This window comes from Carassius gibelio, chromosome A23 (genome assembly GCF_023724105.1).
Source record: "Carassius gibelio isolate Cgi1373 ecotype wild population from Czech Republic chromosome A23, carGib1.2-hapl.c, whole genome shotgun sequence".
Taxonomy (NCBI): Eukaryota; Metazoa; Chordata; class Actinopteri; order Cypriniformes; family Cyprinidae; genus Carassius; species Carassius gibelio.
This window is the reverse complement of record NC_068393.1, coordinates 11,660,426-11,732,514: the sequence shown is the minus strand read 5'-3', so window position 1 is coordinate 11,732,514 and position 72,089 is coordinate 11,660,426. Positions and strand designations below refer to the sequence as shown.

At 37.4% G+C, this 72,089-nt stretch overlaps 3 protein-coding genes across 4 annotated transcripts; 1 reads left to right on the top strand and 2 right to left on the bottom strand.

Annotated features, from left to right (window-relative positions):
- Positions 1-31,049: 31,049 nt before the first annotated feature.
- On the bottom strand, positions 31,050-40,573 carry LOC127944420 (solute carrier family 17 member 9-like). The gene is made up of 13 exons (XM_052540326.1): positions 40,124-40,573; positions 39,531-39,728; positions 38,468-38,607; positions 37,508-37,607; positions 37,275-37,405; positions 36,616-36,712; positions 35,245-35,341; positions 34,845-34,932; positions 34,554-34,588; positions 33,983-34,098; positions 33,765-33,820; positions 33,134-33,163; positions 31,050-32,995 (listed from the first exon to the last, which is right to left on the bottom strand). The coding sequence occupies exons 1-13, from the start codon at positions 40,252-40,254 to the stop codon at positions 32,817-32,819; spliced, it is 1,398 nt and encodes a 465-aa protein (XP_052396286.1). The 5' UTR covers positions 40,255-40,573; the 3' UTR covers positions 31,050-32,816.
- A 1,297-nt stretch (positions 40,574-41,870) lies between these two features.
- Positions 41,871-48,681, bottom strand: LOC127944421 (glucose-induced degradation protein 8-B homolog). Of its 2 annotated transcripts, none has more exons than XM_052540328.1 (5): positions 48,549-48,681; positions 47,590-47,718; positions 47,290-47,486; positions 46,692-46,889; positions 41,871-42,712 (listed from the first exon to the last, which is right to left on the bottom strand). In XM_052540328.1, exons 2-5 carry the CDS (start codon positions 47,708-47,710, stop codon positions 42,539-42,541), a joined length of 690 nt encoding a protein of 229 aa, XP_052396288.1. In that variant the 5' UTR covers positions 47,711-47,718; positions 48,549-48,681; the 3' UTR covers positions 41,871-42,538. The 2 variants fall into 2 exon arrangements, with proteins under 2 accessions (XP_052396288.1, XP_052396287.1); XM_052540327.1 differs by lacking the exon at positions 48,549-48,681 and adding an exon at positions 48,269-48,355.
- A 22-nt stretch (positions 48,682-48,703) lies between these two features.
- Positions 48,704-65,805, top strand: LOC127944422 (dnaJ homolog subfamily C member 5). The gene is made up of 5 exons (XM_052540329.1): positions 48,704-48,865; positions 59,311-59,460; positions 60,406-60,619; positions 61,097-61,268; positions 62,659-65,805. Exons 2-5 carry the CDS (start codon positions 59,351-59,353, stop codon positions 62,760-62,762), a joined length of 600 nt encoding a protein of 199 aa, XP_052396289.1. The 5' UTR covers positions 48,704-48,865; positions 59,311-59,350; the 3' UTR covers positions 62,763-65,805.
- The last annotated feature ends 6,284 nt before the right edge of the window (positions 65,806-72,089 follow it).

Here is a 72,089-nt window from a genome sequence, read left to right as displayed (position 1 = left end):
AAATTGTAACAATAACTATTTATGCAGAATTGAATAATATTAACAGACACAACTTTGGATTGTCATTTAATCATGTATTGGTAAATGATGCATCAATTGTGATTAATAAATGCTTTCGTATTTATATTAAGTAATGTTATTAACTAGTGCTAACCATCAACATTGTGCAACAGTTTTTGAAGATTGAGCTTAACATGTACTGAAGCCAGAATATTACTTCTGAGTCACTGAAATAAAAACACAGAGAAAGTTTTGCTAGGCCTTAAGGCATGTCTTGCAGTGTCTTTAAAAGCTGCGTTACAGAACGAGAGCGAAAGGAAGAGAGAATAAGTGGTTGTCTCCCAGTTTGTCAGTGTATGTGAGCTGACACACAGGGCAGCCAGTCCACATCCTTAGCTTAATCTCTGTAATGGCCCTCAGACGCCAAACTGGTGGGGGAAATTGGGGAGACGGCAAGAGAATAGAAACACTGAAAAAGGAGACATGTACCAGTTCACCCACACTTCCCCTCCACTGTCAGGGCCATTACAGTCATGAAAACACAATCAAGGCAGTTGTGGTACTGTTGCACATGACATGCTTGCACACTGCCGACATGTGCACGCTAATAAGGTCTCTTTGAAAAAACATGAATTGATCTTTAAAGATGTAGTAATAGAATTACAAGACATTACCTAACATATGGACATTATGTTGTACATTATTTTATTTCAATGCAACCCTGCAGACAATACGCCTACACACACACATTCACCCAGTCTGCCTCCTAGAGGCAGCTTAGGAGAGACTCTGTTTTATAAGGAGCAGGGGGAGATGGTTAACATCATTAATTAATGTCAGAAACTATGTAATTGGCCATCCATAATCTTCCCTGCACACATAATTCTGACAGGCAGGCAGGCAGGTAGGCAGGCAAAGGTTTGCTGCACTGCAACGGCTAATAAACACAGCAGATTACATCATAATGCATCATGCATGTTTATGTGCTTGTGTTTTTTTCTGAGAGGAAAAAACATAGTTTTAACTTTTTAAAAGAGTAGGCAGGCTTCAGCTCAAATTAAGTTTAATTGCAAAATAATAATACTAAAATAATTTCAGGTTGGGAGGTGGGGGGAGCAGTAGTGGCCTAATGGATAGTAGGTCAGACTAGTAACCCAAAGGTTGTGGATTTGAGTCTCAGGTAGGGGAGTGAATGATCAGCGCTCTCTCCACCTTCAATATCAGTGATGACCGGCAGTGAGACCCTTGAGCAAGGCACCAAACCCCCCAACTGCTCCCCAGAGGGCCACAGCAAAAAATGTCTGCCCTCTAATCTGCTAATGTTCACAGTGTGTGTTTACCATTGTGTGTGCACTTGGGTTATATGCAGAGCACAAACTGTGTACGTCACGTCACATCACTTCACTTCAAAATCTGGATGAAGCATTAACAGTGATAGTGAATAGGGTCTCGTTGTAGATGTTAAAATACTTCAAAAGTATAACCACAAGATTTAAGCAATGTGTTTTATGGATGAAATGTGAAAAATTACTTTTATTCACTGTTTTTAATAACTAATATTTACTCTGTAAAGTTGTAATAAATGTTACAATAATTGGAATATAATTTTACAATAATTTCACAAACAATCATTTTACAATATATTTAGTTTATCAAATTTGACTGTTTAAAACCGTAAAAGGGACAAGCAACAACAAATTTACGTCTCTAATTCACAAGTTTTTACAGAAAATGTATGTGAGTGCATTTGTAAAATTAAGCTTCAATTTTACAATATTTTACAATAACTTTAACAAATGCTACAATTTAAAAATGTAAAAGTGACAAGCACAACTTTACTATCCAAATAACACACAAGTTTTAACATAATTATTCACTTGAATGTGCCTGTAAAAGGAAACAAAAAGTTTACCAAATTGTATTATTTAAAACCGTAAAAGTCACGACTTTGTTACTCAAATAATACACAAGTTTTAACAGATGTGAGTGCTTAATGTGAGTGCTTTTGTAAAATTAAGTTTTGCATTGTATTACATTGATTGAGACAATCTGTGTCCATTGTCAGTGCCTCATCTTATGCTGATATTGCTTCTAAAGAAAAACAAAGAACTACTTAAATTAATTTTGGTTGTTGTCAACATTATTCCACAGATGCTGTCAACAATCTTTTAATTTGAATATTCCTTTAATGTAACCAACAATAACAAATGTTTTTCATTGATACTCGAGTAGCTTCATATTGAGCATTTCTTTTTTGTACAGTTTATGACATACTTTTACTTAATGCACTTGAATATTGAATTTATTAAGTGTTGTGAAATGTGTTTGGGTCTTCACACGGATGAAAGAAACTCCTCCTAACTTGGACATACTCATAAACCGCCTCCAGCTCAAGCGGCGCTCACATTCCCTCAGGCTGGCAGGCAGACAGGAGGCGGAGGCTGTGAGTGCGAGTGGAGCTGGCTCTCTGCATTCCTGGGCGTCTGAGACGGAATGAAAGGGAAGATTAATGGCGTTCAGCACGGAAGTGAAACTCATGCGTTCCTAATTAAAATCGGACGAACAAGTGCGCGGACAAGGATCAGTGGCTTTTAATGAGGAGCTTGTAGGCTGATTTGGGCATAATTTTCTGCTTAATAAGGCTGGTTTAAAAAGTCATTTTGGAGCGATGGCACTCTTTTGAACCTGCTCATTATCAATGAGGGCACCTCTCTTAAGTACTTCAGGAAACAGTGACTTTAATTAATATAGAGCTGCCACGTGGCTGTGCTGACAAGACGGAGCGAGAGCGGTAGAGAAAGAGAGAGCGAGGGAGGGAGGGTTGAAATTGATGAAGAACTTTCAAGGGCAATGGTTTCATTAAGCGGCTTCATTACGAACCGAATAACTCTTTGTGTCATTTGAATCCCTGGCCCCTGTGCTGTACTGTGCAGACTGGGAGGTGATGTACTGTCACCCGACAAGTCCTGACATGAGAGAAGAGCTGTGTAGAGTCAGACATGCAAACAGGACCTAATGACCCCCCCAAATGTCCCATTCATAGTTATAATTCACCCACACCCCTGTTATCTACATCACCGGATGATAAAACAACAGGACAAAGCATTTGCAGCACAGACCCAGCTTGAGCACTAGTAAGTCATGTACCCATTCTTAGTGTGTCATTGGTTTCTGGAAATGGCCCATGCTGTATCGGGTCCAGATGAGGGACTGGGGGTTCGAGAGGGATGTTTGGCCTGAAGGGCTAAGTGCAAGGCAGGCAGGGAATTAGGGGGGTGTTGAGATTTCGCTAGACTTGCTGCAGTCGATCTCTTCTGCAGTGAATTGAGCTAAAGACTCTCAAAGCCTCTTCATCCCATTGTACTAATCTGCTTATGGCTGGTTCTGCAGTTCAGGATCTTTATCACGGGAAAGTGCTTCACTCCAGGGGACTCCCACTTAAAGCCCAGTCAATCACTAACACTCATGCGCCTGTGCCACTTTTCTCTTTTTAAACCGCTTTTATGTTCTGCTAATTACCCCTCACTTTTGAAGAATTCTGAACTCTGATTACTGATCTCTTTTGATAGATAGACGGACGGACGGATGGACAAACAGACTGGCAGACAGATAGATTCACACTCTTATCCCATGCAAACCCAGTCAGTATCAGGTAGTATCAGCCACTCTTTGAAGGATTAAAAGGAATAAATTGGGTTTTATTGCATTTTTTTCTGAGGAATAATGCCTCTGAAATATTGTAATAATGAAAATGGATTTGATTTATGTAATTTCTTTCTGACTTGGGTTTCTCTAGGATATGGAAGATGACAGAAGGCCTTCTAAACATGCTTTGATATTAAAGGAATCCAGTTGTTTTTCAGTTCTTCTGCCCCTGAGGTGGAAGCTTTAGAGTTGAATAGCAGGAGAAGAGATGTTCTCCTTATTCACACACGCAATACCACTGAAAGATAGTAATGTATGTTGTTTTCTTCTCATTCTCTTTATTGGTTTATATTTGTTTTGTGTCTTTACATTACAACACAACAGGGCACTTGTTCTGAATCTGCAGGCTCGAGGTGTGAGCATGTTTAGAGAGCTGACCCCATCATTTAAGATGCTGATATTACTCAGCCCTGCCATCTGCATTTTGACAATTAGAGTGTGTAATGACAAGCGTTTGGTTTTATGTGTTTAGAGGTGTGTTATGGCCGGTCCTGCACCCCTCTGCTGCTCAGGTTGATGTGACAGCCCTCCATCAATCATTCTGAGAGGGGCCGATCCATGAGGGGGTGTATCTGAGGTAATATTCTCCCTCTTAATTACTCTGGAAGGATAATGGCCCAGATGACTTTGAGGAGGAACAGGACAGAACAACACAGAAACTGATACTGGGTAGAATTGCTCTCAGATTTGGCATGAAGTCACACACATTGCCCTAAAAATCTTGATAAACAGTGTGTGTGTGTGTGTGTTATCTTAAATAATAATTTAGTCAAAAATGGCGGAGGTTGTTGTAAGTAACTTTTCTGAACTCAGCATTCAGTTTTACTTATTTATGTGAGGATATGGATGTGTTTGGTTATAATGTATAGCATCAATGAACACTGCATCCTGAGCCTGTCTTTTGTGTGTGTGTGTGTGTGTGTGTGTGTGTGTATGTCCATACGCTTTCAAGGAGGTCTCTTCATTACTGCCACTCCCCTGCACTTCCTCAGATAATCCCCACACCCTGCAGAGACTGCAGGAGAACTGGCAGAAACACACACACACACACACACACACACACACACACACATACACACAGACACTCACGTTCTGTATCTCAACTCAATAGGATGTTGTAGAGTCATTATTGAAAATTTAAAAATTTGGAAAATTTGGAATGAAAAAAAAAAATGGTTGGATTTCTGGAAACAACTTCCACTCAGTGACTGCAAGCAAATTTCACAAATTAATACATAGAAATGGCGAGTATAGAATGTGAAATAAACATATTCCAATAATGTTTTATTTACAGCTTTCACTTTTACGAAAAACCTTTTTACAGTGTACTAAATCTTTAAATATATTTGTTATATAATGAAATACATATCACTTTGTGTCAAATTTTTTTTGCTAATGAAAATTCATGTTTTAAGTTAAATTTAAGGTTTGTTTAAAAAAAATCTAAAATAATCATTATTTTAAAAGGAATAGCTAGATTTTTAAAGGAATAAAGATTTTCTCACCCTGAGGAAATTCAAGGTGCAGATTAGTTAGTTTATTTATCGGTACAGATTTTGAGAAATTTAGAAGTGACTGTTTAAAGTTAAAATGATGCATTTGTTTCCTACAGACACACAGCTTTTCGCATTACAAGACATTCATTGATTGACTGGTGTCATGGTATGGATTATTGTGATGTTTTTATCAGTTACTTGGACTCTCATTCAAACGGCACCCATTCACTGCAGAAGATCCATTTGTAAGGAAGTGACGTAATGCTAAATTTCTCTAAATCTGTTCTCTAAAAAAGAAACAAACTCACCTACAATACCTTTGATGGCTTGAGGTTGAGTAAATGTTCAGGCAATTTGAAATTTTGGGTGAACTATTCCTTTAATTCAAGATATATTCTCTGTTATATATATCTGTTTAAATGTATCTAAATGTATGTTAATCCTTACTCAACAGCCTTAAGTTGTTCCTGGACAACTGTCCTTTAAAAATGAACAGCCAATAACATTCACATTAACAGATTTCCACATGCACATTCTGAAGCTTTCCAGCCAATGGTTGATACTCTGTCATCTCTGGCTCATGTATTATTATCACATAACAGCAAACACTAGCTGATCTGTATCAAAGACTTAGGGCAGATACATTTGCGTTCCTCCACCCCTCCTGACATCTCTTATATTCAGAACATGGGATTTTCCATCATTTCATTTTAATCATGACAATGGGATCAGATAATCCGGGCCAGAGAGCGGGTTTAGATTGTTCTGATTGAGTCTCTTTTGTTGGGCAGATATGTAATATGGAGCTGTAAGAGGATTTAACACAATAGATTGTCTGATTTAATCATGCTTGCAGAGGTAAAGCAGCACTTACACGTTTAGAGGGGGTTAAAACAGGGTTTTCTCAAGGGTCTGATCGGTGGTTATTTGGAGCTAAACATCAGCTATGCTGTACAACTTAAATATGTGCAGTTACCTTAAGGAGCTATTTCCATCAGACCTGACTCTTAAAAATGAGACTAAATTGTCTGTCCATTCATGAGCACATTACATTTGAGCATCATGCATGGATTCTTGAATGCAGCTCTCAAAAATATACAGTTGTATCTTTGATAATTAAGTCACATAGTTCTTGTTGAAAGAAAAGAAAAATATCTAAAGTGTATGTTTAGTCAAATTGACTCAAATAGACCTTATGCAGATTAATTGCTTTAAACTGAAAATTCATTTTATCCTATTGTATTTCTTAGAATTATTCATAATACTTATAAAGATAACTGTTTATTTATTTAACTCATGTAACTAAATAGTATATAAGTATTGTGTGTGCGTGTGGTCCTGTTATTCCCTACATTATGGGGTCCCCACAAGTATAATAATACCAGTCATTTTTGACCTTTGTGACCTTTTTTTTTAATGGAAACAAGCTTATAAATTATACAGAGTAAATGGGCAAAAAAAATAAAAATAAATTATTGTCGTTGTTGAGATCCTGTCGTTGGGGTAGACCATATCCATTCACAGAAATTTCATAAATATATAACTAACATAAACATATATATCTAACATCTAATATATATGTAACCTAAAATCATCTGTCCAATGTAATCAACCCGATCTCACGGCAATTCGTACATATTTTATGTGGTGGCATATTTGTACGAATTCGTACGGCCACACTCGTACAAACTCATAAGTTTTTTGCCAAATCGACGTATTTTACGAGTTGCACAATTCGTATGAATTTGTACGAATGAACTACACCTAACCCCGCCCCTAAACCTAACCGTCACTGGGGTTTAGACAAATCGTATAAAATCATATGATTGAGGTCGTACGAATTCGTAGGAATAAGCCACCTCGTAAAATACGTACGAATTGGTCGTGAGATAGCGTTCAATGTAATATATTGTTTTCCCAAAAATGCATTGCATTCATTGACTGTAAAGTTTAGGCATATAGTACATTATATTTCTATTCCATCAACTCCATTTATTCATTATAATAAACTTGACTCTCTACCACTAGCACTCTGTTCTATTTCTATTCTATTCTACATGTTGTATTTATATTTATTAACAAATGTTATTATTTTTAACTATTATACAAAATAATAATAACGTAACCCTCTAACACTACGTATTTATGTTATATTATATTTATGTTTATTTATATGTATACATTAAAATGTTGCATGTACTGCGTTAGACTAACCAGGACTCGTCACAGCACATATATAGTTTCTCTTTTGTTGTTTTAATTGCTTCTATTTTCCTAATTAGAAAAGTCAATTCTGATAAAAACACTGGCTAAACTATTAAATGTAAATGTAAATACATTGTATGTAATATAAACTGTATTGTGTGTGTGTGTAAGAGAGTATAAACACACACAACAATATTAATAACTGACAATACATTCAATTCATAAAAAGTATATGCTCACAGTTTTGTTTCTCAATGCTCTCTCCATGTCTCCATCAGTGCAAGTTGCAGTTAGGCTGAGATAGTAAAAGGTAGTGTGAGACAGAACACACACACACACACACACACATATACAGGGCAGCATGGAGTGTGTGGGGATTAGGGGAGATATACTCACCCCCTCTATTAATCCCCTCAATTGAAGGAGAAAGAGTCTGCTCACACACACACACACACAAATGCATGACATTTTAGCGTGTCTGAATGTGTTATTCAGTAGACCGGCAGACTGTTTGACTCTGGTTTACAATGACAGCATTTCTGTTTGTGTCTGTGTGTGCGTAAACATTTTGGTTATTCAGTTACCATCTTAGTTCAAAAATGACCATCTGACAGTGCCAGATCCAATCATTATTTGTGTATAATCTATATGACTGGATGACTGTTGGTATGTGTTAGTGTGCATTAGCACACGTGTGTGTGTATTTGTGTATGGGCCTGTGCTAAGAGCCATTATTTACATTAGAGCTAAGGGTTTTCTGTGGTCTGTAATCTAATGCGCTACTGTAATCCAGCTGAGAGCTCGAGACTGTCTCAGACTGAGCCGGGCCAATTTCCCTCCCAACCCTCTCTCACACACACACACACACACACACACCATTCATCTCATTTAGCTCTTCGCAACCAACCTTTGCATGTGGGTCCAAATGTCTGAGGCCACATTCAACACTGGGACTAAAATGTAAAAACTTTAAACATGGAAATAAATAATAAAACATTTATTCAGAATTTCTATAACATTAATAAGAAATAAATTGATTCAAATAAATATATTTGTGATATACGATTCTCAGATCATGCTGGAGAACATGATTATCAGATCATGTCGCTTGAGTGCTGCTATCATTAAAGCAACATTTTATGCCATTTGTCATGCAGTTTCAATGATGATTTAGGAAAATGAAAAAACATCACTGTCTTTGGACCTCTCTGTACTTGAGCACTTTCATTTTTGTCAAAAATGTGAAATGATGATTTTAATATATCAGCATTATTTCAGCAGATAGTGTGATTCTTGCAAGTGTGACAATGCAAAGGCTTTCTTTGGTGATACCATGCAATGATGGGATCTAATGACAATACCATTTTTCTTTGATATATAAGTTATTGACAAATAACATGTCCAAAAATCAAGAAATCCAAGAGCTCCAAGTTGTTTCTATATGCTGAAAACTGTGGCTTTTATTAGGAAATTACTAGACAATTTCACAACAAAATCCAAAAAAACAGCAAGTAACCCATTTAATTAAACATGAAATTATGAAGTATAAAAACAGAAATTGTATTTTATTGTAAAATGTACTATAATAATCTTTATACATTTTTATATCTTTATAACTCTTAATTTTTATTTATATATTTTTTTACTGTGTACATTTTTATCATTTATTTTTTTATTCTTTAAGAAAATGTACATCTATATATATGTACAACAGTACTGGTCACCATTGAATTATTATTATTATTATTATTATGATCTTTTAAGATTTTTGCCAGTTTCCAAAAATAACCATGAAAAATTTTTTATAAAAGTACTTTTCATGAAAATAGCATGTAGTATATTTATATAAAAAAAAGTTTTGAATAGAATACGTAACACTGCAGGACATTAAATGATTGCCATGGTAATTTTGATCTTTTTAGTTAAAACATTATTAAGTTATAACAAACATGAATACTAGACCATAAATCATTTCTAATGCATATTACAGGTTTTACGGTCATTAATGTTAATACAAGTAACATGATGTAAATATCATAGCTACACACATTAAGGTACATCAGCTCTCGAAGTACATCTGTTATCATCATGAGCCATTTGGATCAGACAATCTCTTTCAGACAGGAGACACAGACCCCAATCTGCCTCTTTCCCCTCCCCAAGCAAGATAGCTCCTCTCTGGGTCATGGGTGGCCTCTTCCCTCCCCTGTGAAGTATCATAGCCGCTGATTTGTGTGTTCATATTTAATGTGTGTTTGTGAGTGATTATGACTGATATCAGGTCACACAGACTCAGATTAACACCAATAACTGTAATGGTGACCAGCTGTTTAGTCTCTCACAGGAGTCTCTCTGTCTCTGGTCTAAAGCACTCACTCTCCTGTGCTGGAGATTGGTGATTGGGGGTGAGGGGTGGGGGGTGTAGGGTTGTTGTGCTCAACCAAATCATGATCCATATTAAATCTCTCTAAAATAAAAATTGCAAAGATTTAGCCAGGGATCATGAGCAATGGTGAATTTAATCACAACCTGCTGGTGGTGAAGTGTGTCTGAGCAGTGTACCAGCATAACTGTGTTTTTACTGTTGATGTGTGCTTTTAATGGTAAAAGAACAAGTGAAAAACTGTAAATTGAAATTTCACTGATTCTGTGTGACACTTCACATTTAATGGGTTTTCATTTAAATAATTATGTTTCTTAGTTTTTTTGTTATTAGTTATGTGCATTAGGGCTTTATGTGACTTACTTTATGTTGTTAAATGAATGTTTATAGCATTATTTTAGTGTCGTGTTTGTTACTATGATGGTGTGTTATATTTGTGTGCCTAGCTGTATGAACCTATACATTAGCATTAACCTTGGCTTGTGATTGGCTTTTTTATTATTTCCTGTGTTTTTATGGTGGCTGTCAGTATATACGAGTACAAAACAAAATGTATTACATCAGTAGGTTGGTATAATAACATTATCAGTTACTGAAAATATATGTTTTTTGTTTTACTGTAAATTTAAGTTAAACATATAAGTTAAAGCATAAAACATAAAATGCTGGTATTGTATTTCTATGGTAAAGTTCTGGAAAGCACAGCTGTCATTATTTTACTGGAAACCGTTTAACATCATATTCTGTGTTTTCTGTCTGTCTTCACATCATTTTCTCACTTATTTCATTCCAAACATTTGTGACTTACTTTCTTCAGAAGAACACAATAGGAGCTATTTGGCAGCATGTTCAAGCTGCTCTTTTCCATACAATGAAAGTGAATGGTGTCCCAATCTCATTTCTCCTCTCTCACCCTGTCCCATAAAAATGAAGACAAAATTTGTGATATAAATAAATAAATTAGTACTCACAAAATCAAATAAAAACATGCATATTTTAGACTGAAATAGAACTGTCTTTTTTTAAATTTAAAGAAAATATGTGTTGTTTTTTTTTTCAATTCCAGTCAACGTATTTTTCATTGCAAGAATTCACACACTTTATCTTGATCTGCGTGGTTACCTTACGTTACATCTGTGAGTCACATGTTTTGTGTTTTCTACCCCAGGGCTGTGTGTGTGTTTTGTTGTGACACCTCTGAGTGTGAGATGTCTGACTGTCCTACTTGTGCTCATCTTCATCTGTGTCTGTTCTTTCTCTATACATACGTGATGGATCGCTCGCCTCTCAGCAAATCTCTCTCTCTCTGTGTGTGTGTTGCTCTCTCTCTCTTCCTCATTCTTTTTCTCTTTTCCTCACACATGCACACACACACACATTCACTGTCTTTCCATCTCTCTCTGTCTTCAGTAAGTATGCTTGGCTGTTGATTCATTCTCAGAACACAGTCGGGTATAGAGCAGATGGTGACCGTATTCAGTTTTCCAGACTTGCATTAAACGTTCGTTATCGACCACAAATGCAGCCAAGCTCTTCTACCACCAGCACCCCCCTCAACCACTATACACGTACCCCTTCCACACACACACACACACACACACACACACACACACACACACACACAAACACACACACGTTTACTTAACTATTTAAATGGGGACATTACATAGACTTATATTGTGTTTATATATAGATAGTTATACACCTTTTAACCTAATCCCACCCCTACCCCTCACAGAAAACTTACTGCATTTTTACAATTAAAAAAAAAAAAGTATGTTGACTTTATGTTTGTACCAGTTTTACAAATTAGGACGTCTCCAAATGGAGGTTTTTGGCGATTTTGTCAGGTTTTGGGTTTTTGTACAAATTTGTACCCAAATAATATGGTTAAGTGGATATACACACATTATCTCGCTTTGTCATGTCATAAAACAAGTTAAATACATTATCTTTCTTTAGTTGTTAACAGCCAATCTTGGTAATTTTTTTATATTAGACATTATAATACAGCAATGCTGCATTAGTTGTTTAAAAAAAAAGTACAGTAATATTTTGAAATATTATTACTATTAAAATAACTATTTTCTATTTTCTATTTCAATTTTTTTTACATTTCTGAATGCAAATCTGTATTTTCCAGTGTCACATGATCATTCAGAAATCATTCTGATATACTGATTTGCTGCTCAAGAAACATTTCTTATTATCTAATCAATGTTAAAACAGTTGTGATCATTTTTTGTGGGAACAAAATAATAAATAAATAATAATAAAGTTCAAGTGTGTAAATATGTGTTTTGACTGAATCAGATGAGACCCCAACAAACTGCATTCCATTCATCTTTGGTATAGCCACACTCACCTTGAAATATCATTGGCTAAAAAACTGCTCCACATAACTGTATATTAAACATTATGTTCTGATTTTCTGTTACTGGACCATTTTCACTTTAAATGTGGACAGACCAATATCCTGTTGCCTGGAAAAGTCCCAAGATGCCACTGGTTATTTCATGGTTGTATTCTCCATGTTGAATGCTAAGTAAAAAACTCCTGTACTGCTTGCTTCATGTACACTTTGAACTGATATGTTGTATCAGAGGTCTTTTAAATCAGTTCATTAGTTTCTATGTTGTTGGAGAAAGGTAAATCTCTGTCTGTGTAAAGTCATGTTCAGTCCTTAAAGGGGTCTAAAATCCTAAAGACTACTACTGAAAAGAGTTTTCAAGCTACCAAACGTGGCACAGACCTTCTGTCTGTCAAAGACCTGTATAAACTTCACACTTCAAGGCTTTTTCAGCTTTTTTTAAACTTCCATACTTTTTCAACTCAACATCATTACTGTCTTGACAAACTTTCTTTTGCTAGTTTTAATTGGCACTTTTATTTTTAAGTGTCACTTCCTCCACTTACATGCACTTCTTTTAACATCTTCTCATCTCTTTCTCTCTAGCTCTCACTTTCTCTTTCTCTCTCGCTCTCCACTTTTTGCTGTAATCAGAATTACAGAGAAAGATAAACCCTGTTATCGGTGAATAATCTTTAATCTCCTGCATTGAGGCAAAGAAGAACACTAATCCACATCTGTCCATGCAAAATGTTTAGCTACCACTTATATTTCATACTTTCCTTCACATACCATGTATACAGTACATATGTGAGAGAGAAGAAGAGGTGGGAAATAAACTATATACACTATGTATGTAATGGGATGCATGTTGTATAACGTATTTGCAATACACAGTGATTTTGGGGGAAAAAATGAGTAGGCTCATGGTCCGTCCAAGACATAAAAATACAGCAATATATGATTTTTCTCATGCATTTCTCTCAAGATTACTCAGCAAGGTCAAAGCTTAAAGGCACTGGCATGGATTTGTGTAGGTGTTGATGATAACGAATAATAGAGGCTGAAATAAGGAAAACAAGACACTTATGGAAGAAATCTTATGCAGGAACTTCTGCTAGAGCCCTGCAGTGCACATACTGGTGCAAGGATAACTGCATTTGCACTGTGATTCAGTTGTAACAGAAATTGTCTATTTATGCAGTGTCTATTTAGATACTGACTGTACATGGTGCATATAATTGGTAATAGGCACTGAATGCTCTTTATTTCATGTCTAGGTCTCCAAGGTGCTAGACCAGATCAGTGCTGGGTCTGATTTTTGTATGGATCATCTGTGCACCATCTGCCAAAAGCCCGATTAAGAAGACTGAGTGTTGGCTGGGTGTGTTGAGCCCACTATCACCTTTAAAATACATATTAAATATATTATTGAGTTTAATTAATATATATAATTATATATATTATATTTAATTATATATATATATATATATATATATATATATATATATATTTGATCTTGTGAGAATTTAATGAGAAATGTTAAATGTTGAAATATTTAAATATTTAAAAAATATGAAACCATGCATACAGTATAAATGTATTTACATGCTTTGTTATGATGTTTACATTGTAAAGTCATTCAAATAATCATTGATGTAGCTAGTCTTATATATTAATAATTTACAAGTCCTCTAATTTTACTTCATTTTATGGCTGTCAGTTTAATGCATTTACTTAATTAGTTATGAAAAAATAACGCAAGTAAAATATTTGAACACAGTTAATTCACTGGCCCCGCCCCCAGACCTGTACATCATCTTACATTTCATATAGTTGACTGTTTATGATGCATACAAGAACCACATAAACAAAGTTATGCCCTAAAATTCAAGATTTGTGGGCAAAAATGCCACTGTATGAGTTTTTGTCTTATATTTATATCATGTGATAAGCGATCACACCAGCAGTAAGTATTTTTTTTTTTTTTTGTGCAAATCACAGACTGTATAAGGTGCAAATGTGATTTTATAGTAAATAATGTTATATTTTTAAAACAATATTGTGTTTTTGTTCAATTTTGCCAACTAAAAAAATTACCTATAAAGCCACCCCAGATCTGTTGTGCATCTGTTTGCAACATAGCGGCTTTCAGTTTCTGAATGAATCTGCATTTTGAACGAATCCTGTGAACCAGTGATTCAAAGGCCCATTCATAAAGTGAGCCATTTACTTCATTCCTGAATGAATCAGCCATTTGAACAAATCCACTCATAAAGACATTTACCGCCACCTGCTTGTAGTTTTAGTTACTTATTTTGGTGTATCATTTAATTTATCAAAATAATAAATAAATTGAATAATTAAAAGAATAGTTCACCTAAAATAAATACCCTCATGTTTTTCAAACCTTAATGACTTACTTTCTTTTGCACAACATAAAAGAAGGTATTTTGAAAAATAATAACAAAAATATTGAGATGTTTCTCAAATCATAGAATTTAATGTTCCATACTTTATGATAAGCCATTGTAGTCAAAGCATTTAACACAATAATAGCTTTCAATTATGTTTCGAGGTTATTTTCACAGTCAAATTAAGTTTGCGATTAATTAGATTAATTAATCACAGCACCCTGTGATTAATTAGATTAAAAATTGTAATCGACTGACAGTCCTACTTCATTTTAATGTGGAACAATGAAACATTTAGCTGAACCTCACCTTTTTTAACTTTAGCTTTGGCTGAATTTGGAACAGTTTTCTTTTCTTTTTCACAAAAATCATTTTGTAATCCAGTAATAATTGATTGACAGCTTAGAGGTTGAAAAACCCCTGCTGTATGTTTAAAAAAAAAAAAATGCACAGCACAAATTTGTATATTCATCTGAACACTGCTCCCAGCAACGCAGACAGCATCTGGATGCTCACTAACAGTAAACCCCTGCAAAAGTATTTCAAACTTCCTTTTTCCCCAAGCAAAGACTGAAAAAAGAACATTGTTGTGAGTATATCAGTGCCTTTAGGTTGTCATATATGTTCATATGGTCATAATGTAATGCATCCATCCATCCATCCATCCATGTCTCTATCACCCCCCACTCTCTGTCTCATTAACACACACACACACACCTACACACAGAGTGGTAGGCCACCTGTCTCTAATGGCTGTGATCTGCTGAGTTGCGTAACCAGAATGTCCATCAGCTCTGGCCTCCTGCTGACAGCGCCGCAGTGGTCCGCTCGCTCCGTGTGTTTCCTGCACAATACTGCATCTATTTGTGTTCGTGCATAACCCATTGATTCCTGTGGGTCAGGGTCAGAAAACTTTCAAGAGGCGTCCTTGTCCCGAGGAAATTACGAGCACTTTTCACCCACACAGTGAGTGTGCCCACTGTCCCAGATGACTTAATCTGTTAAGCGACGTTTACCACTGAGGACGGCGCCTAGAAGAGGATCTGCAGTGATTTAAAGGGATTGGTTTAATTACTGTGATCTGTGCGCCATATTTATTTAGTGGGATCTAAAGTAAAAAGCCAAGCATTTGGCACATAACTAATGCGAACCATTAGTCTGATTATGTTGTCTTGTACTCTTGTATGAGCCGTGTACCTTTTGCACTCAATTTCAGAAGAGCGGGGTGTAATGGCTTTTAAATAATGCTTCATTGTTGCAGTTAATCCAGATTAACAGAGGATATGCTGTGTCTCTGTTATGTGGCTAAAACGAAATCTGTCTTCTGACATTTTGGCACAAATTTCATTAATGTTCCACATCCCATAGTGACAGCGATACAGCTGTTCTCCTCGACAGCACCGATACTCATCAAACTGCAGTGAGTGGACGTACACCTAATCACAGGCCTGGACACCTTGTTTCATGTTTGATGAAACGTCTTTGGATGTATTTAACAGTGTTCTTGGACATGTGAGCGAGAAGACAGCTTGACCAGGCACCGTGTTCCAAAATCCTCCCCCGTTCAGTCCACACTTCCCTCACGTCCATCTCTGATGCATGTGTGTGTTTGGCGTGGTGGTGTTAGAGGTGTGAGATCGGCGTGGATGTGCTGCCAGGTGGCTCGGCCCACTTCTTCGCCATTGACTTTTACCTTAACTGCCTTCTCCCTGATCCACTCCTGCAGCCCTGTTTTAAACGTACTTTTCTTACATGGTAAAAGCTCATTATTTTACCTGGTACCTGAGTCCCATGAAACACAATAGTCCCATGAGCCACAATATAAGAGCTCAAAGACTTGTAGAAGCAAGCTAATATGGCATGGTTGCTTACACGGAGAGCACATATCTTGAGGAGGCTCTTTTGACTAAGGCCAGTTAACAAACACCTTGCACTGTGCTAATAACACTTAAAACAGCTTAGCAACCACACCCACAATATTCTAGCATCACAGTGAGTTTTGCATGGTTAAGCATTCACATATTCATCAGAAAGTGTAAATGTCTAGAGAGACATACGGAATAAATGAAGTGTAGTTGTATAATGTAAAAGAACAATATGGTACTACCATTCTGTAGCTACACTGTCACTGTTTGTTACCTTAGACAAGGATGGATTACATGCATGCATGCAGGGGCTTTCAAACTGCACTTTCTGAATGTTTACATGCCCCCTATTCTCGCTCTCACTTTCTCTCTCTCTTTCTCACACAAACTCTTTCCAGTTCTCAGATTGCAGATTATTACAGATATATTGCCATAATTATCTAACTTTATAGCGCCTTAAAATGTCACATGTAGTCAGAGTTATGGACTTAATATTACAAAGAGGGTTGAGGCACAAGGATGACATCATCAAATTATAATTTCAGTGAAGTCATTTTAAAAAAAGGAGAAGAATTTTAAAGCATTTAAAGCAGTGTTTTTAAATCCAGATATAAATAAATGCCAAGTGTCAGTGGCGCTGCTAGGATGAATCACAAAACCCAGAAATGTCAGCAGCCTGCAGTTCAGTTATTTATTTCCTAATGACTAATGTGTTTGGGCCATTTTAAATTTCCACTTCCGAAGCATCTATATACATGCTATTAGCATCAAACACTCATTTATGAGGCGCTAACACATAATGAGGTCCTCAGGTTCTGGTTCCTGTTGTGTAACCAGGAATAGAGATTTGTCCTCTTGAGATGTCTCATAGGTTCCAGTTCACTTTAGGTTCAGTTTAAGGCCATACGAATTGTTTTTAAGAGCCTACATGGCTTAAATGCATATTACATTAACACACTTGTGTCTAAGCGTCAGACTCCTCCTAAAAATAAAGGTTCTTTATTGATATTGATGGTTCCATAAAGAACCGTTGACATTCATGGAACCTTTCCACTGCATAAAATGTCGGAAAAGGACTCTTTATTTTGACAGGTAACCTAAAATGTATGTAAAATCACATTTATTTATTTATTCTAAAATGAATGAATGAATGAAAAATATCAAAAGTATTATTTAACTTGAATATATTTACATTCATATATATATATATATATATATATATATATATATATATATATATATACCGCTATAAATTTATTTATATCATACAACACATATATATATATATATATATACATACATATATATATATATATATATATATATATATATATATATATATATACATATATATATATATATATATATATACCGCTATAAATTTATTTATATCATACAACACATATATATATATATATATATACATACATATATATATATATATATATATATATATATATATATATATATATACATATATATATATATATATATATATACATATATATATATATATATATATATATATACATATATATATATATATATATATATATATATATATATATATATATATATATATATATATATATATATAGATATATATATTTGTGTTATATGATATAAATAAATTTAAAGCGGTTTAGAACCAGGGAAATAAAGAATTTTATTTGGGTGTCTTAATTTAATTATGCTGTGTTTTGGTCACCATTTGTTGTTTTTAAATGTGCTATAGAAATAAATGTGAGGTGACTAACCAAAAATCATGAGCTTAGGCACAGGGGGTTCAATTAAGTTTGCTGTTGGTCCCAGATCGGGTTTGTTTTCAAGCGCTTTTTATGAAGGACCCCCTTTTTTTTCTCACTCTCTTTTTTTTGCTACTTGTTTCCAGCTTTGCTCTCACCTGTCACAGTGGAATTCAAAATGAGAAATCTGAATGGCCCAGTCTCTGCCAAAACCTGGCCAGAGCTGTTTACTCAGTGATGGAAGCACATTTGGGATCTGTTCAAATTCAAAGACATGCCAAATCATTCTCTCTTTCTTCTCACCCTCTCTCTCCCTCTCTCTCCCTCGTGGTAAATGGAGATGTGAAATATTTAAACACACTTTGTTGTGCGGGGACAATGCACTCTAGCAGATGGACAAGCCCCGCATGGGCTGGATGTATGCAAATCTCCATACAAAGCAGCCCAGGATGTTTTCAATCTAACACCAGCGCCTCAGGCCCTGTTTTAATCCCCCTTTACCCACAGCCAGCCCGGTTTTTTATCAAGTCAAACGCCGTAAGCGCTGTGTCAACCTGGACATCTGGCCCCACCACGAAACCAGAGGGAGAGCGAGACAGCGAGCGAGTGTGGGAGAGAGGATCTGGCTGGTCTGAAACATTTGGAGATGGGTTTGGGATATGGAAAGACTCTGAGAGATGAGTAAAAGACTGTGTGGGATTGTATTGGAGCTTCTGAATAAAAGCTCTCTATATCCCTCTTACTTCACTCTGCAGCCTCGGTGGAGATTCGGGCCCGGGAGGCTTACGTTTGCCTGGGAGGTGAACATGTTTGCTGAGGCACTCTCTCTGTTTTCCGTTCCTCCATCATTTTCTCTCCCGCTCCTTCTTTCCTGCTGATTTCTTTCGTGTTTTCAAAGGCAATGAGTGATAATGAGGGCTGTCACAATTTTTACTGATTGCTTTCTGATGTGAGAAATGACGCAGACACCTGGAGAGACCTAGCATCACACAAGTGCATGGACACTCCTTATTCAATTACTGGCTCAATCAAAACATTGGACCGATGGTGCGTGAAAACTTCACATTTCCGTGTTACAACACCCACTAACTGATGAACTGTTAAACCAGCCGGTTAAGTGGAACTGACCGATGTCTGAGAGGAACAAGGGCGTGTTTGATAAATGCTTTGATAAATGCTCTACTAATATCTATGCCAATAACTTAAAACAATATAAAAACAAGGAAAAATCCAAATTCTTAGATACTCTACTGTGATAATGTGATACTCACATTCACATTCATTAATTTCATATGGTTTGAAAACATCTAGCCAGAGCAAACTTTTCAATTATCATGAGGTAATTAATTTATTTATTAAATATGATGAATTACTAATTTAAAAATTTCATAAAGAGTTGTGTGTTGCACCGCATGACATTTTTACAAAGTGAACTTTGCCATATCATACAATTGCCAAATTGCCGTGAGAGTTTCATGGTGTTCTCTTTGTGATATCACTTCCTGTTTTATATTGGGTTTTTTTTCCAGCTTATTTTAGTTTTGTTTTTTTTTGTCTCTACAGAAAATAATATTGTCATTATATTATTTAACACAATCTAGCTCAATTTTTAATAACAGTTTAATAACTGTCAATGTTTGAATGGTAATTAATTATGAATTGAGCTACATTTCAGCTACAAGCAGCTCTACAGAAGGCAATATTGTCTTTATCAGCTCAAGTGAGCTCAATGTTGATTCAGTTCAGTTCAATTCAGTTGCACCATGTGACCTGGAAGATTAATTAATCTGGTGTAGTAAAACACAAATAAAATATTTTGTTAAAATATTATCCTACATATTATATTAAAATATATAATATACAAAAATATGCAATTATATAAAAATATCCTATTTAATATTATTACTTATAAATAATATGTCCCAAAAACATTTCAATATTAATGTCAGGGTTTTGGTAAGGGAGGAACTCAGGTGCAGACAGGAATCGGGTACACACGGGATTTATTTGACAAAAAGGGAAAACAAAAACCCACGAGGGGGAAAACAATACCTAGGGTAAGGACTAAATAACCAAACAAGACAGGGCTGACCAGATAAAGACACTAAACACTAACTATAAACAAACACTCACGGTATACAGGATACAATCACAGTCACAAGTGTGGAACACATCTGAGAAACACATAAGTAACACAATGAACCGACGCAAGACAGAGCACACTAGGAGATCTAAATAGGGGGAACAATTAAGACACGACAGGTGACACAGATAGGGCAATCACGGCAAGACTGGGATAATAAGGGGGGCGGGGCAAGGGAACGAGACAACACAAGCACATGGCCCAAAGACAAGGCCATGCGCTTGTACACAAAACATGGGTCTGTCATGATCCTGCCTCAAGACTAGGAAAAATCAAGGACACGAGGGCAGAATCATGACAGAACCCCTCCCTTAAGGAGCGGCTTCCAGACGCTCCTCAAGGGAACATCAAACACGAGACATGACTGACATGACGGACTGGGACACCGACACAAACCAACAAGACATGACAAATAATAACAAAGGCAGACATGAATACACGACGGCAGGGTTAGGGTGACAAATCAAAAAAAACAAACAGGGAAGGGGAGGAGGCAGGACCACAAAGTTCATGGGGGACAGACCAGGGTGAGTGGGTGGGGCAGGAGTTTTAGGAGGACAGGACGAAGGCTGACGACGGGGGGTACGGGCAGGTCTGGGTGGTGAGGGGCGGGGAGGGGTCTCGGGATAACTGACAGGGGACATGATAGGAGCAGACAAGGGACAAGACTTACGGGACGCGGGGAGACGACAGCTGGACACGGGGGAACAACATCTACTGGACACGGGACGACAACATCTACTGGACACGGGACATCTACGGGACACGGGGCAACATCTACTGGACACGGGACATCTACGGGACACGGGGCCACATCAACAGGATACATGACTACATCAGCAGGACACGGGGCAACACTCACGGGACACGGGGAGACGACATCAGGACACTCGGGGTTTCTGGGGACAGGGTCTGAGGACAAGACAGGACTGACGGGGACTTCTAGGATACGGACAAGACTAGACAAATAATCAGAAAAGGCTTTAGCCGCTAAGACAATTGGCATCTCCTTACGAGATGAGATACACTGAACTAAAGTCTTTGCTGCAGAGTCGGCCGCGGCACTCTCCTGCGCTCTCACGACTGCCGACTTGCATACTGCCCTCTTCTTTGCCGGCTCGGGCACGCCAGCGCTCACCGCTGCTGGCTCGGACACGCTCACCGCTGCTGGCTCGGACACGCTCACCGCTGCTGGCTCGGGCACGCCAGCGCTCACCGCTGCTGGCACGGGCACGCCAGCGCTCACCGCTGCTGGCACGGGCACGCCAGCGCTCACCGCTGCTGGGTCGGGCACGCCCTCCGCTGCTGGCACGGGCACGCCAGCGCTCTCCGCTGCTGGCACGGGCACGCCAGCGCTCTCCGCTGCTGGCACGGGCACGCCAGCGCTCTCCGCTGCTGGCACGGGCACGCCAGCGCTCTCCGCTGCTGGCACGGGCACGCCAGCGCTCTCCGCTGCTGGCACGGGCACGCCAGCGCTCTCCGCTGCTGGCACGGGCACGCCAGCGCTCTCCGCTGCTGGCACGGGCACGCCAGCGCTCTCCGCTGCTGGCACGGGCACGCCAGCGCTCTCCGCTGCTGGCACGGGCACGCCAGCGCTCTCCGCTGCTGGCACGGGAGGAGACAGGGTCACAGGACCGGCAGGCCCCCTCTTCCTCCTCTTCCTCCTTGGGCGCGGTGCAGAGGCCACAGCTGGGTCAGAGGCGGGTTGGGGGAGTTTGGTCTCGGGCAGGGCAGTCTCGGACGCCGAAGACTCAGAAGTTGACTCCCATGAAAACCGTCTCCCTCGTTTCATGGGGAGACTGCTGGCTGAGGAGGACACCTCAGGACTCTGGGAGGGGCTTGACTGACCCCCCAGGGTTGCCACGGCCAGGACACGACCCTCCGGGATCGCCGGCAGCTGGGTAGGTGGGGACCTCTGTGGCTCCTCCTGGGAGAGGCTCTCCCACAGCCGGGCATAATTCTGGAGGATCCACTCCCCCTCGGGCGAGTATGGGAGGGTGACCCCCTTCCTGTCTGTGGGGGATGACATCCAGCACTGCCTCCGGAACTCCAACAGGTGTTGGAGCTCGGAGGACCTCCTGCCTGCTGAGTTCCTTCTTGGTCGGTTCATTCTGTCAGGGTTTTGGTAAGGGAGGAACTCAGGTGCAGACAGGAATCGGGTACACACGGGATTTATTTGACAAAAAGGGAAAACAAAAACCCACGAGGGGGAAAACAATACCTAGGGTAAGGACTAAATAACCAAACAAGACAGGGCTGACCAGATAAAGACACTAAACACTAACTATAAACAAACACTCACGGTATACAGGATACAATCACAGTCACAAGTGTGGAACACATCTGAGAAACACATAAGTAACACAATGAACCGACGCAAGACAGAGCACACTAGGAGATCTAAATAGGGGGAACAATTAAGACACGACAGGTGACACAGATAGGGCAATCACGGCAAGACTGGGATAATAAGGGGGGCGGGGCAAGGGAACGAGACAACACAAGCACATGGCCCAAAGACAAGGCCATGCGCTTGTACACAAAACATGGGTCTGTCATGATCCTGCCTCAAGACTAGGAAAAATCAAGGACACGAGGGCAGAATCATGACAATTAATTGTAATTTAGAAATGGAAGAGTTTTGTTTGGCTCATTGTATTTATAAACATACACACACACACACACACACACACACACATTTATGTAAGCACAATTTCTGCCACTTCTGTTCTCTTTTCCTAATAAATGTAGGAAAAATTCACCTATGGCTCTTTGAACATGTGTGATGGAATGTAAGCAAGAAACATCCCTTGTGTGTGTGTGTGTGTGTGTGGCAGACGCACCTGTCTCCTTCACAGCTGCCTCTCAGACTGCAGGAGCCCAGCTAGCATGACACCTCACATATCTGAACAGGGCCTGAGGACTGAAAAGATAAACACACACACTCACACACACCGATGCACCAGCCCTCCAGACCACCACCTGCCTCCCTGCACTCATCTGCGCAAAACCACACAAATTGTCTGTTTTCCTGTGTTTTTCTTTTCATGAAACGTCAACTGACATACCAGCTTTAGCTTCCTATGCTCATGTGAGTCGACATGCATACATAAAAATACATATTTGTATGATTACTGTTTGATTATATACATGCTTACTGCCTACGGCCCTCGCTGCACGCTGCAGGCCAGGCTATGACCCTGGACGGTCCCAGTGACCCTCCCTCAGTTCCCTCATTCCTTCAGGTACAACACAGATGAATAGAAACACACACACATATGTGTTTTCATATCACAGCTCCTACTTTTTAATGATGAGGAGATAATGAGAATATTTTCTATTCTCTACCTAAAACTAATCCTCAAACAAACCTTGCATTTTAAGATCTTAATTAAGACATTATTTAGTGTTTTTATTAAGCCGTTTTCCTCTTGACCATCATATGATGCTTAAAATGTGTATGATTTCCAATTTCTATAATACATTTGATGTCTGCAAAACCTGACAAAAATACACTGTCCAATATAGATAACACAACTGTAGGTTGTTGTTGTTTTTCTTCATCTAATGGTATATGAGAGATTACAGTCCTGACTTAAGAAAGAAATAAGAGAGAGAGAGATATCTGGAGAAAGAGCGAGTAAAGAAAGAGAAATCTGGGGGTAAAAGCAAGTGTGATTCTGACAGACCAGATTGCTTGGCAACTGAATGACCATCATCTGGTGCAAGAGAAAGAGTGAGAGTAAAAAAGAAAGAGGGATTGAACATTAAAAAGGAGAAAATATGGTGGCAGTTTTAGTGACAACTATGCCAAAACCAAATCATTTTGACTGAATTAATTATCTTTAGATGTGCATGTTATATTTACAGAAACTGAGAGTCCATTACGTTAAAGGAAGTTACATACTGTACATCAAAAATATTTAAAACAATAATGATGCTGAACCAGAAACTTCTCCTCTGTGTGAATATGACACTACGAGAGCAGTGTCAAGGGTCAAATCTTCATTTAAGGATGGAGTATTATTATGGAGATTCCCACTGGCCCCATCAGTGAATGACATTTTGGTTTCCTGATGTCTGGTTGAGACTTTTAGCCAAACGATCTGGGCTGACTGTCACAGCACAGCCTCAGGCACAAACTACACCAGTCCCCTCTCTTCACACACAGCACACACTCGCTTTAAACATGCGGGAGGAGGGGGAGACCAGCTTATATTATGCCCAATGATGTTTTTAATTCCTAATCTATATTTTATATCTTAACATAAAGTGAAGCACACTCTTTCCCACAATGCAATGCACTCAATTTGAACTTCCATTTCCTGTGAACTGGAAGTAATATAAACCAAGATTTTTAGCTGTTCTATATTAATTCATTACTTGCATAGCCTGTCAAAAGTTGAGATAATTTTACATAATATTAAATTTAAAAAAGCACAATAAATACGCAACATAATGACATCATGCGACAGTAATGTAGTGCAGTATGGTCTGAAACTAGAATATTAGAATATGCAGTTCTATTTCTATATTACAGTAAATAAAATCATATTATGAAATATTATTACTATTTTAAATAACTGTTTTCTATGTGAATTTATTTCAAAATTTAATTTATTCCCTTGATGCAAAGCTGAATTTTCAGCATCATTTCTCCAGTCTTCATTGTCACATGATCCTTTAGAAATCATTCTTATATGCTGATTGTCGAAGTGAAAACATTTATTACAAGTAAATATGGTCTTTTTTTAAGTAAGTATCAAGTTGCTGAACCTACAAACTGACTGTAACTATTTTAACCTGTTTATTTTGACATCCAAAGTAATTTGATTCTGCATCTTACAAGCTCCATTTAATGCAGCAATAAGACATTTCTCAAATAATAAATTAAGCCATCAATGCACACGTATTAGAGTATATTTCTATCTTCTTTAGACATCCAGGAAGAAAAACAGGCTGGACTTAATGTATCTTAGTGAGTTTTGTGGACAATAAATTCAACAATTTGAATTCAGTGCATTTATGCTGTGGTGAGATTTTATAAAAGAAACTGGTTTAAGGAAGTTTAAGGAACATAACTGAAAAACTGGAAATAATCCCTTTCAAAGGGGTGCATGGGGTACAATATGTAACAATCTGAAATTGCTTATTTTAAGCTTGTTTTTCCAGGTGGGGTCACTTATTTTGGCATTGTCATGTGGCAGTTTCATAATAAAGTGTCTATTGTATGCACATTTCAGAATTTCAGAAATATTTAGCAGATGCATAGGCTTCCTATTTAGTACAGAAGAGTATTGCATAGTATTTGTATGCACTCCTGTGGTCAAATGAATGACAAAACCCAAATCTGACGTCCTTGACCCTAGTTTAACCTATAGAAGTACATTGATTAAATGTAAATGAATAAAAAACAACGAGATACAAGAGCATATATCACAAATAAAGAACTCTAATTAGCCTTTGGGTTTATGGCTATAACATAATTAGAAACAAGGATAATAGCTACTCACACCACACACTCTGCTGGCATTTTCATTAAAGACGTAAAACCAGAAATTGTAGAAAACAACATAAATAAGCTGTCTGGAGAATGCTTTATGGCCCGGCTGGAGCTCACACTTTTTATGGAGTCCTCCGTATGTGTGCTAGTCAGTTTCTTTTCCATCTTTTTCACCCAGTCAACTTCTCCCTCTGTACTAATTAATGAATGCTTAGTGTGGGTGCCCTTTCTATTGAATCCCTTTAGTATAAACATAATTAATGCCCCGCCTCTTTTATGGAGGCTGTTATCAGTATTCATCCTCATCCCCTGGATGAGCACGCACTGAAGCGCTCCTGCGGCCGGACCGGCTCACCGTGGCACAGCGATACTTGGAGCCGGAGTGAAAGGACCTGGGAATGCACACAAGTGGTGTTTGTAAGCCGAGATCAAAAAGCATTTACCTTTAGATGTTTTCCTTTTATGAATATGCAATGGCCTTATTGAAATCTAATTTAGGTCTCCTTATCTCTGGGGGTTTTTAATCAGTGCACATAGCCGGAGGGTAGATCTGACTGACAGCCAAACTTTGGTGAGAGACAGAGAGCTGGTGGAGGGGGGAACAAACACAGGGCATGGACAGAAGCACAGAGAGAGACTGAGCCGTGCACTTGTGCTTTTGTGGCACAAGATATAAGGTGTATAAATCCTATTTTGAATGCAAAACAAACTGCTTCCGGAACAATACTGTTTAACGATAAAGGAACAGTTCACACGTTGTTATTTATTCACACACCTGTACCATATTTCTTCTGTTGAACAAAACAAAAAGTCTTCTGAATGTTTACATTTGTCAGTATTTTAATTCAGACACACAGTGTTTATTTCATATTACGTGGACTCACAGCTCAAAATATAAGGTTCTTATTTGCAGTGATTGTTCCATGACAAACTTTTGACATCCCTTGAACTATTTAATTGCACAGAAGGTTCTTTATAGCGGAAAATGGTTAACCAACTTATTGAAATGTTCTTTAAGGAACCCATAACGGTTCTTCTATGGCTTTGTTTTGGAACCCCCCTTTTAGAAGCCTTATTTTTAAGAGGTAAAAGTTCAGTGAACATTCTGAATTGAGATCAAAGAACTCAATAAAGCACTCAAGTCAATTTTGGTGAGCTTGACAGCACTGGTTAATATATGCTTTTATTGTATGGAAAACAGACAGTTGGAAATTCTTCTGAAATATCTCTTGAAGAAACTCTGATTTCACTGAAGAAAGAATATGAGCTTGGAACAACATGAGTTTGAATAAATGATGACAACTTTAGTTTTTGTCTGAGCCCATCCCGTTAACTTTACCAGACTAAAGTCCTGCAAAGCTTTGCTGATAAGTGGGGACACGTTTTGAGCTAATGACTTTCAGAGATTGCTCAGTTTGAAACAAGAGAATGAAATTTCCTTGCGTATTGAGCTGATAATCAACAAAGGAGAGGCTGTCAGAGGACTGAAGCGCTCCACCAAAGCTCTGAGCTAATAAAGATCCTTTGTTAGAAATTCTTCTTGTCCAGGTCTTAAGAACATACAACACTATCACTTCAACAATTATGAAACGCGCTCCTCAATGAGCACAGCGAGAATTAAGTGAGTATTAAACACATTGTTGTGTGTGATCATCTGAGACCTTCGGTCTGGAAGGAAAGATGAAGGGTTATTTTCTGAAGAGGCCAGCATACGATGACTCCCTGCCTTAGCAATGCGTCAAATTGTTCTGGAAACATACATTTGGCATTTGTTGAAGTCTGTGTGTTATGGTTCAAATTTGTAAACAAACAACTGGTTTTCGGTTGAATATTTTCAGAGAATCATTTGAATCACAAAGTGCCATTTACAAACGAAAACAGTTCTAAATAAGTATGTTGGTGGATTCTCATTCTGACGGCACCCATTCACTGCACAGGATCCATTGGTAAACAAGTGAAATAATGCAAAATCTTTCCAAATCTGTTCAGATGTACAAAAAAAGTCATCTACATTTTGAATAGCCTGAGGGTGAATAGATTTTTCAGCGAAATTTTGTTTTTGGGTAAACCATTCCTTCAATATCTCTCTGGAGGATAAATTATCAGTGAATGCTGATTTTAATTTAGTTCTCCTCTCATCCAAAGCCATTATATGATTTATAGCTGTATGACACCCTTTTTAAGTGGCATTTATAGATCTTCAGCTAGTGTTAGTGTACTTAAATACCAATACCCCATGTCATTTTATGAAAATGACACTGAAATCACACTGAGTATTAGTAACGGTCTTCACAATAATAAATTATATTAACTGTCGAGCAAAAAAAGCAACTTGGGCAATACTTCAAATTGATGTTTACTCTTGTTTGTCTTCTAGCTTCAGAAGCTTTCTGCTTCTTTGGTTGTACTGTACATGTACTTATTCTCCTGTTGTATGTCGGTAAAGCAGGATAATATGAGTTTCATTGTCTAATTCTTTCTCTTTGCATTGCCAAATGTTACTGCATCTACAGACGTGGTATTCATGAATATATTGGACAGGCTTCATTGAGACAATGAGAATGTTCTGAGTTCTTGCAACACCTCTTGTTATTTTACAGGACTCAGCCTTTAACAGATGAGAAAGAGAGAATTGAAGCTTGGAGCTTTCTTTGGGTCATATCTTTGTTGTTGTTTATTTATTCATTTATTGACTATATTTTCAAGTCTTTCTCTTTTTTTGTGCTCAGCAGCCTCTAAAAATATTAATTTGTTCACTACATACTCTACTTAATCATCAAAGTAGTCTATATTGTTTTTCTGTGATTGAAATTCTGTACCCAAAAAATTGTGCAATAAAATGTATATCTATAATCTAAATTATATTTATCATGGAGACTAAATTGTGCATGTGTTAGACTATTTAGCATGCAGAGCAGGTCTGAGTTTGGGGGGGGGGGTGCAGTCGTTGAGACGACGACACAGTGACATTGTCATTAGCTTGAAGTTAATTAGTAATTAACAGCACTATTTCACTCATCTCCCACTCCTCTGACAGGCTCTTTACTCCTTCATTGCGACGAAAAACAATAATGTGCGCAGGGGGCTGTTCCTCTGTCACTTCCCGCATGAGTTAATTAAGGGCTTTGCCACAGTCCCTAAGATATGTAAAAGATGTGATATTATGGCATGCCACAACCAGATGTGTTAAATTCAATAATATCCTGAAAACATCCGTTTTGATTTTGTTCAAATTCACTAAACCAAAGCAATCTCTAAGTATGTCATACTTTCAACATTTTATGTCATAATTATGATTTACCCAAGCATGATTTTTTTTTTCTTATGTTGCTGAAATAGGCTTCCATATATTTACCTTTTTTTTCTTTTATTTTTCGAATATTTATTTTTGGCACATATCCCATGTCAAAATGCCATCTAAAGTTCCTTTTCTATTTTCCCATTTTTATTTTAAAACATCGGTCCCAATTTGGGACAAGCTTAAAAAAATTAAATTGCATCTGTAAAATGGCAGAAGAATGCAACACCGTAATCTGTGCAATCGCACACAAACAAACATGCATTCACACATAAGAAGAGATCAGGATAATGTCACTCAAACTTTTTTGTACCGAGAACTATACTATTAACAAACAAATGAATCTAACATGAAAAGTGATCTGTTCTGTTCCTCATGGAGATGCATGGAGTCCCACTCATCTTCAGGTGTGACACAGTGTCGCCCACTTTGCCCCAGGCCCCTGATCTCACCCCCTTCCCATCACCATCTGTCTCTATGGTAACCCGAGAGAGTCCCGTGAGAGGGGTGACGGATGCCTGGCACACGCACATATTGCCAACTCACCAGCATGGCATGCAGCGACCTGCCATATGGTGCCACCCCATATTTCTGCGACAGAAGCAGAGGAAGACCTACACGTCCATCCATGATGATATAGCTCTGGAATGATGACAAAACTGTGAACGACTAGTTGCCGCAATATGGCTCTGCAAGAACCATTAGCTTGCTGGCCTTTCCAGCACAGGCTACTTGCAGGCGTATATTTCACCTGCTCAGAATACTGAGCTCTGTGAAAGTGTCTTTTAATACATGTAGATGATCAGAACTGAAGTATACTAAAAAGACTGTGTGGAAGTTGAAGGTTGGACGCAGTTGGTGAAGTTTCCAGGCTGGAAACTGAGGTGTGATGATGCTAGAAACAGTCGGGAGGTGCTAGCCATGACACTCCAGTTAAACACGCACATATGCCCACCCACACACTTTCAATTACACGCATAAAGGCCTCTTTCAGTATTTGAATGTTTGTGCCAGACTCAGTTAGCGGACTGTAAACCTTTAAGTGAGGTAGGCCCGCTTCACCACACTGTTTTGTGGACTCTGCTGCCCCCTGCTGGTGTGGCTCTCAATACAACGTTAATATGCTATGGATCAATCTGAAGAAGGTAAATTACATTAAAACACAGAACATATACTTTGAAAATATACTTATATGTTTCAGTAAAATGCACTTACAAACACAGAATACCTAATTTACATTTCTTTTCACCTGACAGTTGTCTCTAAAATAAGAAAGTAATACAGACTCATGACTATCTTGTAATTTTGATAGAAATATAATTATGACTTTTACCTTATAAATTCTTATTTTTTTTATGTCATAATTTTGATTTACTAAAGCATGGTATTTTCTTATGTGGCTGAGATGGGTGTCACATTATTTATCTTTTGTACCTTTTATTTATTTTTGTCACTCATCATATCAAAGATTTCATCTTAATTTATTAACTGACACGGTTTTCTTCCTGGTAAATGATTACATTACATTATATATATATATATATATATATAATTATTATTATTATTACTAGTGTAGTTAGTCATTGTGAAAATGATGGCACAAGTAAATGACAGTCATAAATTACCTAAAAATATATAATAAAAACTTTTCAGACAAGATTGAAATGATTTGATAATGACTCACACTTTGTTTTGACTATCCTAAATTGAAAAGCTAAATTTTTACCATGGGTTTTCAAATTTTAAAACATTTGTCCCAGTTTGGGACAAAGGTGAAAAAATAAAATTGAAATAAAATATCTGGAAAAATAAATAAATAAACCGGCAGGAACTTAACAAAACAAAACCACATTTTCTAGAGTCTCCTGGTGTTGTGGTTCACAATACAACTTCAGTGTCTTGGTTCGCTCTATTGGAGGTGTATATTAAAACACAAAACATATTCCACTTGATAAAATATACTTTTATATTTCAGCAAAATATGCTTACAAATAAAGAATACTGCATTTACATTGTTTACATTTCTTTCATGTAACATTTGTCTCGAAAATAAGAACACAGTATGGTCTGATTCAGTTTTCTTTGAAACATATCTTTCAACCTCAACTCAGGATGGGATGCCACTGCTTTAGTTCACAGATCACCTTTGTATTTCCTAGTCTTGAGTCAAATAAGTTTAATAAGAATGACGCGAACATAATAAATATGCAAAATTTCATCATCGCTTCTCTAACACAAGTCATTGTCAGCTGTGATGATAGAACAAACCCCAGTCATAATTCAGTTATGCACAACAGTCTATTGTAAAACAAAAACACTTCAAATTAAACAGAATTAAATAGAATGGAACATTATTTATGCGAGATGGCGTTTCTGTAAAGCTGCATCAGTCAAAACAAGAACACACAAACCAGAAAAAAAACATACAATATATATATATATATATATAAAGCAAAGATCATATAAGCATTTTCAATCTAACTTCTAAATCAGATATAAATATAAACGATTTCTGAAATATTGTGTACTTTATATATTACACACAGTGATATCTAATCTATGTATAAAATAACATTTTAATAACAAATAACCTTTGAGAACATTTCTTATCATTTTATGTACTGGGGAAAAAAATCATTGAGTCTCATGCAAAGAAATGTTTTATATAATAATTCAAGTCTTTTTTTCCTGTTTCTTTGCAAATTTGCCACGAACCATTAAAGCGCCTTCCTAGTCCTTGCTTTTACTTCCGTTCTTTATAAGAACTAAACAGTAACACTTTATTTTACTCAAAGCTGTGACAGCTGGGGAAAGGGAGATTCACTTTTGTGACCAAGAGTATGTTTTAGTTTTTGTTTTATGGTACATTATACACTTACAGGCTAAATATTCAAGTTGCATGAATTGAAATGAAATATTTTTGGTCTAATAATTCCCAGTTAGATATAATATTCAGGATCTTGTCTCTACACAATAAAGCTCATCACCATAATACATTCATTTCATTGTGCAACATTTTGGTCCAAGCAAATGACCCACTGAGAGAAGGTCTCCAATGACTGAATCAATCAAAGACAAAAAGAAAACTAGCAGTTTGAAACAAAGACGTCCTTTAAATATCAGAAACTCTTCTCTACAACAGACAGTGGAGACAAAAAAACTGCTTTAAAGGATCAGCCAATGACAAGATGACCTAGCACATGTTTCATCTGATGACAGTAACGCTCTTCAAACTGGGACAAACTCCAATTCTGCGGTAACAAACTAATCTCCATTACACTCGGAGTGTGAAAAATAGCTGAGATGTCTGAAACAAGGTATTTTAAATGATCATACCATGCCAAAATGAAAAGATACAATAATTTCATAAACATTGTCAGTACTCAGACACTCAAGCTCTAGCCTTTGGCCTTCATCTGATTAATGGTCCGTTTTGGTCACAGCAAGGATGATATTAAAGAAACTGCTAACATAAACCAACACAAGTGCTACAGGATAAAATAGAAATGAATGAACGCAAGGACCTTAACAAAATATTCATTAACACACTTCATACTGTGGCTGCTAGTGACCTATACCAGATCCATAACTGTTAAGTATTTTCTACAGCTTACTAGATTCTCTTCAGCCAAAGAAAAGCTGAACAGAAAATAAAACAGTCTCTGAAGAAGACCCATCATTTCAGCTGCTCTCCCCCCGTCCCGTGCTCTCAGATGTGGATGTTGTGGTAACGCCCCTTCATTAGATCTAGGTCCACTCTGCGAGCTTCAGCGAAGCTTAAAAATGTTCCTAAACCCAGCAGGTTCAGGACCGTGATGAGGCCAAAAACAGACGCCCAGGAACCAGTGGCCTCGATCAGATACCCTGAGAAATACACCATGATGACCCCTAACACACACAGACACACACACAACAGCATTAACACATACAGCACACTTACAATTTACTTAAAAACTGAGTCCTTGTTTCATTCATTAATGTAAATTTGACATTTATAAAATATCAGTGGCTTTACACTATTTTTACCTGTAAATGCTCCACAGGTATTCATCACTCCTGAAAGAAAAAAAAAAACATTTTATAGATTTAGATTAGACAAATATAATAATGAGACTGACTGGTGATATTCTCTGTGCCGTTTAAATAGCAAACATGTTGCTTATTGTAAAATAACAATATGTGCACAGTAAGAACGATTACTCTAACAATATCTACAGAGTTTAAAAACATTTTTTACACTGTAACTATAATGATAATGACGGAGAGGACCCTTGTCTAACACTATTAAAAAACAATTAAAATTTTACTTGAAATAAAATCAACGCATTTAAAATAAATTATGAAGAATCCTAAACCAAAAGAAAATTTGAAATGTTGACTTGGCAACTAACTGAAATAAAGTAAGTTTAAGTACTGAAAAAAAATAAAAATAAAATACATACGAATAAAAACTATAAAATAATTTGAAATCACTTTCAGAGCATTTCTGTTTTCCAGCTGATGAACAATAAAACCACTGACAGCCAATCAAAACCCTTTTCTACTGATGCATATGTTTAGAATAGACAATGTTCTTGTCCATTGGTGTGAAAGCTACTATAGTTATCCTGAAGTGTGCAATCATAGTGTGGATTAAAGTATAGAGAATGCTACAAACCAAACAGAGCCCCTGCACAGGATGGAGCCAGATCCTGAACATTCACTGAAACCCCACTAGAGAGAGAGACACAGTTACATTTTCACTTTCACTTTCATGCATTAGGCAGAGACTTTTACAAACAATTAATTAGAGCTTGAATTAACAGAAATCAAGGAATGAACATGCATTACTATATTCATTGTTTTCAGCGTATGTGTAAGAGAGAGTGGCATTACCAGTGGCTGAATGTGGTGAGGCCCATAGTAGCGGACACGAAAGCCACAGCTGTGGGGAAGGTGGTGGTCCCACACAGAAACAGAGTAAACACACTGGAGACGCCCATAGAGAAGAACTGAAAACACAATAATACAGATTATATTCAGGGTTTTTGAAAGAAATTCATACTTTTATTCAGGAAGGATACATTAAATAGATGTGAACGTAAACATATTTATTGTTAGAAAAGATTTCCATTTCAAATAAAAGCTGCAATTTTGGACTTTCTAATCAAAAAATCCTAAAATTATATAATGGTTTCTACAAATATTTTAAGCAGCACAACTGTTCTCAACACTGATGATAATAAGAAATGTTTCTTGAGCAGCAAATCAGCATTTTAGATGATTTCTGAAGGATCATGTGACACTGAAGTAACGATGCTGAAAATTCAGCTTTAATATATGAAATATATTCAAATACAGCTATTTTAATTGCAATATTTTATGGTACTATTGTTTTTTTTTACTGTATTTTCAACAAATTAATGCAGCCTTGCTGAGCATAAGAGAGTGTCCATTTCAAACATACCTGCATGAGTTTTCTCACTGATGCAGTATCAAAACCTTTAAAAGACAAAGAAGAGTGTGCCAGCTGAGAAACATTTAACAGATTTAGAAGTCATTACAATCATGTAGACTTGACATTTACAACAGACTCATAACACTGGTGGGAAAGAGCACGGTCACGACAGAACAGTGATTACAGGGTGCAGCCTTCACTGGATCATTACCAAAAAGACATGAGCATGAAGAACAAACAAACGTATATCTTTGAAGAAGAAACGGTGAGTGTTTTTGTGTAGCATGTATGGTTTCGTACCCTGACTGATTAGATGGTCTGAAAGAAAGCCACTAAACAGGGAAGAAGGGATGGCCACAAGCCATGGGATCACGTTAAACACCCAACCCTGAGGAAACACACATGCAGACATACCATCAAACACACACACGGGCAGATGCACACAGGAACAAGCAATGAACAATATGCAAGTCCACTGCAGGTGGATATACACTTTAGCGAATATGACTCAAACACACTCTCTGATGCACTGTGATGTGGAGCCCTCTCCTGGAGTTCAATCACAACAGCATCATGCTAACATGACCAGCTCTCTCTCTTTCTCAGAAATTCATAACTGGAGAAAACTGGAGAAAAATCTCAGTATACACATTCATATATGACACGGATACTGTTTTTAAAGGAGCCTAGTTCAGTTTACCTTGGCATCAGGGAAGGTGTCCTTGAAAAACGTTGGCAGCCATGACAGCAATGTGAAGAAGGTGCTAGCACAACACAAGTGTGTAATAATGACGGCGCTGAAAAACAGACAGGAGCGTTTAGGATGCATTTGAAATGAAGGTCACCAAAATTTGCTCATTGATAAATACCGGTATATTGTTGTTTAGATGAATATGTTTATAATGATGTAGATAAAGACTCCAGTGATACAAGTAGGCTAATAAAAGTGGTATTATTTTACATCTATTAAGGTGATACGGGCCATCTCACATGGGTGCCGCCATGTTGCGATCACATAACCAAATACTAAAATTTGGGAAAAATGCTTGTTAAATAAATCAATCATGGCTAAAAGCACATTTCTACAATGGTATCAGTAATCGAAATGCTTGCATTATTTGCATGATACTGGATCCAGTGTCCAGTGTCAATGTACAAATGTTGATTACACTTGCGTTTACTGTCAGAGTGCTCTAATAGTACAGTCGTGGCCAAAAATATCGGCCAAAAATTTATCTTTTCATTGGATAATAAGAATTGAATACGAGGGTTTACCATTATGAAATAAAAACTTTTTAATAATTTTTGTAATATTTTTTCTCAAATACTCGTTGGCCACAATTATATTGAATTTTCACAGCCTTCTTTGATCATATATTTACAAAGGGGGACGACATTTTTGGCCACAACTGTATACTTGTTCTCTTGCCAATTACTGTAACTCAAACTTTGAAGGAAAGCGTTGTTTATTTATTTCCCCATGAAGACTGAAAGAGTTATCAGAAGCTTAGTGATGGAAGCGTTGAAGTCATGTGACCTTAGTGTAGCTTGTTTATAGCTGACATTCAGCTTTTTACTTCTGGTGATTGTATTTAGGCTTCAAAATTCATACAAGTTGTGTTAATTTGTAAATACTATCATGATGAACAAAATGTATAAATATCTGCAATATCCAAAAGCCAACGGAAATATACTATTTATTTTGTCAAGGAAGTGATTCTCTACTCTATAATAATAACCGTTACTGCTAGAGCACACCCTCTCAAGCATAATCAAAATGGTAAAGTGCAGCAGCATTTTTAAATAACTGCATAATTATCATCAACTTTTCCTTAAACATTAATGTACACGTTAAACTAAAATCATCATGTATGCAGTAAGAAACCCTCCGCCGTGTTTAGCTGACAGGACGGAGAACTGTGTTACTGTTTCTGGGTGCTCTATATATAGACAGACATGGAACAGATGTGAATCAGGCCTTTATGGGAGCTTAGTAAAGACCCTTTGTTCAGCATCCATGCGCTCTCTCTCTCACACACACACACACGCAGTATTCAGGTCCTAATCTCACCACACAGCTGGCTGTCTGAAGAGACGCAGCCAGTTTCTCCTGGTCAGTTTGGACTGGGTCCCAGCGCTGCCCAGAGACTCCAGTGTGATGATGGGACCTTACAAACACAAGCACAATTAGTCTTTAAACAAACACCTGCTAAGGAAGGAATAACAGCACAGCTATAGTCCCTGTTCTGCATGGAGTGTATAAATAAAGACCCCCTGCTTCTCATGTACTTGTTAATAAAAACACACACATATATACACACATGCATACATTTACCCACATTTTAGCCAAGCTACCACAAATGACTTACACGGTTAAACCATAAAATATGACATTAGTTTATTACACAGTTGTCTAGAATCCTTGATTTTGATTGGGAAATCGTGTTGTGAAATATTTTTGCATATTTAAGAATGGCTACGATTTTTACAAAGGACCATACCATCAAAAGTTAGGGGTCAGTAAGACTTTGTAAATAAATGATTACTTTTATTCAGTGAGGATACATTCAATTGATCAAAAATGAGAGTAAAGACGTTTATAATGTTTTTCATGTTTTTTACAATTTAGGAATTGTATCATGATTGTCTGAATCTAAATCAAATTGTGAGGTGCCAAGAGAATCCCAATGTACACAAATGTTTGTGCTTCTATTCATATTCTGTACATACCTTCTCCTTTGAGCAGATACTTCCACATGCAGTACGCCCACAACAAAGACAGAAGCCCAGAGATGTAGAACACACTCTCCCAGCCATACAAGTCCAGCATCAGAGAGCCTATGCCTCCGATCACCAGAGTCCTACACACACACACACAGTTACACTACTTCAGTCTGAAAGACATCCGTTACGTTTCTAAATATAACAGTGAAAGCAGACACAGTCAGAGATCAGACACTAACCCCAGGTATGAGCCGGTTCCTACGGTGCTCATGAGGAAGCCCCTCTCACTCTCCACAACCTTCTGAGAGCACAGACTGGCCAGAGAAGGGTAGTGAACACCTGAGCATCACATGATAACAGCAAGAAAACAAACACTTGTATTACGGCTAACAACCAAACAACAGTCAATATGATAAATCTAACAAACATTTTTAATATAATAACTAATTGACATATGAATGATATTTTGGGCATCCTCGCACATTACAACTACTCACTTTCTATTTGATCCTGCACTGTAGATTGTGTATTGTAATGTGTAAGTACTACTGTATTGTAATATTACATTTTGTACCCATCTCATAATGCTGAATAATGTAAAGCTGTTTATTCTGATTAGTAGCAGAGGCCTGGCCGCCATTATTTACTTTGAACAAACTTTAATATTTCTGTATCAAAATCAAACTGTGCCACCATCTATGCTGGCAAAGGAATCAAAGTCATAAGCTTTAAATAAATTGCATATTTTATAGCAGTCCTTTGTCTTTTTACAGACCTCTTTCACTAAAACAAGGGGTCTGCAAAAAAGACATACTTGCAAGGCAGAGCATGATAGTGGTTAGATTTCAACACTTTGCCAACCACAAAACAATTATGCTCCACTCCACAGCAAAAGACCAATTCACATAAAAAAGGGTCACACTTTGCAGGAGGGAACATTTTGCAATTTGCTAACAATCTGAAAGCAAAGATTTACCAAACAAGTTTCCCCAAACTGCACAGCTCTACAGCAAACTACAGCCTCATTTAGAAAAATACTGAGAACAGCCGAATACTGTTTTGTAACTTTCCAAATGTGTAAACTATTAATGCAATTCAGTGTCATTAGATCTTATAAAGTAAAGAGTCAGAGCAGCATGAAAGCACATAAGCGGAGTTGTGTGAAGTTCATCTGGTTTTGTGATGGTGCGACCCCTCACCCTGCAGCAGGCCCATGAGGAAGCGGGAGATGGTCATGGAGACGATGGGCTGGGAGCAGAGATGGGCTAAGATTGGCGTGAAGGCGGTCATTGCTCCCCATGCTGCCGCTGACAACAGCATCACTTTTTCTCCTCCCACCCTAAACAAATCAACAAGCATTTATGAACACTACATCAAATCCAAACATGAGTTTTTGCATTTTAATTTATTTCTAAGCATTTCACCAGCAAACCAGATACCGCAGGGCTTGCAACACTAAAAACTTTATAGTGCTGCTTCCGTCTTTAGAACTGCAGCATGAGACCAATGCAGACAAGCGATTCATTGCAAGCTTCATTTACATCACCTGCTTTATCATGTCAAGTCCCAATTCTGAGCAGGCTGTTGCTCTCTAGACTTGTAGTTCTGTAACATTATTGTATTTTAGCTCACATGCGCATCATATTATTAACACACCTGCAGTCATTATTTTTTAAATATAAACTAAACAAAATTATGAAAAGCTAAACTACATCTAATCTGGGACAGACATCCACTGCTAGCTGTTTGGCAATGTAACCAGTGTGACAATGCAGACGAAATGTTAGCCACAACCTGCTCAACAAATATTTAAAGCACTTCTTCCACATGGCAACTGTGACGGTTTTAAATAGAGCCACACCTGTAAAACAAAGACTGCTGTCACATTAACGCAATATCTGAGTATTCATGAATTCACTGTTCAGCCGTTCTTCCTTTCAGACCTTAAAATAGTGTTGTGAATCAGTGAAAATGAATGCCGTTTTACTATTAATTAAGAGAAAGTCAGTTTCATTCAAAACTATTTTATGCGACCTACTAACTGTTGCCCAACTATACTTACAATTATATCTTCTATTAAAATCTATTAAATTAGTTAAATTACTAAGAAGTAATTCCATTACTTATTTAAGAGCCTCTCTCTCTTTCTCTCTCTCTCTCTCTCTCATACATATATATAATTATATAATTTATATTTTCAATAGTACTAATAATTTAAACATAGTAGACAAATAATGACATTTCATTTCTTGTTTCACTAACCGGTCACTGACGTAGCCTCCCAGCACCTGAGTGAAGCAGTAGCCCCAGAAGAAGCTGCCCAGCACCATGCCGGTCTCTCTCTTGGACCAGCTGAAGCGCTCGGCCATGTTCGCTGCACAGATAGGCATGGCCACACGGGCACAGTACAGCAGGCATGACCCCAGCAACAGCACCAGTGTCCATATCCTCAATACTGGCCTGCAGACAGAAAGACAGACAGATACAACCATATGAAGCAAGGATTATTTTGATTTTATTTTTTCACAATAAACTATGAGACGTTATAACAGGCCAAAGCACATAAATTACATTTCTAACTGGAAGCTACATATCTAGGTTAATTTGCTTCAGATGCATTGACTAATGCTGATGAACTTAGTTCATCAACCTTTAAAAAAAAATGACCTAAGTTGCTGCCAAAATGTCCTGAAAGTGTCCTAGAATAAAGTGAATTTGTGCATGATATTACTATACTTTTATTTTATAATGTATTAATATACTTTATTTACTATACTTTATTATCATAGCACTGTACTTATTTGTTTTGAATTAATAATCATTATTTAGAGGAAAGTTTGGTGAGGTGGTCTCACCTGGTCCAGTTCTGACTGGACTCTGCCCACTTCTTCTGTGCTGCAGCTGGTCCGACATTATCTGCGGGGTTCTCCTTAATACCTGCCAAATCTGGACAAGAGTTCTTTCCATGTTTTTGTAGAATTGCCATTCAACGCCAAATATATCCGTGTGTGACTATCCGCTCTGTTTATCCTCTCGGTCCAGTCTGTGCCAGCGTGACAGGCAAAAAACCAAAGCAATGAAAAAAATATATGTTTCTATTCCAGTTTCTTGGCGGAAGCATCTCTTTATGAGACCTCTGCCGCATCCATTGCGCTCCGGCGACTGACAGAAATGAGCGCACTTTCGGCTTTCACAGCTGCTATTACGCAGAAGAAGGAAATTCAGCTTTTTCCTGATTCCTGAAGTGTTGATGATGATCCACGTGTCAGTTTCTTTTTTCAGCCACGCAGTTCCTCCAACCACTGGCTCTTTAAACCAGGAAGTAACGTGACTCAGCCCCTTCCACTCATAACGATAGAAATTCAGGCACGGCTATCTAAAAGCGTGAATGTGAAACTGAGAATCTTATATTTTAAAGGGCAGATTTATTAGACGCAACATCACTAATGGTGTCGAAGTTCAAGTTATTACAGATGCAGTGATGCACATTATTTTGAACAATTCACTTAAAAACGGCTCATAAAAACGATTATTTTATTATTTTACGTCAATTGCGTCATTATGTGAGCAGTCTGGCGTCCAGTAGCTAAACATTCAGGTAGGTTTATGTTATTAATGGTGTTTATTATACGCGTACCAGTCCAGATTGCTCCAGTCATGGTTCAACTCATAAAACAAACCCAAACCTGCTTTTACAGTAAACAACACTAAAATTCATTTACATTTCTTGACTGAAATAGTTTTCCACTTTTTGATTATCTTCTGTTTATCTAAACTAACTTTCATATGCGTGTTGATAAAATGTCAGACACAAATCAAACATTTCTACTAAGCTATTAGTTAATTTATTCAAATTTTCAGTCCATTAGTAAACTCCTCGGTTCACTCCAGCTGTTCTTACCATGGTTCTTACGATCAGATTATCCATCATTTTTATTATGAATCAGACATATCTGATAGAGACAACTGTCATTATTAATAGAAGATACATAGTGAACGATTCTTTCAGATTCGCTTTGTGAAACGGGTCATTCGACTCACTGAAAAGAACCGACTCAAAAGAACAATTTGTCCATTAATCGAATTGTGCTTCATTATATACGAGAAAAGAATAGTCAAGTCTAGGTTAATAATTTATTACCTGGATAATATTGCATTGCCAAAGAAAGACTTTCATATGGCAAAGTCCAAGTTGCCATACCATATTCTTATTTTAGCTAATTTGAAGTGTAATTTCTGAATTGTATCTTTACCTGTCAATCGCAAACAATTATAATAATCAGTCATAATACAGCCAAGATGGGGCTTTCATTTGCAATATAGAAAAAAAAAAAAAAAAAAAAACACTGTCTGCAACATCTAATTAGGCATCACAGCATAAGTATTTGGCCATAGCATTCAACAAAAGCAGCAATTTTGAAAATCAAATAGAGTTTGGGGATTAAAAAAAAAAAAAAAAAAATTGTATATATATATATATATATATATATTAATATTTAATACCAATGTAAAGCATCTGACTTCAGAAGCTTGCAATTTGATCTCTGCAATATGGATAAATCACAATTAAATGTCAATGTAAGCAAGAATACTATGACAATGTACAGTAGAAAACAATGTCACATGACTTTATAACATTATAATGCAATAAACATTAGTACTCGAAAAAAGGGCTGATTTTCTTTAACGGGGCCCTTTAACACGCATACAAAATGTATACCTGTGCAGTGTGCACTGCCAATAAAAGTTGTGAAAGCACACGGAACTCGTTCTCTGTTTATCTGGTACAATCAATCCACTGTCCTTGATGACACCACTGTTGTGCCGTAGGTACCTCACATCAGTGGACACAGTCAAATAGAAGGTAAATCTAAATAGTGTGGTTCAGTCCTCAACTATATTTGTAGACTTTCTGAACATTCACCAACAAAATAGAAACACAATAATCCTCTGCAAAAAAAAAAAGAAAAAAAAAGAAGCTAAAATGCAATCAATTTAGCTCCGCAAGTCAAACATTGTGGTAACAAAAATCACAGAAGTCCATTTGTGATAAAAAGTGTTTCCATTTTGGCTAGGAGTCACCCTTAAATCTTAATCTCAATTCCATAGCCCATTTAAAGCAAAGTCTCTGATAAGCAACAAGTAAACAAAACAAAAGTTTGATAAAAGGATGTTTGAGTGTCAGTCACTGAGTATATAAATAGTTAAGGAAAGGGAAATCGTCCATTTTGTTCCCCGCAGAATGTAAGCATAGAGATGCCGGTTCGTTTTCACTTGGGGTCCTCGATGGTGCCTTTGCTAAGATCTGTCATTTTGGGGTACTTGACTTTCTTCTGGTCCAACTCGTTCTGAGCCCAAAGTAGCAGTTTGAGGAGTTTGGCAAGTTTCGGTGTCGACTCCCTGTTTTCATAGTCCAGCACCGCCTGGTTTACCTCGCTCCACACCTGTTATAAAAGACCACACGCTGTCAATTACTGGCAGACTGAAAGAATCATGCCCTTCATTACCCTCTACAAATACCATGATTTAGATAAAACTAAATGATATATGCAGATAATACTCAAAGGGGAGCAAAGAGGAAAAAGTCGGGGACATTTTTTTTCTTTTATTTTCCTCAATGTACACACAGCACCCCATATTGACAGAAAAACACAATTGTTGACATTTTTGCACATTTATTAAAAAAGAAAAACTGAAATATCACATGGTCCTAAGTATTCAGACCCTTTGCTGTAACACTCATATATTTAACTCAGGTGCTGTCCATTTCTTCTGATCATCCTTGAGATGGTTCTACAACTTCATTTGAGTCCAGCTGTGTTTGTTTAAACTGATTGGACTTGATTAAGAAAGCCACACACCTGTCTGTATAAGACCTTACAACTCACAGTGCATGTCAGAGCAAATGAGAATCATGAGGTCAAAGGAACTGCCTGAAGAGCTCAGAGACAGAATTGTGGCAAGGCACAGAACTGGCCAAAGTTAAAAAAAAAAAAATAAAAAAAAAGAGAGAGGTAAAGAAGAACCCAAAGATCACTGTGGCTGAGCTCCAGAGATGCAGTCAGGAGATGGGAGAAAGTTATAGAAAGTAAACCATCACTGCAGCCCTCCACCAGTCGGCGCTTTATGGCAGAGTCGCCCGACGGAAGCCTCTCCTCAGTGCCAGACATGAAAGTCTGCATGGAGTTTGCTAAAAAAAACACCTGAAGGACTCTGGTCTGATGAGACCAAGGCCTTAATTCTAAGCGGTATGTGTGGAGAAAACCAGGCACTGCTCATCACCTGTACAAAACATTCCCTACAGTGAAGCATGGTGGTGGCAGCATCATGCTTTGGGGGTGTTTTCAGCTGCAGGGACAGGACGACTGGTTGCAATCGAGGGAAAGATGAATGTGGCCAAGTACAGGGATATCCTGGACGAAAACCTTCTCTAGAGTGCTCAGGACCTCAGACTGGGCCGAAGATTCACCTTTCAACAAGACAATGACCCTTAGCACACAGCTAAAATAACGAAGGAGTGGCTTCACAACAACTCCGTGACTGTTCTTGAATGGCCCAGCAAGAGCCCTGACTTAAACCCAATTGAGCATCTCTGGAGAGACCTGAAAATGGCTGTCCACCAACATTTACCATCCAACCTGACAGAATTGGAGAGGATCTGCAAGAAGGAATGGCAGAGGATCCCCAAATCCAGGTGTCTTTCCCAAAAAGACTCATGGCTGTATTAGATCAAAAGGGTGCTTCTACTTATGACCATGTGATATTTAAGTTTTTCTTTTTTAATTAATGTTAAAAATGTCAACAATTCTGCAATAGAACAAAGAGTGAAAAATGTAAGGGCGTCTGAATACTTTCCATACCCACTGTATGTACAATATATTTTACGCACACACACACACACACACACACACACACAGGTGCTTTAATTACTGCCTCAATTCGGCATGGCATGGAGGTGATCAGTTTGTGGCGCTGCGGAGGTGGTATGGAAGCCCAGGCTTCTTTGACAGTGGCCTTCAGCTCATCTGCATCGTTTGGTCTTTTGTTTCTCATTTCCCTCTTGACAATAGCCCATAGATTCTCTCTGGGGTTCAGGTCTGGTGAGTTTGCTGGCCAGTCAAGTACACCAACACGATGGTCATTTAACCAACTTTTGGTGCTTTTGGCAGTTTGGGCAGGGGCCAAATCCTGCTGGAAAATAAAATCATCCTCTTCAAAAAGCTGGTCAGCAGAAGAAAGCATGAAGTGCTTCAAAAGTTCTTGGTAACTGGGTGTCTTTGGATTTAAAAAAAAAAATGGACTGACTCCAGCAGATGACATTGCACCCCAAATCATCACAGACTGTGGAAACTTAACACTGGACTTCAAGCAACTTGGGCTATGAGCTTCTCCACCCTTCCTCCAGACTCTAGGACTTTGGTCTCCAAATGAAATACAAAATTTCTCATCTGAAAAGAGGACTTTAGACTACTGGGCAACAGTCCAGTTCTTCTTCACCTTAGACCAGGTAAGATGCCTCTGGCGTTATCTGTGGTTCAGCAAATTCCTTGACATGTCTGTGTGTGGTGGATCTTGATTTCTTGACCCAAGCCTCAGTCCATTCCTTGTGAAATTCATTCAAATTCTTGAATCTATTTTGCTTGACAATCCTCATAAGGCTGCAATTCTCTCGCTTGGTTGTGCATTTTTTCTTCCACACTTTTTCTTTCCAGTCAACTTTCTGTTAACATGCTTGGATACAGCACTCTGTGAGCAGCCAACTTCTTTGGCTGTGAATGTTTGTGGCTCACCCTCCTTGTGAAGGGTGTCAATGATTGTCTTCTGGACAACTATCAGATCAGCAGTCTTCCCCATGATTGTGTAGCCTAGTGAACCAAACTGAGAGACCATTCTGAAGGCTAAGGAAACCTTTGCAGGTGCTTTGAGTTGATTAGCTGATTGGCATGTCACTATATTCTAATTTATTGAGATACACCTGTATTAGTGTTGGGCGATATGGTTATTTTTCAAATCGTCATATTGTCAGCCTGTGAGATCGATGATACACAATATTATCATGCATAAGTGGAGCAAGAGAGAGACTCTTTGTTCTTGTCATAGCATAACTATTTGGTGTTTTAAACCACACAGGTGCGTGAGAGAGAGCCTATGGAATCACCAATAATCCAAAAAATATATTTTAAAACATACAGATAAACTAAAGTTAACTATAAAAATACTGTATTTAAAACAGCTAGTTCAAATATTGTCGGATTCAACTATAATATCGTGCACCCTGTGACAAATTTGCCACATCTGTGTGCGGAAGTTATCAGTCTAAATGTTCAGCAAAATCAGTCAACGTTGAAAATCAATAGTAGATTTCATCAAGTCCAACAGTTTAATACTGATATTGGACATAAACGAACATGTTAAATATAAAGTCTTCAAAACAGGTAAGTTCATATATGTGGAAAAAAGTTGAATTGAACTGATGCATCAGTCATACAGCGCTCCGGACCGTGCACCTCATAACGAGACCAAGACCGAAAAGAGAAAATAAAAATTCTTAGACACCAAACAAATACGTAAAATATATTTCTATATATTTAATAAACATGGCCTCTAAAGCCCCTTTCACACTCCCATTCCGGCAAATACAGGGGTAAAGTGTTCCTGTAATTGTTCCCTGGTCGCTAGATTTGGCACTTTCACACTGCCAGTGATGACCCGGTATATGTGCGTGCTTTCACACACAACCCTTGAAGATCCCGTAACGACATGTGACATCAGCGCGTGACGTGTAATGTACGAGTCGACAACGCTTGGCACGTTATACTTTAACTGAAGCAAGCAAACGATCTCAGCGTCAGCGCGGAAAGTGAGGAAATAACTGATCTCTGCCTCATTACAGTTTGCACATATGTTTTCGTCGCGAATGTTGATCTTCCTTCAAAACAGCCGGTAAAAGAGTCGCGCGATAACGCGCGTCATCACTTCGATACGGAATTAGATCTGGCTTTTGTTCATACAGCGCTCGTTCCGTATCGATTACCGCAATGTTACTAGGTCCCCGAGGTCCCCGACCCGGGTTCAATTCGGTAATCAATTCCGGGACGTGGTTGCTTTCACACAGAAGGCGACCAGGCAATGTTACGGGTACGACGTGCAGTGTGAAAGGGGCTTAAGTAAACCAAACGGTTCTCTGCACTCACACTGTACTCACACTGTACTCACACTGTACTAGCCTTGAAAGTGAACTTGTCCTGCAGGGCTGCAATCACCAAATAAAAAAAAAAGTGTTTTTATTTAAAATGTCAAACCAAAATGGGATCAAAATGCCAACGAGTAAAAAGTACCAACTGGCTGGTGGCAGGTGCTAATTTTATACCCTGGATAATAATATATTAAAAATCTAAGATAAGATAGAAAAACCAATGTTACCTTCTGTCTCTGCATCATGTTAAGCAGGTCACCGAAGGGCGACTCTTCTGGGTTATCAAACGCCAGGAGTGCGAGGGTGCGCTCCATCTCTGTCAGACACTCTCGGCTTTCCTCTCCCTGTTCAGCTAGCTGTGTCTGTGCGAACTCTAATGCAGCCTCAGTTTCCCGCAGGCGAATCAACTCTATCAGGTGTTGTTGCTAAAGGAGGAAAGCAGTTAAATTTGACTTCTTGTAACTTTGGAATCGTTACCTTGTGATTTAACATCAGACCGTCATCGTGAAACAGTACAACATATTTCACAATACACATTTAATATTGAGGTCAATAACCAGTTTGTTAAATAAAAGTCCAACAGTGCACAACTTAGAGTGGCCCCAAAAAACAGAGCACTTAAAACAGAATAAATTTATAAATCAGATAAAATCTTTTAGTTGTTTTGTTGGGTTCTAAATGATAAAGCAATGCTTTTCATGTGTTTGATACATTGTTATTTACTATGCAATGACATAATCCTACATTTGCAGGGTGGCTTCTGTGTCAAAATACAGCCCTAAATGTCTTAAACATATTAAGCCAATTGTCATTAATCTGCTTTACCTGAAGATGAAAGTACAGATATCGGTTAGTGTCCAGCAGCTCAGGATGCAGACTGTTGATCAGTGCAATGGCCTCTTGAATTTGTCCCTTCAGCACCATTTCCCTAATTTTTATCCTTTCATCCAGAGAGTCCAAATCAACACTTGGTTCAATACCTGATTCCATCCTGAACTTCTCAGCTGCCTCTTTAAAACCCTCTGTGTAAATAAAAACAAACAAAGTGTGAAACAGATCTTCTGACACTTGTATTAAAGCTGCAATGGAAGGAGAAAAAAGAAAAGTGGTCAGTTGATCTCTTACCCGTCACCAGATAATTCATAATGAGCCGATTCATGTCTGCCCGCTGAATGTGAACGTTATTTAGCTTTTCCATCCACTCCTCTCGTGTTATGTCGTCTGGCTTTTCAGCATAACTCATCATGAAGTGTTCTACATTAGTAAAAAATGTACATAAAAATTATAATATATAGAATAATTATATATATATATATATATATATATATATAGAGAGAGAGAGAGAGAGAGAGAGAGAGAGAGAGAGAGAGAGAGAGAGAGAGAATAATTATATATATTTATACATACACACACACACACACACACAAACGCATACCATAATATTTACTTTTTAAATATTTTAGTTAGAGAAAGAGTAGGGCACTAATACAACCAGCCCTAAAAAAGGATAACGAATCAGTTAATATAATATGAGAATATATAATGTAACAATGTTATGGAAATTAATCAAGGTTAAGCGACATTTTCGCTTGTGATGACCGGAAGCTCTAATTATAAAGGCCTGTATCATAACATTGAAGCCTGTACCGCTGGAGAGGAGATCACAACTGATTTAAAAATGTCCGTTACAACAGACACATACAAACGTTAATGACCACGGATATTCTGCAAGCTTTTATATATTACCATTCGTTGTCGACACTTAAAATAACCAGTCGATTATGCAAAAATATCTAAATTTTACCTGATTGTGTACACTTTCCTCACCAGCAGCTCAGGGAGAAAGGCCGTACTAAGCTCTCGCGATTTTTAAGGAAAACGAGATTTCAGCTATACGTTGTTTGGATTGGCCATCGATCAAATGTATTTTAATAGCGTATTGCTTACATTTAAAATAATAATAATAATTAATATATATAATAAATTATTGTAGAAATCAGTAAAGTGTTGCGTTCGTTGTAACTTCTATTTATTCATTTTACTTTATTTATTTATTTTGGAATGTTTTCACCAGCAGCACTTACCTCGGCATTATCTTACTATGTCATGAATTGTCCTCAATAATTCTGACACTGAAAACACAGCAACCTTTCAGGAGATCGCTTTAGGTTCAGAAATGTGTCCGTTTGATTTGTTTCCGCCCATTTTCCTCTCTAGATCGAGCGTGACGTCAGCTCACGACTCCCATTGAGAGCAGACGCTGGCCGCGATCATAAGACTCGGACGCCGGATCTGACCACCGCAGGCTGACACACTCCTGTTTGAAGGCCTTTACACATATAGGAAATAAATTAAGAAGAACTGACGAACTGCACGTCTACCTTCCTTTCTCTCATAGACGGTAAGAAATGAGAACGCAGCCAGAGGAACATCTATGCGTCTCAGTCCTGCTTCACATGCATGTATGCTGCCCTTGCTCATGGATTAGTAGCCTACTGTTGTAGTACATTTTTTAGCGAGGAAGTTTTATTGCAGCCCGGTGCTGACGGGTGAAGCAGCATTAAAATCATAGTCCACCATTAGTGAGAAGTGTGTCATCATTTTCTCAGGCTCATGTCGCGTGACTGATTTTCTTGGGACACACAATCAAATGTTAAAAGACCAACAGATTCAGTTACTGTTCATCGTCATTGCATTTTATTTTCCATACAGTCAAATATAGCGGCTGTTATTCTGACCCTCCGTTTGTGTTTCGGAAGTGTTACAGATTTGAAACAAATACATTATGATTTAATTTCTATGTGTTGAACCCTTCCTTTAACAAACAAACCAATATGGATGCTGAGCGCAGAACAGGGAGATTAAAGGCTCTAAATCTCCAACCCGTCAGTCAACAAAGTATCGTTTGGCCTGCATCAGTATTGAAACGCTTCCAACCAGGGTGTCATCAGTTTTTGCGTTTATTTGTTCGATTTGGGTTGCTGCTCAATCTCAAACAGTGGTCTGCTTGCTTCCCTTAATCTCGACAGACAGAGAAGTGATAGGTCCTTTACTCTGTATTGCTATCAAGTCTTTGACTTGTGATTTACCTACCCATATCAACCCATTCTTAGGTTTAAGGCTTTACCAGGCAGTGCTGTGTACTATATGCTATTTCACTGATGGTTAATATGCATGGTATGTGTGGTCACGAGATCAGCATTGTGACCCATAAAAACCACCTCACTACTTTCTCTTTCTCGTAGAGTTCAACTCAATGTACTTCAACTGCTACATAATTTCTTGATTGTACATTTTTAAATGAAGTGATTTTGCAGTATAAAAGTTGTTGAGCCATTTAAAGGGATAGTTCACCCAAGAATGAAAATTCTGTCTTAATTTACTCACGTTCCTCGGAAATGTGCCAGTGCGGTTCTTCAAAGCATTTTCTAAAAGATTGGTTCACTTCCAGAATAAAAATTTCCTTATAGTTTACTCACCCCCATGTCATCTAAAGCCGCGTTTCCACCGCAGGAACTTTACCCAGGAACTAGGGACTTGGTCCGGTACTTGGTGTGTTTCCACCGCAGGAACCAGGAACTAAATAAAAGTTCCGGGTAAAAAAAATGCGCCCCAGAAAGTCCCTGCTGGCGAGGTGGTACTTTTTTAAAGTTCAGGAACTTTCGGGGGCGGGACTTTGGCGCTAAACATCCTGATTGGTTGAGTTGACGCAGCATTGGTTGAGTTCAACCACCATTTATTCGGATCAACATTTTCAAAATATTACTGTTATTGTGTCATGAAATGTAATTTTAAAAGTATTTCAGGCGAGAATGTAGTTGTTTAAAACTCAAATCTGTTGTTTATTTATAAAGACAGCGCCTATTTAAAAATGTGTTTCGCCGATCTCTGAGACGGTGAGCTCCACACGATCAGCGAGAGCTCAGTGATCATCTATCCGCCCAGAGGCAGCCTCACCTTGGATAGACCTTCTGATATGTGCCGCTGGCTCTGATGTGTCTTTAGTGGTTAAACATAACATATAATTCAGCTGCGGGGTAAATCTAACAGGTTTTCTTTGGTCTGTATTCAATTTATCTATATGTTAAAATGAAAATAAAAAGGCAAGTCTATATAATATTTCTTTCATTGTAATGGCTGTATATAACGTTACACTTATCCCTGAACTAAGTACATTTCTGCAGCTGTTATTATGTTTAAATGAAAACGAAAGGAGGCAGTGGTATTTTATATCCTATTTTGTTTTATTGTAAATGTACTGAGGGGAAAATTGCAGTAGCCACAGCGATCTGAGTTCACGCAGCATTGGTTGAGTTCAACCACCATTTATTTGGATCATTTTCAAATATTACTGTTATTGTGTCATGAAATGTAATTTTAAAAGTATTTCAGGCGAGAATGTAGTTGTTTAAAACTCAAATCTATGGTTTATTTATAAAGACCGTGCCTATTTAAAAAATGTGTTTCGCCGATCTCTGCGACGGTGAGCTCCACTCGATCAGCGAGAGCTCAGTCCTCATGTATCCGCCGAGATGCAGCCTCAAATCGGCTAGACCTTCTGATATGTGCCGCTGGCTCTGATGTGTCTTTAGTGGTTAAACATAACATATAATTCAGCTGCGGGGTAAATCTAACAGGTTTTCTTTGGTCTGTATTCAATTTATCTATATGTTAAAATGAAAATAAAAAAGGCAAATTTATATAATATTTCGTTTCATTGTAATGGCTGCATATACACATATCCCTGAACTAAGTACATTTCTGCAGCTGTTATTATGCTTAAATGTAAACCAAAGGAGGCAGTGGTATTTTATATCCTATTTCGTTTTATTGTAAATAGGAAAATTGCAGTAGCCAAGACGAGCTGACTGAAGTTATCAAGTACGCTGCTGTTTAAAGATTTACCGGACTTGCGTCGTCGCGGACATCACACTCCCGAGTCGAATGCACAAAGTCTGAACTAACTACCGAGGATGCACGTCCAAAATCAGCGTACTTTAAAAAAACAAACAAATCAGCAGTACTTTGTATTGAGAAACGCGCGCAGACCTACGTCACCAGTCTATTTGCCTAATCTTCCCGGTACTTTACACCGCGGTGGAAACGCAGAAAGCAACAGGTCTGGGGGGAAAAAAGTTCCTGGGAAAAAAAGTTCCTGGTAAAAATGTTCCGGGTAATTTCGGTGGAAACGCGGCATAAAAGGCCATGTTTCTAAAGGCCAAATTTAATAAAAATTTTTGAGGAAAATATTCCAGGTTTTTCTCCATATAATGGACTTCAATGGTGGCCAACAGGCTGAAGGTCCAAATTGCAGTTTCAATGCAGGGTCAAAGGTCTCTACACAATCCCAGCCGAGGAATAGGGGCCTTATGTAGTGAAACAATTGGTCTGTTGCAATAGTGTCCGCAACCTCACACATTATGTAATCGCGTTGGAAAGATCATACGCGGTTAGCTCTGTCTCCAACTTCACGGTTTACCTTTTTTAAATTTTTTGTAAAAGCCATTTAACTAATTTTGCACGTTCGATTTGTAAAAACTGGGTCGGTACTTTTACCTACTTCATACGTGATCTTTCCAAAGAGCTATTGCAAGATGATCATTTGTGGTTAAAAATTATATAAATATATATATATTTTTTTTTAAGAAAATGCCCTATCATTTTGCTACAAAAGACCCCTATTCACCGTCTGAGATCTTGTAAAGCCCTTTGAGGCTGCACTGAAACTACAATTTGGACCTTCAGCCCTGTTGGCTCCCATTTAAGTCCATTATATGTTGAAAAAACCTGGAATATTTTCCTCAAAAACCAAATTTTTTTTTTCAACTGAAGTAGTGTTGGGCGATATGGTTATTTTTAAAATCATCATATCGTCAGCCCGTGAGATCGACGATACACAATATTATCGTGCCCAGGTGGAGCAAGAGAGAGACTCTTTGTTCTTGTCATAGCATAACTATTTGGTGTTTTAAACTGCGCAGGTGCACGAGAGAGAGCCTATGGAATCGGCAATAATCGAAAAAATATACTTCCAAACATACTGATAAACTAACGTTAAATATAAAAATACGGTATTTAACACAGTTCATATATAGTCGGACGCAACTATCATATCACGCGTCCTGTGACAATAAGTCCTGCTCCAAGTTATCAGTCTAAATGTTCAGTAAAGTCCGTAAACGGTGAAATTCATTAGTAGATTTCATTTAAAGTCCAGCAGTTTAACACTATTATTGGGCATAAATGAACACATTAAATATAAAGTATTTAAAACAGGTAATTTCATATGTTTGGAGTAAGTTGAATTGAACTGATGCATCAGTCATACATCGCTCTGGACCGCGCGCTTTATGACGAGACTGACGCACCGCCACAAAAACAAGAGATGCATTCTAACATAACTGTGGCATTAAACTCAGTTAATGAGGACTCGTTTAAAATATTGCACATATATAGGCCGTTCAGATTACTTGTTAAAGTGCAATGAAATACCTTATGTCTGCAGATGATGTACGTCTGTTTGTGGATGAAGACTTTGTAACGGCCAAAACTATGTATTTTGCATGCATCACATTATAGTGCGGTGTGCATGAAAATAATAACAAGACGGCAGAGCGAACTTTCATCCATAGTGGTTCTCACATAGTCCTTCTACATCATCACCACATAGTGTGTGTTATAAATGATCAGTCTTTAAGAGAAGGACTACGTGAGAACCACTATGGATGATAAATTCGCTATGCCGCCTTGTTATTATTTTGTATTTAATTAATTTGTAACGCCAAGAAAGAGTTAATCTCTCATGTTTGAGAAGAGCGCGATGCCGTGTAGCAGCCATTAAATGTGTGGGACACCAACTCTATTTCTCTTTCATTTCATGGATTTAATGAGTTATACGAGTCAAAGAGGACCACTTCAACGACTACAGGCTCTAATCCTCCTGCGCGCGCGCGCGCGCGTGTGTGTGTGTGTGTGTAAAATGCGGTGATGAAGTGAAATAGCTGGGCAGTTTGATAGCAGAATTATAATAAGCAGCCTAATAAAAGTAATAGTTATTATTATTATAATCTAATACATAATAGGAGAATAAGCCTAATATCGTCTTTATTATTGACAGAGAAATCTGCTTATGTTGATATCTCTGACTATCGTCGATACACGATACAATCGTCTATCGGCACAACCCTAAACTGAAGAAAGAAAGACATGAACATCTTCGATGGCACGGAGTCAGTAAATCATCAATACATTTTTATTCTGGAAGTGAACCAATCCTTTACATTCCACAAAAGAAAGTCATACGGGTTTGGAACGGGTTTGGGGGTGAGTGAATGATGACAGAATTTGTGTTTTTTGGGGAACTAACCCTTTAATGTTTCTTGTCTCGCTCACTGTGTGTTTCAGAGTTTGTTTCATCTTTGTTTCATCCTGGTTTGTCCTAAGTGCTCAGTCTTCCACTGTGTTCTGTTGTCATTAGCATGTATTTCAGCTGCCAAATCTCAGTTTTGAATGCCACTGTGGGTCGGCTATCCATTTTGCCACTTGTTTCTGAATATGCTGCATAACTGAGTGGTCCATCTCATTCAGAAGACCTGCTGAGACACCATTGCACTCCATTAGCTAATTAACTGCACTTTTTTTAGAAGTTGTTTCCCCCACCATTGTGCCAGGATTCGTGAAGGTTTTAGTTTAGTCCGTATTCCAGTAACACAGACTAACTAGCTCTGCAGTCTACGACAGAGCGTCTTACAGAGACTTCCACTCTTCCACAGTTCGAACAGTAACGTGTCATAGTCTTCTGAAATGAGAAGTAAAAGTCCCCTCTTTGCTTAACATTGCTTAATAACAACAGCACAGTCAAAAAATGTACACTACCATTCAAAAGTTTGGTGTTTGTAAGATTAATATAGAAAATATATTTTAAAATGTAATTTATTACTCCAGTTTCAGTGTCACATGATCTTTCATGAACCCAGTTATTCTTATGTCTTTACTGTTACTTATGTTCAGTTTAAAGCATCCTTGCTGACCTTTTTAACTGTAGTGTATATTTGAATATCACAGCTGTTATTGGGTTATTATTTTAATAGTCACTGTGTCCTTTTGCGCCATTAGTTTTGTCACAACCCTCTGAGATTTTGACTGATTAGTTTGCAGTTTTGCATGTTGTCTGATGTTGGTCTTTTTCTATATTCACAGTATCTTTGTCACTGATTGACACTCTTCTGTTAGACTGTGTATTTGTCTTGTTAGCGCATTTGTAGGTTTTTTTTTAATTATATTTTGGATTAGATAACTTGTACATACCATTTTGCAGCAATTGGCCAAACCTGATGATGTAATGAAGCAGAAAATAATTTCACTGTTATATAGTCCTGTATTTGGATGTAGAAGACTGACAGAAAGCAGAAAAATGACATGAAATTATGAACACTAATGAGTGATCCTGGACTGTAATGGAATACACATTTCCATGAGAGTTACCATGGTATTCTTCTTGTGGATCTTAGATTCTTCAAATCTGATATGATACAAATGGTAATACATTTGTAATCAACACAAGACCATGAGACTTCATAAAAATGTCACTGCTCACAGCGGTTTGCCCTTCATGTCTAAATCTCTTCATCTGTTTGGTTTCTATTCCTGTTCTTTGAGATCTTTTGTGCACCTCCGTGACATGCTATTGTAGGTTTTTTTGTTTTTTGTTTTATGATATTTTGAACTATTTTATTTTTATATTTTCTGTTTCCATTTTAATTTTGAGTTATTAGTTTATATATGATTGAGTTTATTTAGTTTTATTTGTGTATATATTTTTTTTAGGGATAATTCAGTAAAAATTAAAATTGTCTTCATTTTCTCACCCTCAAGTTGTTCCAAAACTGCATGAGTTTCTTTCCTATTTTGAACACAAACGAAGATTTTTTTGAAAAATGTGTGTAGATATTTTGAAAAGATAACCCAATATTTGTTGGTAGCTATTAACTTTCATGTTATGGAGAAAACAATACTGGAAGTCAATGGCTACAGTCAACTGTCTGGTTACCCACATTCTTCAAAATATCTTATATTGTGTTCAACAGAAGAAAGAAATTCATACAGGTTTAGAACAAGAATAGGGTGACAATTTTTATTATGCCTTTTAAATCTTGCCTTGGCAGCCAGCTGAAATTAAATAAGTACAATCTTTTTTTAGATTTCAGTTAGGCTTAATTTTATTTTATTTCAAGTAATCTTTCTATGCCTGTTAATTTAATAAAAGTTTTAAGATGTGGCTGACAGTACGTCAGCACTATTAGTGTATGTGTGTGTATTTGTTCATTGTGAACAGACTCTCATCAAACATGCCCCGCTCGCTCCTGCTATTCCATCCCTCTACAAACAGACCTTTCAAAACCTGCATCACATAACAAAAAAGCCACATCACTTCACCTGCTCGGATAGACAGAGAAAAGAGGATGCAAACAGTGAGGTGGGAGGATGTTAGAACACAAACAGAGGGACCAGACAGAGAAGCTGATATGATGAATAAATCCAGGAAAGACGTGGACAGCGATGTTCATTAAGCTGAGGAGACTGAGATGGCCACTAAAGATTTAGTCAGACCATATGGTGGTGCAGAGACAGGAAGGGGGGAGGGAGTGTGTGAGAGAGCAAGAGAGACGGATGTAGTGTTTCGGTATAAGGCTGCATTGCAGAGCCTTACTAATGAAAACCCTGTTAGTAATCACATTTTTGTTTGGCACTGATGTGATTTGGAGTAGTTTTTAGTACATTGCAATGTGGTTGCTAGTGTGCTGGGGTGGGGGGGGGGTGCAAAAGAGGCTTTCAAGTACCTAAATGTTGCTAGAATTTATTATTTTTTTAAAGAAAGTAAAATTATTCAGCAAGGTTACGTTAAATTAATCAAAAGTGACAGTAAAGACATTTATAATGTTACAGAAGATTTCTAATTAAAAAAATGTTGTGTTTTTTGCATTTGTCGAATCATGACAAAAATGGATCAGGGTTTCAGCAAAAAGGTTTTTTTTTTTTTTTTTGCATAACCGTTTCAACACTTATAATAATAATAATAATAATAATAATAATAATAATAATAAAGGTTTCTTGAGCAGCAATTCAGAATATTAGAATGATTTCTGAAGGATCATGTGACACTGAAGACTGTATTAATGATGCTGAAAATCCAGCTTTGACATAACAGGAATAAATTAGATCGAATAAATGCAGCCTTGGTCAACATAAGAGACTTGCACATCCCAATCCGCAGTGTAACTTTTTACCTGAAGTGTACTTACAGAATGCAATTCATCAAATGCAGTACATCCTCTGACAGCATGTGATTCTTGATACAGTTTATGATATTGTGGTCTAGGGCTGGGTATCGATTCAGATGTTCCAGATCAATTCGATTTAGATTCACAAGCTCTCAAATCGATTCGATTTTCGATACTCTATTCTCGATTTAACTCAATGAATATAGATATAATACAAAAAATTAAGAGCCACAAACCTGTATATTAAACTCTTATTTTAGGTACACTTGGGTACATTAAAACAGAACCCATCTCTAATTTTCAAATGCATATAATTGTTACATATATACAATAGAATTGATGCAAGATGAAAAATGTATGCTGAAAAAAGTCAGAACAGAATTGATTCGTGCCGTTTGAGAATCGATTTTGAATTGACCACAAAAAAAAAAAAAGATTAATCAAATAATAAATGTCTTTTTTACCCAGCCCTATTGAGGTCCCTAGACTCTGGTCCTTTCTTCAGGGTGTGATTGATTGATTAATTGATTGATTGTCAATTATATTAATTCAGAAGCCCAACACATCTCACTCAAACACGCTCCATAAGTGTATCACACCTGGAGGAATTATGGGAGTGTCCAGGTTGAAGAAGCACACAGGGTTTGAGAAGGGACAGAAATAACCCATCACTTATTCAGATGCTCCGCTAATACTAATCTGCTAATACTCTCTGACAAGCTGCACGATTAGCCTCGAAAGCAGGCGAAACTGTCTCTCACCACGGCACAGGAAGAAAAGAGACGTTTGCACTCATTTACTCAAGAGTCGTCAAAAGTGTGTTTTTTGCATATTATTGGTCATTTTAATGGCCTCTTGTGGCAGTGAAACGTCTCCTCTCCTGAAAGCCATTTTGTGTGGAGGTGTCTTAACCTGAATTACTCTGGGTTAATGGGTTAATTGTCTTTGATTCATACTGAAGGTCATAACTTCTGATCCTCCCTGTGTGTCTCCCTCTCTCTTTCTGTGTGTTTTCACTTGAACACATACTTGACATACAATCACATAGATAATGACTGCCTCAGCCAGAGTATTTGTCCGACTGCATATAAAGTGAGCTTAATGAACTTAAAAAGTAGGGGTGCTCCGATCACGATCGGCCGATCGTTATGCGCTTCTCGTCAATAAAGCCGGTTTTCTTATCAGCGGTTAATTCCATCAGGTGCGTGATTTCTCATAGAGCAGCTGTTACTACACAGAGCCGTTGTTAATAGAGAAGATGCGCAAATCACGTTAATTTTCAGCGTTTATTGGCCCATCTTCTCAGTTAACAACGGCTCTGTGTAGTAACAGCTGCTCTATGTGAAATCACGCACCTGATGGAATTAACCGCTGATTAGAAAACCGGCTTTACTGACGAGATGCGCATTAACGATCGGCCGATCGTGATCGGAGCACCCCTATTAAAAAGAGAGGTAAATGTGCATAATCAAATTTATGCTTGCAGTTTAGAAAAGCTCAACATTGTATTTTTTGTTGCTTGATGTAGTGTTGGATTTAAGTCATGACAGAAAGATTGAATTTATGAGTTGAATGCACATAAATGGCACCAAAAAAAAAAAACATAACCATAATCAACAACAACAACAAAAAAACATAATTTGTATTATTTTAGTCATATTGAATGATACTGGTGATGGGGAAAGTACATCAAGTATGTCAGTAATAAGACATTCTCTGTTATAATTTTGATAGCTTGTTTAATACATTAGAATTTTCCTAACGTTTAAGTTATACATTAAAGTCAGCATGAAATTAAAATATACCTGATCTGTTTTCTAAATGCTGATTATGGATCTTAAATATTGTACATATAAGGATATAAGGATATATTTTGTACATATCAAATCAATTTTTTTAACCTGGTTATGTTTAATCAAAACGTCATCAATCACTTGATCTTCTGGTGAAGATGACAGACGTCTCTCTGGTGACCTATCCAATAGTTCAGTTTGCTTAAGCTCTACCCCTGTGAGCTCACATTAATCCGCCCTATGTTTTTTTCATTTTTGATAATACATATATGAAAAACCTAGCATCTTTGACGTACTATTTCAACATACTGTGCTTAGGGCACATTAGTTCTATCTGTCACACCAGGTGTAGTATATAGATAGTATACCAAAACAAGGGTCAGACATGGTAAAGAACGCCACACCCAAAAGAGAACCATCATCTCTCCCTTCCTCTCTAACTGCTACAGTCACATGACTCCTTTCAGCTGTGACCTCGGCATGAATGCACTGACTCAGAACAGGGACATTTGCGGAAACGATGAGCCTGTGACTCTCACTGATGTCATAAGTGTTACTCTGTGTTTTGCTGCACTAAAGGGTATGGGTAATGGGTTTTAGATGAACAGAAATAGTGTGTAATGATAATAAAGTCACTGCCATATCCCTGGGATGGCAAGTATGTGTCTGCCTCTATTTTTTGTATCTTATGCTGCTGTTCGAAAAAGACAAAAAGATGCAGAAGCAGGACTACATACAGCACGTATATCATGTTTCTCTGCGTTTCTCTTCAGACAGAGGAAGTGCTTGTGGTGTGAGGGGAGTGTGTGAGTAATGGCGGAGCAGCAGAGACAGCGTTCACTCTCCACAGCAGGAGAATCACTATACCTGGTCCTGGGAGTCGATAAGAACACCGCACCAGAAGACATCAAGAAATCCTACAGGTGAGACCTAGCAGGACTGTTCTGACATCACCATTGAAAAGAGTGGAGAAAATGCACCGCATCTTTTCAGTGTGGGGGTTCTTTCCTTCTGTTATATATTTTGTAATTTTACAATTAATTTCCATTATGCGTGGAAACAAAAAATTCATAAAGTCTTAAAGGGATAGTACACCCAAAATTGAAAAATCTATCATCGTTTACACAACATAATGTCATTCCAAACCTGTATGGATTTCTACAGAAGAAAGCAAGTTATACAAGTTTGGAAAGTGAGGGTGAGTAAATGATGGCATTTCTGAGTGAATTATCCATTTTCATTTCCAATTAAATCCACTAGGGTGCGCCATAACTTTTCTTCACTTCCTCTGGATGTTCATGTAAACTTTCTGCCTTCCTGTTCTTACAACTGCTGTTTTATTTATGTATTATGCATACTGTGAACAGTATGTATATTTTTTTCTATGCATGAATACTCATGACCGATTACATTTGCCAACAGTTATTGTGAAGTAATGTTTGAGTAAAATGGTGTTTCACATGCTATTTTTAAATAATAGTAGCTAGTTAATAGACCATGGAGTTATTAGAAGCGGAAGTCGGCATAGTCAGGTGAACTTCTATAGTGGTCAATGGAAACTACAACAAATATCATTTTTGCATTTAGAATTTTTCCAGTTTGTTCCAATAGCAAAAAAAATAAAAATAAAAACATTTAGCATTTCTATGACTTTCCAAAAGAGGAAAAAAAATATTGAGTGGGGAGGGGTCCTTGCTTAATTTGAATGTTAATAACTGTGTTAACACATCAACACAAGTCTCTGAAAAAGGTAAATTTTTAACATAATCATAGTTTAACCTAAAAGCAGATATGCAAGAGTGCCAGACAAGGTAACGGTTGCATTCATTGTTAAAAAGTTAAATTGTTTCTGCTCTTCTGATTTTCAGAAAACTAGCTCTGAAGTTCCACCCAGACAAGAATCCTGACAATCCAGAAGCAGTTGAGAAATTCAAGGAAATCAACAACGCTCACACCATTCTGTCAGACCCCACCAAACGCAACATCTACGACAAATACGGATCTCTGGGCCTCTACGTGGCAGAACAATTTGGAGAGGAGAACGTTAACACGTACTTTGTATTGTCCAGCTGGTGGGCCAAGGTTAGTCATGTATAGACACACAGACACACTACCATTCAAAAGTTTGGAGTTAGATTTTAAGAAATGAATACATTTACATTTATCAGAAGTGACAGTAAAGACATTTAAAAGGTTACAAACTATTTATATTTCAAAAACATTCTGTGCTTTTAAAAATTCTGTTCATCAACAGTTTTGACACAATACAAATCTGCAGAACTATTTTTTAGCATTGATAATAATAATAATAATAAAAAGAAGAAGAAATGTTTCTTGAGCAGCAAATCAGCATGATTTCTGAAGGATCTTGTGACACTAAAGAGACTGGAGTGTTGATTTCTGAAAATTCAGCTTTGATATCACAGGAATAAATCACATTTTATAATATATTAAAAGGGAAAACCTTGGTTAGCATAAGAGACTTCTGACCCCAAGCTTTAAGATGGCAGTGGATGTGGTAAATGTTGTTGAATTCCTCTCTTTTCCCTCTCTGGCCAGGCCTTGTTTCTGTTCTGCGGTGTGGCCACAGGCTGCTACTTCTGCTGCTGTCTGTGCTGCTGCTGTAACTGCTGCTGTGGGAAGTGTAAACCTCATCCTCCTCACACAGATGAGCCGGACTTCTATGTGTCTCCTGAAGACTTGGAAGCTCAGTTGCAGTCTGATGAGAGAGGTGAGACACACTGACACACACATTCATGCACAACAACCAAATAAATATGATAATGTTAACTGAAATAAAAATGGAAGTTTTGTGGCTATTAGTCCATGTCTGTTAGCTTTTTAATACCATTCATATATGGTAATGTTAATTTTCATTTCAGGTTTTTTTTCCTTTTTTTCTGTAAACTGTTAAAAGTAAAAAGATTGGTGTGACACACTTGGCTGCTAAGCTTTATTTAGGGTTCAACAGTATTGAGGTTTCATTTGAATTGTAAAGCTCTGTTGTGCAGCATTTTGTTGCTAAAAAAGTTATTTGGATTCGTAAAATTTTCATTTGTTTACATTTTAGAAGATTAAATAAGATGTTAATATTTTATGACTTAATTTCTTTATTAGCTATACATTTTCATTAAATCATAAATTATTTCAGTGTTTAGTCATATGAATAACAAAATGTAGCAAAGAATGCAGTTCTGCAAGAAATGCAAAATATGTAACCTAAATCCACTTGGTTTATTTTACTTTATTAACATTGAAATTATAATTAAAAAAGAATTATGAAACATGAGTGCATGTTTCTTTTAAATGTTGATTATTTAAAACAATATTTAGACAAATAAGAACTATGCAGTTGCTTTAGAGTAACACTGTTAAATGTAATCAAAATAATAATAATAATAATAAAATGTTGTGTCTAAAAGTTTAGTTTCTAGTGTTTTCTTTTTTCTTGTTTATTTATTTTTTAGACATTATGAATTTTTATTATAATAATATTGTAATAATATATATAATAATAATATATTAATATAATATTGTTTTCTGGTCATAACTTGAAAATAATTTATTAAAATATTAGTTATATAACTAGTTTGGTGGTGTGTATTTAACTAACCCTTGTTAAGAGTTTTATTGTTGTATTGTTTGTTTGTTTTGTTATTCTACTTCCTCTACTTCCTGGATTTTCAATAGGAAATGCATCTGGAACTATAACTGCGTTAATCAAATTGTTTCATTGGGTTTTTAATAAATGTCCACAGCGCAGTTCAGTGCATGTTATTGTTAAAGAATAATGATTGTTTCATAATCTTTCATCACAATGTCATCATTTTATCTGTATCTGAAAACCTTTCTTTTTCTGCGGACATAACTAAGGCCGTGCAGGTGGGTCAATAATATTATTGGTTTCAATCAAATCCCGATTAATAAAATCCAGTTCTACCCAATATTTTTTGCCAGTTTCACTTCAGGTTGTTTGTTTAGCCAGTGAAAGGTCTGTTCAGTATTTGAAGTGGCTTCCTGGCACTCACTATCGTACCTGTAATGCTTAGCAACGCGCTTCAGTTTGAGCTGTTAGCTGCTCTTATTATAAAGCTTCGTGACACTGGTGTGTGTTTCCACAGATGGCAGCAGCCCCATCGTGATGCAGCCGTCCTCTGCCACAGAGACCACTCAGCTGACCGCAGACTCTCACCACACCAGCTACCGGACAGACGCCAGCTATTAAACCTCTCTCTCACACACACACACGGGACCACCATGCCAGAGGAGGTCACGGTGGGCAATTGGTGATCCAGAGGAAAGAGGAGGAGTGGTTAGTTAGTTACTGTATTGGAAAACCTGAAACGCTCCACTGTACAAGTCAGTTTATATTTTATTTGCCTTTAACCTCTGTCATCCCCAAACCTACTGCAGTTATACTCAACACACACACACACAAAGGACTTTCTTACAGTGTCCATACAGTCTTCCTGCTATGATTCGAGCTTCATCTTGCAGACGGCTCTTATTGTGCAATTTGCACTGGTTATCACACTGCATTTGTCTACCTAAACAGTAAAAATAATTGTAACAATCTTATTTGAAGCATGACAGCAGGTCACAAGGAAGTATTTTTGTATGCTTTAGTATATTCAGCTATCATAATGATTGTTGAAGCTTGCTTAGTTATCACACAGACACTACAATTCAAAAGTTTGGGGTCAGTAATTTTTTTAAATTATTTATTATTTTTATTGAAAGGATACATTCAGTTGATCAGAAGTGCAGTACAGACATTCGTTACAAAATATTTAAAATGCCATTCTTTTGAGCTTTATGTGCATCCAGAGTACTTAACACATAAATATTAAGTTGCTAAACTGTTTTGAACGCTGATAATAGTAAAAATGTTTTCTTAGCAGCAAATCAGAATGATTTCTGAAGGATCATGTGACATTGCAGACTGGAGTAATGATGCTGAAAATTCAGCTTTGACATCACAAGAATAAATGACATTTTAAAATGCATTCAAATAGAAAACGTTATTTTAATTAACAGTATTTCACAAAGTTAATGTTTTTACTGAGGTAATGTTAAAATAAATGCAGACTTGGTGAGTGTAAGACTCCCAAAAAAGAAACTTACTGACCACTAACTTTCCATATTTACCTTTCCATGCATTTGATTGGCTCTCATTGGCACAAACCTTACAATTGCATCATTAACACTGTTCTGGGTTGTTTTTAACATTCAGACCTGTGCCATTTTTATTAAGCAGAAATCACACTATACAAGTTATAATCCTTACATCACACTATGTCCAAGTTATAATCCTTAAGGTTCATACTGTTTCATTACTTCACCAGGAATTGGTTTTCAGTTGTTTATTACATTATATTATATTTTTGTAAACCGTAAGGCAGTGTAGAGTAGTCCCTGTTGTGTATGTTTATGTGAGCTGTCTCATGTTAATGGCATCCGGTGGACATGTACTGTCAAATATAATCATGCAGTGCTTGGCTGTGCTCAATTACAGCCACATGTTTTACTGTGGTAGTGGTGTGTTTGGTTGTGTGTGTGTGTGTGTGTGTGTGCCCATGACTGATCACTGGAACAGGAGTTTGGTGTTATCAGATAAATACAAACACATAGCTTTGTGCTGGGTTATTTAATCTTGAACAGGTGTTTTGTATTTCAGTCTGTATTCTCAAGGATTTGCTAAGGTAAAGAGTGATTGCATTCCTTGAGATTTGTGGTTTCAGAAAGCATAAGCCCATCTCCACAAAGCTGGGTTCAATACAAGCACAGGAGGATTGTTGGTAAAGGGATAACAAAACATACAGTATGTTTCCCATATAATTCAGTAACATCAGTGATTTTCTTTAATTGATTCAGTTTCACACTGACCCCAAAATGTTAGTTGATGCATCATTTAAAAAAAAAAAAAAAAAAAAAAAAAAAAAATTTTTTAAACCACTCTGGTTCTGGATAGTGGTGGTCTGGACAGTATTTTTTTTTTTTTTTCTGTAATTGTACCCGTAATTTGATCTCGTTCCCTAGTGCCATGGTTTAACGTAATCAGGTCAACATAATATTAGTAAATACACATTAACAGTATTATTACTGTTATTACGCCAGAAAATATGATTAACTGTGTGATCCTTCAGACTAAAATGATTCATGCTGGTGCATTCACCGATATGAAATAAAAAAATTAAAATTAATGAAAATATCCATTCCATACGTTTTCTACCTTTGCTCAACGCTTTAAGTACATGTACAGTAAAATAAAGTTCAACCAAAATATTTTTGTGATTGGATATTGCTCTTCATGAGCTAAAAAAATAATAATAATAATGTTCTACAAATCCTTAGCGATTAATTATCTTTTAAGATATTCTCTTTTCTTTAATCACTCAGAATACATGCATATTTTTTATTTATTTTATTTTATTATTTTTGATTGGAGTACACTTAGACTTCAGTGTAGGAAACCTTCATTTCTGTGTGTGTGTGTGTGTGTGTGTGTGTGCTGTTTGAAATTGAGAACTTAATTTAATCACTGTATTATCTTCTACTGTATGTTTTGTGTTTAAATATGTCATTTCTTTCAAATGGATTAGCTGTATAGCTGTCCCTGTTTGTGCTTACCTTCATTTACATGCACTTGAACCAGGATGTATGGGAAAACCTGTGTAGTTTACCCCAAATGTGTGTGTTTTATTTGTTTAGGATCACATTGTGAATATGGTCATTAGGCAGATTATTTAAACCACTCTGTACCTAGTGATCATGTTTCGAAGGCTGAGCTGTTCACAATGTGTAACACTTTTTTATTTGCAAAATATTATTTCTCAACACTAGCTCTGTTCTGATCTGTTTTTGGTTTGTTATCCCAGTTTTCCTTTCCATTTATTTGTTGTATTCATTCATTCATGATCATAAAAAAACCACTGATCTGACTTCCTCTTGCTTCCGATCTAAGAAAAAGAGAACTAATGCAGCATGGTGTGTGAATGCGACACCTAAACAGAATCACGTTAAAATGAAGGGAATAGTATAAACACGGTGATGAGAAACAATATTTTATTTATTCTTGTCCTATGTTTTAAATAAATTACATAGTTCAATATGTGTAAATGAATATGACTGTACAGGATGGCTGAATTCTTTTGTGCTTTCTGAATAAATCAGCTGAAATTGTTGTAGCATGAATGTGTCAGAGTAGTAACATGGATAATTGGTCTGAATTACAGCTGTAAAATAAATGTGAAGGAAACAAACAAAAACGTTTGTGTGTATTTGTGCAAAGGAAATGATGATCTGCAAAATACAATGGTAATGCTGCTTTTCAAATGCTTACAGGGATATTATAACAAGTATGTCTTCTTCAAAGTGTTGTTTTGGACCCCATTGACTTTCATTGAATGGGTAAAAACAGTTCCTCAAAACATCTACTGAATGAAGAAAGTCATTCGTGTCGTGGGTGAGTAAATAAAGACTGAAGTTTTATTGTTGCCAACTATTATTTTATGTAGCTTCTAATGAATAAGTACAGTACTAGTAATTGTGTGAAATATTAAAATGACCCCTTTTCAGTTTTTCCTTTTCTTTTTCCAACTCAAATGCACTTTGTACACACTTGTGTATGTTTTTGTGTTAAAAGGTTTCAAGTACACTATATAAACTCCTTACTTTCCTCTTAATACTGCAGCTGTTCTGGTTTTATTGACTTGTTGGTTGTTTCGAGACTGCAGACATGAATGATTGGAGTAACTGAAGATGAGGCCTGATATGGGCACAACTGATCAAGGGTAGGGGTTGTCCCAGTGAGCCAGCAAGAAACCAGACACCTTCCCCCTCTCACACATTTACACACACATATTTCCAGCTGCAAACCAGCAAAGGGGCAGAGTGACTGCCTGCTGCTTTGAGCGATCAGGCAAACACACAACACAGAGACATGGAGACGATGGTGTCTTATCTTCCTAGCTGTGGTGTCGCTCTCCTAACTTAGTCTCCAGTGAGTGTGGGGTCAGCGAGGGCACATAGCCATGTCTCTTCCACTGGATATACACTCTTAGCACAAATACCCTTCTTTGGGGACGCTGGAGAAACAACTCATCTGTGTGGAGGTCTTCACGAAAACCTGTGGTTATTAAGCCCTGTCTGCACAACCTCTGCCGCAAGTGTGCCAATGAACTGTACCAGGTGTGAACCAAGTCACACACAGGATGATGGTTTATGTGTGGATGTAAAAACATTTTGTATTAACCATCTGAAACATGTTTACAAGTACTTTTTCAAGCCTTTGGTAAGATTATCATTTCTCAAAATAGCATATATACATGAGCTGCCAGTTTCCTTCATAAACAAATGTTTTCTATGTGCTATGTACTCTCACCTAAAGGATTATTAGGAACACCATACTAATACTGTGTTTGACCCCCTTTTGCTTCAGAACTGCCTTGATTCTACGTGACATTGATTCAACAAGGTGCTGGAAGCATTCTTTAGAAATGTTGGCCCATATTGATAGGATAGCATCTTATAGTTGATGGAGATTTGTGGGATGCACATTCAGGGCACGAAGCTCCCATTCAACCACATCCCAAAGATGCTCTATTGGGTTGAGATCTGGTGACTGTGGGGGGCATTTCAGTACAGTGAACTCATTGTCATGTTCAAGAAACCAATTTGAAATGATTTGAGCTTTGTGACACGGTGCATTATCCTGCTGAAAGTAGCCATCGGGGGGATGGTTACATGGTGGTCATTAAGGGATGGACATGGTCAGAAACAATGCTCAGGTAGGCCGTGGCATTTAAACGATGTCCAATTGCCACTAAGGGGCCTAAAGTGTGCCAAGAAAACATCCCCCACACCATTACACCACTACCAGCCTGCACAGTGGTAACAAGGCATGATGCATCCATGTTCTCATTCTGTTTACGCAAAATTCTGACTCTACCATCTGAATGTCTCAACAGAAATCAAGACTCATCAGACTAGGCAACATTTTTCCAGTCTTCAACTGTCCAATTTTGTGCAAATTGTAGCCTCTTTTTCCTATTTTTAGTGGAGATGAGTGGTACCCGGTGGGGTCTTCTGCTGTTGTAGCCCATCCGTCTAAAGGTTGTGCGTGTTGTGGCTTCACAAATGCTTTGCTGCATACCTCGGTCTTATTGAGTGGTTATTTCAGTCAAAGTTGCTCTTCTATCAGCTTGAATCAGTCGGCCCATTCTCCTCTGACCTCTAGCATCAACAAGGCATTTTCGCCCACTGGACTGCCCCATACTGGATGTTTTTTCCTTTTCACACCATTCTTTGTAAACCCTAGAAATGGTTGTGCGTGAAAATCCCAGTAACTGAGCAGATTGTGAAATACTCAGACCGGCCCGTCTGGCACCAACAACCATGCCACGCTCAAAATTGCTTAAATCACCTTTCTTTCCCATTCTGACGTTCAGTTTGGAGTTCAGGAGATTGTCTTGACCAGGACCACACCCCTAAATGCATTGAAGCAACTGCCATGTGATTGGTTGATTAGATAATTGCATCAATGAGAAACTGAACAGGTTTTTCGGACCCACTTTATATTAGGTGGCCTTAACTACTATGTAGTTACATAAAAAAAAAATAAGTACAATGTACTTATTGTGTTCGTATTGTATTGTTAAACACTTTTGCTGCTATTGAGGTGGGTAGGGGTAAGGATAGGGAGAGGGTTGGAGGTATGGGTAAGTTTAAGGGTGGGTTAAGGTGTAAAGTATGGGTCAACAGTGTAATTATAAATGTAATTACAGAAATTAAATACAGATGTAATTACATGTAGTTTTTTATGATATAAGTACAATGTAAAAACATGTATGTACACAATAAGTACATTGTACTTAATTATTAATTAAAATGTAAGTACATAGTAGTTAAGGCCACTTAATATAAAGTGGGTCGGTTTTTCTAATAATCCTTTAGGTGAGTGTATATGTATATGTTTTAAGTAAATTTGCTAAATTGGATTGTCAACAACATGTAAAGCCCCCCTCACACCAATAACGTTAACTATATTATTACTAGAATATAACATTCTGTCTTCTGACATTTTAAACACTTTAAAGGATGGATTGTCATTGGCTGTGAATGTTTTTATCATTGAACATCCTGGAATTTATTTTTATTTATTTATTTTTCATTCCAGTGATATAGATCCTCTGTCTAACAGCTCTATGTCTTAGTATAAACCTTCTCTTCCTCGGCACCTAAATTAACTTTAATACCTCACCAGTTTTCCTTTACACCTCCTCATAGGCAAAGGTTAAAAGCCAAGCTGCTGTCATGTGGCCAATGGGAGAAAAATTATCCCATCTCTAACTGCACCTTCTTATCTGCATGCTTATCTTACTGTTTTCAGATGCCATCACATCACACATTTATCACATCACACATTTATCAGATAGCTCTACATATCATCCTTCACATTATGCTGATGTATAAATTGGGTTATGTTCAACGGAACACTAAAACTGCTAGTTTATCCCTGTTCTTTAAAGAATCATGGTTTGGCAAAAAAGTTATTTAAGAAAAGGCCTGCTTGTCATAAATGTCCATGAATTTAAAAATGCACTTATAAGAAGTTGAATCAACATCTGAATTGGATTGATGGGACATTTGCTGAATTACAATTACAAGAAATTCAAATGATAATGCAGCCTTCGATTCTGGTCCATAAACCGGTAAAGCATATTAAGCTAACTTTTTTTTTTTTTTCATTAAAATAATATTTGTCACTCTGAAACTGAAACCAAGACACCTTCTTGATTTCGGAGGAACATCCAGTTCCATCATGCCTTACAACATCATATAATAATTGAGCCAGTGATGATGCTCTTATTCGCACTGGATCCATAAGCCTCAGCAGCTGAGAGCTATTAAAGAGTAGAGTGGCTATTTTAGGATACTTGTTAAGATCAGTCTCCAGCTCCTCTGTATGTAAACTCTGTTTCATACACCTGTCTCTATTGATTAAGACAGGACACACAGAGCAAAGCATAGACACACACACGCACAGAATCAGACTACTGTGTAAGATCATCTTACCCTGGAAAGGCACACGATGTAGAGAGGTACATGAAAGTCCAATTAGTCTAACCAAGTGGTGATGATAGTTAACTGTGCTAGCCATTTCTATTTTCTTCCTTAAAAATACATATGCAGTTAATTATGTAAAGGGGTTTCAATTGTCAGTCGATACTGTACAATATCACAAATGCTGCTGACGGCTGAAGAACAGCATGCTGAGTAAGATGTGCAGCCGTCTCTCTTCCAGGTTGGAATTGGAGGACGTTTTCGCTGTCCTTCCTGTCAGCGTGAGGTTGTATTGGACCGTCATAGAGTTTATGGACTGCAGCACAATTTACTCGTGGAGAACATTATTGATGTTTACAAACAGGAGTCCGATAGGTCAGATCAGGGGTGTGTTGAATAATTGTTGTCAACAAAGATGATATAGTAAATATTAAAGTTTCTTTGCAAGTGCAATCTGTACTTAAGGCTTTTATGGCTCTGATGATATATTAGAATATGGATCCCATATTTGGGCTCCTAAACTGAGCAAAACAAACAAAAAAAATGTAATCTGTTGCAGTTGCTGATATTTATAAGACCAAAAAGGTAGATGAAACTTAACTGATAGCTTGTAATGTCAGTTGCTTATGTCAGATTTTTATAACAGTATAGAAGAATGCTTGCATAAAATTCATCTAAATATCAGTTGTCACTCTATATGTCCTTAGTCAAATGATAGCATGCTAAGTTTAATAATGTTAGCTCTGTAGTTTTCACTGTTGGTGCAAAACTTAAAAAGCAATAATAGTTAAATGATGATTGGAAGATAATCAACTTAAATTTCAGGGCTAAATTTTTGTGGCCATAAATTGGCCCTTTCACCCATGTTCTGGTGATACCCATTGTTTGTTGCTATATGGTGCCTTTTTTGGACAACTTAACTGACTTTTATTTTAATGTCAATGTATTCCAGCTCTAGGCCTCTACCAAAGCCTCCTGCACTGTTCAGTTGTACGGAGCATGAAGAAGAGAAGCTTAATATTTATTGTAGAGTGCATCTAATTCATTAACAAATAATTGAACACAGTCGTTTGTGGAGACCAAAGAAGCAAAGTCTGAAAACCTACTAAAAAAAAAACATTAACTACAAACAAATACCTCTGCTTTATAGGCCTTACAAGATCTTATTGAAAAGTAAGTCTTTTAGCATATTTAGTTTGATCTCGCTTCAATATGTTTCAAAAACAGTATCTTCCCTGTGCAGTGCAGACCCTGAACCAGATCAGGGTCTCAAATCAGAGGCTTCTGAGATGAAAAAATCCCACACCACAGAAAAGTGAAAGTGCTCTGCATTTAACCCATCCAAAGTGTGTGTGCACACACACAGACAGAGCAGTGGGCAGCCATTTATGCTACAGTACCCAGGGTTCAGTGCCTTGCTCAAGGGCACCTAAGTCATGGTATTAAAGGTGGAGAGAGAACTGTACATGCATTCCCCCCACCTACAATTCCTGCCGGCCCGAGATTCGAACTCACAACCCTTGGATTGCAAGTCCAACACTCTAACCGTTAGGCCACAACTTCAAGTGTCCCTACAGAAGACACTTGCGGACAAGCAGACAGTTGCAGAGACATCAGAAAAGCGGCTGTGTGTGAAAAGAATGGCTTAAGCACTTCACAGGTGATCGTCTACTAATGTGAACATGTACAGTCTGAGTCAGTTTTCAAGAACATTTTCTGGACACTTCAATAAAAACACCTAACTTGAGACTTAAGACTGTGGTATTTGAGGCTATTGAAATATATCAGCAATTGTTTATTTCCTGTCTTTCCTGTAGATTGTCACTCTAGTCCTTTATTTCCTGGGCTTTCTGGTCAACCTACAGAGAATATGGGGAAACATTCAGTGCCTTATTCGTATATAGCAGAGATGAAGAGACGTAGTCTCCAGGTACCAATAATGCTCATGTGTTATTTTGAATAAAAAAAAAGACAAAGTTTTTATTGTTTAAATGGAGGAAGGTTTAAAGATATATCGGATTAGTATCATGTCTGTATGTTTTCTGCTGACTGGCACACTAGAAGGACTGGGCTCTCCAGTGAGATGATTGGTCTCTGATTCTCCTGGCTCAATGCTCTAATAAAAAAACAAAGCTAAAAGACAGAATGACTTGCTATTGGTCTTTTCCCTTTGCTTCCCGTCAAAATCTTTGTGCTTGTGCAAAAAATTAAAACATAGTATACACTTATTTTTGGTTTTGTTTTTAACGTTGCCTATTCTTGCTGTAATAGTAAATTTGGTTGTAATGAGATGAATGGATGAATAGTTTTCTAACTGATGAATTTGTTTTTATGTGTGTAAGCTTGGCTTGAATTAAAACCCTGTTTTTCTTTTCTTTTCTTTTCCTTTCCTTTTTTTCTTTTATGAACAAATTATGATTAAATAAACAAATTAATAAAATGTGGCCACAGCCAAGTCGTGGGAACAATTTTTTTTATTTGTGGCACA

Coding starts and splice junctions, on each gene's coding strand:
- LOC127944421 (XM_052540328.1), bottom strand. CDS start 47,710: ATGATGAGTTATGCTGAAAAGCCAGACGACATAACACGAGAGGAGTGG. Junction 47,487..47,589: donor TATGAATTATCTGGTGACGG/GTAAGAGATCAA, acceptor TTATTTACACAG/AGGGTTTTAAAGAGGCAGCT. Junction 46,890..47,289: donor ATCTGTACTTTCATCTTCAG/GTAAAGCAGATT, acceptor TTCCTCCTTTAG/CAACAACACCTGATAGAGTT.
- LOC127944422 (XM_052540329.1), top strand. CDS start 59,351: ATGGCGGAGCAGCAGAGACAGCGTTCACTCTCCACAGCAGGAGAATCA. Junction 59,461..60,405: donor GACATCAAGAAATCCTACAG/GTGAGACCTAGC, acceptor TCTGATTTTCAG/AAAACTAGCTCTGAAGTTCC. Junction 61,269..62,658: donor GTTGCAGTCTGATGAGAGAG/GTGAGACACACT, acceptor GTGTTTCCACAG/ATGGCAGCAGCCCCATCGTG.
- LOC127944420 (XM_052540326.1), bottom strand. CDS start 40,254: ATGGCAATTCTACAAAAACATGGAAAGAACTCTTGTCCAGATTTGGCA. Junction 33,821..33,982: donor CTCACCACATTCAGCCACTG/GTAATGCCACTC, acceptor CTCTCTCTCTAG/TGGGGTTTCAGTGAATGTTC. Junction 32,996..33,133: donor TACCTGTGGAGCATTTACAG/GTAAAAATAGTG, acceptor TGTGTGTGTTAG/GGGTCATCATGGTGTATTTC.